This window comes from Panthera uncia, chromosome X, assembly GCF_023721935.1.
Source record: "Panthera uncia isolate 11264 chromosome X, Puncia_PCG_1.0, whole genome shotgun sequence".
Classification (NCBI taxonomy): Eukaryota; Metazoa; Chordata; class Mammalia; order Carnivora; family Felidae; genus Panthera; species Panthera uncia.
The window spans coordinates 78,033,901-78,105,129 of NC_064817.1; the positions used below are offsets into that span (position 1 = coordinate 78,033,901).

The 71,229-nt window shown below is 42.7% G+C and overlaps 2 protein-coding genes across 4 annotated transcripts; one reads left to right on the forward strand and one right to left on the reverse strand.

Moving 5' to 3' along the window:
• The first annotated feature begins 16,492 nt into the window (after nucleotides 1-16,492).
• Nucleotides 16,493-43,756, forward strand: DRP2 (dystrophin related protein 2). Its single transcript, XM_049644061.1, has 22 exons — nucleotides 16,493-16,668; nucleotides 20,798-20,961; nucleotides 22,810-22,966; nucleotides 24,392-24,512; nucleotides 26,084-26,352; nucleotides 26,740-26,886; nucleotides 27,320-27,398; nucleotides 29,068-29,128; nucleotides 29,430-29,491; nucleotides 30,513-30,587; nucleotides 31,523-31,724; nucleotides 31,955-32,040; nucleotides 33,703-33,860; nucleotides 34,184-34,350; nucleotides 36,004-36,115; nucleotides 37,412-37,548; nucleotides 37,857-37,922; nucleotides 38,174-38,239; nucleotides 39,063-39,206; nucleotides 40,854-41,091; nucleotides 42,506-42,626; nucleotides 42,912-43,756. Exons 1-22 carry the CDS (start codon nucleotides 16,552-16,554, stop codon nucleotides 43,034-43,036), a joined length of 2,874 nt encoding a protein of 957 aa, XP_049500018.1. The 5' UTR covers nucleotides 16,493-16,551; the 3' UTR covers nucleotides 43,037-43,756.
• A 7,893-nt stretch (nucleotides 43,757-51,649) lies between these two features.
• Nucleotides 51,650-70,328, reverse strand: TAF7L (TATA-box binding protein associated factor 7 like). 3 transcript variants are annotated; one of them, XM_049644062.1, is made up of 13 exons: nucleotides 69,999-70,328; nucleotides 66,524-66,591; nucleotides 65,633-65,711; nucleotides 63,996-64,129; nucleotides 63,187-63,313; nucleotides 62,897-62,952; nucleotides 59,768-59,809; nucleotides 58,824-58,971; nucleotides 58,366-58,479; nucleotides 57,720-57,941; nucleotides 57,411-57,523; nucleotides 56,207-56,266; nucleotides 51,650-52,500 (listed from the first exon to the last, which is right to left on the reverse strand). In XM_049644062.1, exons 1-13 carry the CDS (start codon nucleotides 70,252-70,254, stop codon nucleotides 52,456-52,458), a joined length of 1,464 nt encoding a protein of 487 aa, XP_049500019.1. In that variant the 5' UTR covers nucleotides 70,255-70,328; the 3' UTR covers nucleotides 51,650-52,455. The 3 variants fall into 3 exon arrangements, with proteins under 3 accessions (XP_049500019.1, XP_049500021.1, XP_049500020.1); XM_049644064.1 differs by lacking the exon at nucleotides 69,999-70,328 and adding an exon at nucleotides 69,247-69,328; XM_049644063.1 differs by lacking the exon at nucleotides 51,650-52,500 and adding an exon at nucleotides 55,840-56,114.
• Between the last annotated feature and the right edge of the window lie 901 nt (nucleotides 70,329-71,229).

Here is a 71,229-nt window from a genome sequence, read left to right on the forward strand (position 1 = left end):
CTCCCCTCCTCCTACTGTCTGACTCATTCTCACATCCCAACTTCTCCTGAGGCATTTCACCTTTGTCTATCCCTGTACTTAACCCTTTTGGTTCTGTTGCATGAAACCCCAATTCATTGGAAGCAACCTCTGCTAGACAAATAAAGTGGCAAAAACCACTCTGTAAATAACTGACAGAGGGTTATTCTTGTCCTCTCATTTTCTTAGTGCTGCTTTTTACTTCCTAGCCTGACCTAAAACCTGGGAATTCCTTGCTCTGATACTTTTACTTTCCTCTAAACTTTCTCCAACTTGTCTGTAAAAACAGTCTTGACGTGGTTGTGTGTGTGTGTGTGGTGGGTTGTGGCAGGGGGGTGGGTGTGAGGGGGGCTTTCTCTAGTAGGGAAACATTCTTCCCACTTCTCAGCTCACAGAAGTCAGCAAAATTCCTGTTCCTCACATGTTTTTAGACAGCAGAGAAAGTGTTAGAGGCAAGAAAAAGGTTGAAGATGGAAGCAAGAGAAAGAAAATTTATGGAAAAAGTTCTAGAGGAGATAGGAAGAGAATTTTGTGAGATGATGAGCAAAGGTATTGACCTTAAGAAGGGGGAGAAAAAGGGGTTTTCTTTCTCTGGGGATAATAGATGGGAAAGAAAACTGGAAGAAATTCTGAGGTAGAAAATAATTTTGCAGGGATAGCTCCCACCTTCTCAGTAAAGCAAGAATGGAGATTATTTGCTGAAGTAGGTGGGCTTGGGTTGGGCATTTGAGAAGAGTAGAAACAATTTGAAGTAGTTTTGGTAAACATGGTCAGGGAACCAATGGCAATGGGAATGACCCTATACTACCTCTCCCACCCCCGAGGGACAAAAAAGCTATTCACTGTTTATTTCTCCTTTAGCAACTTAGCAAGTAGTAAGGCTGGGAAGAAATGATAAAAGGAAAGGATAATATGAGGAGGAATCACTGGGGGAGGGTGCTGTTCACCCTCACTACCAACTCCTCTGCTTCAGACCCCCAGCTGATAAGTACCTACAACTGCCTCCTACCCGGCATCCAAGCTTCTGGCCTTTCTCCCCTCCAAGTCATCCTACATTGCACTTATCATTCTGTTGCATTCGTGTTTAATTGTCTAACCCACTGGGCTATGAGCAACTTCAAGGCAGTTTCTGAGTCTCTGAGTCTTCTCTGTGCCCCTGGGATCTACCACAGGCCTAGCATGTAGTAGGAGCTCAGTAATTGTTCTTTAGATGAAAGGCGTTAGAATAATATTTCTAAAACATAAATCTGACCATGCTGCCTGCCTTTAAAAAACTCTTAAATGATCCTTAGCACACCTTCTTGTGTGCTTCCATAGCCACCTCCTGCCACCTCCCATTTCCTACCCGTATCCCTATCTTAACTAGTACTTGCAGTCCCTCAGCAAGCTGAATTCTCTAAGCTTTGTGCCTTTGCACATGCTTTCTCTCTACCTACCTAGAAATGCTTTACTTATCCGTGTCCACCTAGCAAAGTCCTGTTCGATGATACAGGATGGGTCTCAAGCATCCTTCTACTGGTTATCAGGATAGAGCTGCAGTCAAAGCTTGTAGCCCAAACTACTTAGATTTTTCTTTGCCCTCCTCAGAGAAATAGTTAAAGCTAGCTTATGTGCTTGCTCTGGTTTGTCCACATGTTCCCTGGGTGAGAAAGAGTCTCATTGGGGCTTAAATGTCAGAGTGGGCTTATCTATCTAGTTAGTAAGGAAAGATGTTACCTCTCCTGCAATACAACTAGAGACTCTGTCTATCCCAATACCCTCCAGGAAAGAAAACAAACAACTCTTCTCCAAATACCTCAGAAGACCAACAACAGTAAAGAATGTGCCTTCAATGGCCTGTGAGATGGCACATGGTGAAAAGCCCACAGGAGCTAAGCCAGTAGAACAAATACAGTAAAGTAGAGAAGGACAGCAGGCTATGTGGGGACCATGGCAAACTGGAGAACTCTACCTCATCTCAAGATCATTTGTCTTTTCCTTTTGATACTCCATTCATGGCCTTAACCTTTTTTTTTTTTTTTTTTTGGTGGGATCTGCTCACTTGGGACTCTTCAGAGAGAGAAGTCTGACCTCTAAGGTCCCTGTGTCTCTAACCTCTAAAGGAAAGAAGGCAATTTGAGTAGAGGAAATAGCTTGAGAAAAAGTACAAAGGATGGAAAATTATCTGAGGAAATTCTTCTGCCCTAGTCACATTTGTCTCAGTGACCTACATAGGCCTGACATCTCTTCAGGCCACTGCTAGATGAATGGAGGCAGAATAGCAGTGGTTCACCATGTGGACATTGCCCACAGAAGTCTAGGATAAGCCTTAGCTCCATAGCACATTAGCTGTGTGACCTTGGACAAGTCATTTAACCTCCCTGTTACACTGCTTTATCTGTAAAATGGGGGCAATAAGAGAGGCTATTTTTTTTTAATTTTTTGATGGCTATTTATGTTTGAGAGAGAGAGACAGAGAGACATAGTGCAAGCAGGGGGAGGGGCAGAGACAGAAGGAGACACAGAATCCGAAGCAGGCTCCAGGTTCTGAGCTGTCAGCACAGAGCCCAACATGGGGCTTGAACTCATGGACTGCGAGATCTTGATCTGAGCCGAAGTCAGATGCTCAACCAACTGAGCCACCCAGGTGCTCCAAGAGAAGCTATTTTAAGTGTGTTGTGAGGATAAAATGAAATAACGTGTGCAAAGCACTTCAAATATATGCTCAATAATGTTAACCATTATAATTGTTATTAGTATAATCTAATAATTAAACTTAGGTATTGCTAGCTGATAATGACCTAATGTTTTGTGGGGTTTTTTTGTCTGGTAGGTAACATTCTCATTTTCACAGGAGCCCTTGCTGCCTTAAACAGAGAAATAAGGAGGGGTGGTCTTTTCCATCATGATGGGGTCAGTGGGGAAGAGATTTGGGGACACCTTTTGTTACATCCCTCAAAACAAACTCTGTGGGTTTATTTTCATGGAGGCTGGTACTGTACTTTTGTATCTGCAGCCTGAATGCTTTCTCTAGAGGTAGAAAAAGGATTATTCCAAGTATTCCTTGTGATCTGGATAAGTCCAACTATAGTCAAAGTGGGTGCCCCATCCAGCTCACTCTCCTTCCTCCTTCCAGACCTAAGACTCTGGTTTTGTTTGGCCTACTGGTGAGCTGGTGCCAGGGTGCATAGTGAGGTTGCCATGTGTTTGGTGTATGTCTCTTGCCATCGTTCTGCATCCGTGCTAGCCCAAACAGTTTCTCAGAGTGGTCCCTCTGGTCTTTCTTCTAGCCAACTCTCCCCTCCAAGTCCTTCCAAGTCAGTTGTAAAGGACTCCTGGGGCAGCATGGTATTGAGAAACCCTGCAAGCTGCCAGGGCTAAGACTGGGGCTGAGACTCAGGGTCTGGCCTGGGCTAGGCTGGGTTGCTAAGAAATGAAATGCTCTGTTGAGGGTATGTCGATGGAGATGCTGGATGTTCTCCCAAAAGCACCTTCAGAAATCAAAGGCCTTTTCTGGACCTGCACAGAGGCTTGGCTGCTGCTGCTTTGGCCAAGCAGGAGGAGTCACTCAACATAGCTCTAAAAGCCTAGCTTGGGGGAGGGGGCAGTTTGTTCCCATTTTGTTTGTTTGTTTTATTTATTTATTTTTTAATGTTTATTTATTTTTGAGAGAGAGAGTGCGTGCTAGTGGGGGAGGGACAGAGAGAGAGGGAGTCAGAGGATCCGAAGCGGGCTCTGTGCTGACAGCAGACAGCCCAATGCGAGGCTGAGATCATGACGTGAGCCAAAGTCAGATGCTTAACCAACTGAGCCACTCAGGTGCCCCTGTTCACTTGTTTTAAAGAGATTACGCCTTGTCGCTAAACTTTTACTGAAACCAGCAGCCTAAGTTTTTAAAAATTTCATCTCAAAAGAAAAAACACATACACATTATTTCTTAGCTGAGGGTTTTCAATAATAATAATGATAATAATTATTATGCTCAGTCCCTATAGACAGTTTGTAAGCACTAGACCCAGGTCCTTTGGGCCAGGAAATATGTTCTGTTCTAAATTCCAGTGCCATCAGAGCTTATAAAATTTTTAGATGCAAATTCTTTTTAAAAAAATTTTTAAGCATAAGAGACTCTTAAAAAACTGAGAACAAACTGAGGGTTGATGGGGGGTGGGTGATGGGTATTGAAGAGGGCATCTTTTGGGATGAGCACTGGGTGTTGTATGGAAACCAATTTGACAATAATTTTCATATATTAAAAAAAATTTTTAATGTTCATTCATTTTTGAGAGACCAGAAAGATAGCGTAAGCTGGGGAGGGGCGCAGAGAGAGGGAGACACAGAATCTGAAGCAAGCTCCAGGCTCTGAGCTGTCAGCACAAAGCCTGACACGGGGCTTGAACTCGTCAACTGCAAGATCATGACCTGAGCTGAAGTCAGATGCTTAACCAACTGAGCCACCCAGGTGCCCCAGATGCAAATTCTTGAAGTTACGCAACAACCCCCCTTCCCCAAACCACTGTTTCTCTCATACACACCCTGTTCTCAGAAGTGGAAGGAGGAAAGAAGAATGCTTCTCTTATCCTTTGCCCTCTCCTGGAGCTGCTAGAGCTTTAAGTATGAGTATATTTGTGTAGGAGGATGGACATGGTGACTTTCTGGCTGCTATTCAATCCATCCATCCATCCATCCATCCATTCAATTTACTCAATCAACAAATATTTATTAAGTAAACTACTGTGTGCTGGGCACTCTATAAAGGGATACAATCCCCTCTATCCATTTAGTGGCTTTTCTGAGTTCTCTCAGGGTGTTTGGAACTTATACTGTCTTCTTAACAGAGGTAATAAAGGAGTAAGGGCTGGTATGGACAGAAGGAGGGAGAGCAACTGGGGTATTTGCTGAGGAGAGGCATGGAGGAAATATATTTTCTCAAATCATTCAAGGTCCCTTTTGTTTCCCTTATTGTGGAGGTTTTCTTCTACATGTAGATCTATCAGGGGTAAGCATAGAACTTATGGGTGACTGGAAGACTGAGCCTTGAGTACCAGTGACGATTCTAGAGCAGAGTGTTTCAACCTCCAACACAGAAGTTGAATCCTGGACTGGCTACTGGGGGACCCTGCCAGCTGCTGGCTCTGAAGTTGGCTTTGGATCTGGGCTAGATCTGTGGAAGTTGGGGCCCAGGCTTCTAACTCAGCAGCTTGTATTGATCTCCAGGCCTCTTTTGTCTCCTCCTCCCCAGTGGAAGCCTCTCCCCCTCTCCCCCTCTGCCTCAGCCTCTTCCGCTTTCCTCCTCTGCTTCTAATGAATTGAAATCTCCGAGAGCCGCTAAGGCTCTGGTAGTTTTACAGAACTGTCCTTGCTCTTTCTGCATTCTGTCCAGTCAAGGGTATCTTTGCTGGAGGTCGGAATGATGCTGTTAGTCCTGATGTGATTGCATAGCAACACAGAGCGGCTCTGAGAGGGGAGGAGGAGGAGAAAGAGAAGAGGGCAGGAAGGTGGGAGAGACAGAGGGAGAGTGTGCATACAGCAGCTGTCGGCATTCCTGTCTCAGGGACTTCTTTGCTGATTCACAGAGGCAGCCCAGCGCCAGCCTCCCAGCTCCCAGTTGCAGCCTGCTCCTCAGACCCGAAGGAATCAGAAGGTAGGCCACAGAGAAATGATTCCCAAGCCTCGCCCTTTTCAGGCTGGCTGAGAGGAAATGATTGAGGGAAGGGAAGCTCCAGAGGACTCTGTGTGCATGTGTGTAAGCGTGTGTGTGAGTGTGTGTGTGTTTGTGTGTATGTGTGTGTGTGCGTGCCTGCCTGCTTCCTGCATGTGCTTTTGGGGGAAAACTTGCTTTTAAAAATGCCCACAATGAAGTAGCTACTGCTTGGATTCAGAGGGGGAGAGAAAAGGTGCCCTGGCACAGAAACACAAGCCAATGTGTGCAACTAATGAATAAGAGGAAGGTCTACGGTTTGCTTCTTAGAGAGGGAGAAGGGTATTATTCATTTGTTTGTTTGTTTGTTTGTTTGTTCATTTATGTTTGTTCTCAATGACATGCCTTTTGTCCAAGGGTGGATTTCCTGGTGGGAGGGAAGGGAAGGGGTGTGGAGAGCATTGATTGAAAAGGGAGGAGAGAGGAAATGTGGGACCTCAGAGCGGGTTCCCTGAGTAAATGAATGTCTGGTCAGCAGACAGGACACAGGAGTGCTTCCCTGGAGTAAACTGGGCTCTGATTTAGGAGCCTGGTGCTGAAGGCACATCCTGATATCTGCCCTTACTTCCTGATTAAATTTATCTTCCCTGTTGGATTTTGTCCTTTGCTTCTTCCCTTGGTTGTCTTTCTAACTCCTGCAGTCAGGAGGGTACCTCTCCACTTCTGAGAGCATAGCTTGGTGTGCTTTGAAATGGGGCTTACATCTCTTGGAGTCAAACACCTTGTTCCTTCTGGTCTCCTCACCTTTCCTGGCATGAGGCCCAGTGTCCAAGCCTGGTAAGTGGGCTTGAGACTGTGTGGGTAGTTAAGGTTTGTCCTGCCTTTGGTAGGCAGGTGGAGCTAGGCCTCATGGGTGTTGGGTCCAAGCAGGTAGCTGGGCTGGGCTTGGGTGGAGTGGAATAGAGAAGGAGGGGCGGCAGTGGTAGCTGCCTGTTTCCACTGAGAGCATGGTGCATGCTGAATGGAAAAGAACATACTTTCCTCTTATGTTTTCTTTGTGATTGTTCAAAAGAACTAAAGCCTTAAAAAAAAAACACCTCTATTTCTAGTTCACCTTAGTTCCTGACTTTTCCAAAGGCATCCTTGTTTCTAGATTAAAGGCCCTCAGGTAAAACACCTTTTAAAAGACCCTGTGGGAACCACAAATCTCAGAAGATTTGCTCTCTGGGATTTGGGTGGGGAGATGGTTCCAGAGAACTTTGGAGCCTCAAGGAAACCCTCCAGGAAATGGAAATACTGCAGGTGAAAGTGATAAGTATCCTGTCCCTGAGAGAAGACCAAGCCCCTCTTTTGCTGGGTGAGTTAGCCTCTGCCCTGCAGTCCTGCTTCCTGCAAACTCTTGCTGGGGGAAGAAGACATATGGAAAAGGTCCCTCTTCCTATGAGAGTTGTTCCCCCAGGCATTCTGCTCTTGCCAAGTATCTCTCAGCTCCGGCCCAGAGCATCCTTCAGTTCCAAAATCACCCAAAGGAGGAGAACATGGCCGGAAGCAGAAAACTTAACAAAGGCCCAAGACCCAGATGTAGAGTGTGTCAGGGATGCAGCACTTCTCAATATAGATACCCAGAAGTTTCTGATGTTAAATCTGCCAGAGTGCCAGATAGGATTAAGCTCTAACTAATGAAGCCCAAGAAGATATCCTTCTAAACTTGCCAGGGACACTCACCCAAAAGAAACCCACTGTATGGAAAGCTATACCATCAAACCACATTCCTCCCTTATAAAGGATTCTGAACACACACTGGCAACAGAGATAGCAAGTGAGACAAATCCTTCTAGGACAGCATTTACCAAACTGATGTCTCATAGAACACTGTTCTGAGAGAATGTTAATAGATTGTGTTTTAAAGTAAGGAGCGGTGGTGGTAGTAGTGGGGGGGGGGTGCATTCTGTGGTCCAATAATTTGTTGAAAATGCTTCATAACAGAGTTCTCTGCTTAGAGAGTCACAATGTATGGACACATAATCAAAGCTCTGAGATATAGTGCCATAAATAAATCTCTTTAATTTTGTTTAACCTGGTATATCCCAAACTGATTTGACCAGGGAACAGTTTTCTACATGGAAAACACTTTAGCATCCTACAGACACAGTTTTGGGAACTGCTCTCAAAACAAACAAACAAACAAACAAAAAGCTGGAAGAAATTGTCACATGGAAAAATGTGTAAGATAATCTAGTCTAACACAGCATTTTTAAATGTGAAAAAAACTGAGAGGTTAATCAAATTGTTCCCCTTTCCATAGCTGATAAGTATCTGAGAGAGTGGGACCCTTATCTCCTGATTATCAGTCCACTGCTCCTTTTCTAGCAGGTTCCCTCCTGTGACACTAGTCCCAGGAAAATCAAACAGCTTTAAGGAATAATCCTGTCATTTGGAGTACAGCATTTGTATCTTATACATTTTTTTAGTATTTTGTTATATCTGAAAAGTGAATGTTTTTCAGCATGAGATTTGTTGCGTTGTTTCAAACAATGTATTGTGAAAATCTTTATACACTCAAAAAGATATAAAGAATAATATAATGAAAATCAGAATACCCATCACCCAGCTTAAGAAAAAGCATCACCATTAGAGTTGAAACCATTTGTCTATCCTTCTATGATTAAAGCTCCCTCCAGAGTAACCACTCTCCTAGATTTGGTGTTTATGATTCTTATGCATTTATTTATACTTTTGCTACATATGTATGTGTCTTTAAACAGCACACACCATTTCTTTTCATGTTTTAAAATTTTATATCAATGGTACATATTCTTGTCCAATTTTTAAAAATTCAGTGTTATAGTTACAAATCATCCATGTTGTGACATGTGACTCTAGGTCACTTATTTTTTTCACTATTGTATAACATGTCATTTAATAAATATGCCTTGATTTATTTATCCATTCTGCTGTTTATGGACATTTAGGCTATTTCCAAGTTTTGGCTCACAGGACTATTATGATCATTCATTTGTAGATATTCTTATGTGACTATTGCTATTGTGTATATATCTAGAAGAGAATCATTCCATCACAGGGTGTGAGAATCTTCACCTTTGGGAGATATCGTCAAATTGCTCTGCAAAATGGTTTACTAACTTATACTCCCACCAGCAGTGTATCAAGGTTTCAGATGTATTGTGTTAATTGGCCTTAGAATAAAATGCTCCCCTTGGGGATGCATCTCTGATTCTTTTCACTGGAAAATAAACTCCATTTCTCGAAATTGCTTGACAGCTAACTTCTCAGGAACACATGTCCTTGTTTCTGTGTGTAAATGAGGGGGTTGGTCTAGATAATCTCTAAGATTCCTTCCAGTTTGACAATCTGAGGCTCCATGATTTATTCATTAAGTGAGAGCATCTGAAGCAAAACCTCAGTTTTTGGCTACATTGCAATAATTATTTTAGGAACAGATAACAAGGTTCAGTACCAATGAAATGTGTGTCTTCTCTCTTAGTGCCATGCTGTCAGGTAGAAAGTCAGTGCTGTGAGAGAGGGGGGCCCATCATTTCATGTTAGTTTGGATTGGACAGAGGAATCTATAGCCCATGGGAAGGGAGTCTTCTTCCCCCTGCTCTGTTTTTTTTTCCAAGCCTCTCATGATTTAGAAGTCTTCCCTATTTATTTTTCTTCCAAGAATAATACATGCTTGTTATAAAATACATACATGTATATGTACATGTATGTGTATATATATATATATATATACATACATAGTTGTGTGTGTACATATATATACATACACAAAGTATATAAATCAAAGGGAGACTCTCCCTCACACAACTCTCCAGAGTAATGTTACTGAACAGTTTTGTGTATCCTTGCAGGCTTTCTTTCTATGCATATACACGTGTAGATTTTTTACAAAAGCTTTTTGCATAATTGTTGTTCTATTAGACATATTATTCCTAACTTATTTTCTTTTATCTAAAATATGTATCTTCAATGTCTGTTCAAATCAGTGTATATAGATCCACCTATTTATTTTTAACAGCTGTATAATATTTCATTTTGTGAGTGGCTCCAATAATAGGTAAGATTTGAGTACTTACTAGGTGTCAGAAACTATGAATTAACTCCTTGTAACAAGGCTACGAGGTAGGCCTCTTTGTTATCCCTATTCTACAGGTGCAGGAATTGAAGCACAATAAGGTCAGGGAGCTTATCCAAACCTGTGCTGATAAGTAGTGGAGCCAGGATGCAAACCTGAGTGTCCTGGCTCAGAGCCCACACCGTTACCTGTCATGCTGTGCCACCTCTCTGACACAGTCCACTTAACCAGTCCCCTGTTAATAGATATTTGAGTCGATTACAGAGTTTTGCTATTGCAAACAATGCTGCAGCAGCTACCCTCATCCATTTCTGCAAGTATTTCTCTAGGATAGGTTCCTCGACTTCTCTAGTTTTATAGGCAGAAAGAGCTTATTGATTCATTAAAAAAAAATTACTGAGTTCTAAAGCCCTGGAGAAGCTCAGAAGCTAGGACAGTTGACCAGAATTTTACTTCTCAAATGTCCTAGGAAAGTCATGTAAATATTCCGTAGGGTTTGCCAGCTGGGTGGTACCCCAGACCCCAGACTCACTGCCTTCTCTAAGCTGCTTGTATCTTTGCCTGAGTAAGGCATGACTGAGTCAGTTCTTGGACTCTCATCTGGTGGCCCATAGCCAAAAAATCTCTGCTTGCTAAGGTTAGTGACTACAATGCCTCAGGGCCTGTGTTCTAGAATACAGAGGCAGAATAGTGTAACAGTGACGAATTTGTATTCTTGGACACACCTGCCTGGATACAAATCCCAGCTTCTCACCGCATATTCACAATATCACTCTGAAGCACTTACTGCCTCTGTTCCTCTGTGTTCTTAGCTGTACAATGGAAACAATAGAAACCACTTAATAGGGCTATTGTGAAGATTAAAGAAGTTGGTGTATGTAGACTGATTAGTTAATTATGTGAAACATGGAATACAATAAGTTTTAACTGTTATTATTTATTTGGGCTATGGAAAAACTGTGACACTAATGATTACATAAAACAGTTGAAGAAGTCCATGACATTTTGGTGAGGAGTGGGGAAGGGAGGGAGGAAGTAGCTGTTAAATAGCTAATATATTGACATGGTACAAAAGGATATTCAGTAAAAACTACATCTCTTGTTGGTGGGCTTTTGTGAGTGTGGGTAATTATTCTATTTTTCAACCCAAGCAGTGACTATATGGGAATTTACTTTATAATAATTCTATATATTTTATACATATGCTTTATGTATTTTCTGCAGGTATGTTTTTAAAACTGAGAGAAAATCCCACAGGAACGGAAGGAATTCTCCCACCCCTGTCTAGTAGCCATCTGTCTCCCTTCTCCAAAAGCAATCAATATTAACAGATTCTTTTGTATACTTTTATTGCATATAACTTTTTGCATACATAAGCACATATATTTCTTTTGGTTTTACACAAATGTAAACTAATTACCTTATTTTTTTCTACTTTTCTTTTTACTTAAAATTATGTCCCAAGAGATTATTCCATTTTGGCACATAAAGAGTTCTTAATTATGTTTTTAACAGCTGTATAGAATTCCATTATATGGATATGCCATTATTTATTTAACTAGTCCCCTAGTAATGGACATTTAGGTCGTTTGCATTTTTTTTTTTTTTTTGGCTATTTCAAGGCTTGCTTCAAATGCTAGCATTCTGTATACATCATTTTACACAAAATACAAATAAATATGTGTATCCAAAGCATTTTTCTTCATGCCTCCTGGGATTTGTACCTACAAAGTTGAGAACCTGTACGCTTACCTAATTGGAGTTTAATTCCATAAATCAAGTCAGGAAACATTCACTGAGTGAATGCTCTGTACCCGGCACTGTCTTAAAAAATATGTGGGATATAAATAAATATCAGGCATGGATCTTATCTTCCATGAGCCAATAATTTTACTTTCATGTTGGAATCCTGGTATTTCACATATGTTTTTAAAGCTTTTATCTCTGCCCAAGAGAAATAATTTCTCCCATCTTAATCTTCCTGAAAGGGTGTATGTGTGGTTTTGAAAACCAAGAAGGGCATTCCTAGTAGCAAAAAGCCACAATTTGGTATCTAGCAGGATCCTAGGGGAGAACACAGAAGAGTCAGTTCCACCCCCAAAGCATCCTTCACACTACTCCATGTGTACAAATCACCTTAGCTCAAAACCATCTCTTCCATAAATACGTCCTAAATCCCTCCAACTTAAGGTGAACACTTCCTCCTCTGTGACCTCTCAAGACATGATTTCTGTGTCCCACATAAGGTATGAATCATTTTTTCCCTTAAGTTATACTTTTAAAAAAGGTGTCTTATTTCCTACACTTGACCATCTGGGGACTAAGATTCCTCTCCAATTCCTCACAGCCTCTGCAAATTAAAAAGAAAAATAGGAAGAGAATCAGTATGTACAGGTGGTAATGTGGGACATCATGAAGATAAATAGGCAGAAATAAGAATCTTTGTGCAGAACAAAGAGCATTGGTCAGGAGTCAGGTGCCCTGGTTCACTTGTGTCTCAGCATCTTCATCTCTCAAATAGGATCATAATCCTTCCTGGGCCATCCTTACCAGGTTGCATTAAGGATCAAGAAAGACAATAGCAGGCTACAAAAGCATGTTATACAAGTACAAGGGGTGCTAGCATTTTCTTTCTTTTTTTTTTTAAGGGAATGCTAGCATTTTGATGTGTGACAACTTTTTTTATTTTTAAAAATGTATTTATTTTGAGAGAGAGAGAGAGAGAGAGAGAGAGAGAGAGAGACGGAGAGCACAAGCAGGGGAGAGGGCAGAGAGAATCCCAAGCAGGCTCCATACCACCAGTGCAAAGCCTGATGATGCAGTGCTCGAACCCAAAAACCATGAGATTATGACCTGAGCTGAAACCAAGAGTCAGATGCTCAACGGACTGAGCCACCCAGGCACCCCAATGTTTGACAACTCTTAAACATTAATGTTTTACAGGTTAGCAAACCAAGATCTAGAGAGATGAAATGACTTGAGGTCACAAGTGGCAAAGTTTGGAAACAGCAGAGGATAGTCAAGGTAGGACTAGAAGGAGTTTATTCCTTCTCTGCCTATACTGGGATTAGACTATCTGAATTCTCTGACTCCTGTGTTTGTTTTATTTTTGTTTTGTGAAGCATCAACCTGATATCAGGTCAGAAGAGGAATAAGAAGGAAGGAAGTTAATCTGCAGAGAGGTGAACCTCAAAAGAGACAAAGATAGTTCATGAAAGAAGAAATACAACTGGCCACAAAAAGTATAGGAAAAAAGTTAAGCATCTTTACTAATTAATGAAATATGGAGTACTCCTTAAGATGCCATCTTATCTTAAAAAATTGGCAAAGATGTTTTAAAAATAAGAATACTCACTCTTGGCAAGTATGCTGGGAAACTGGCACTCTCATCCATTGCTGGTATTAGTATAAAGTGATCTATTTTTTTCTAGGGCAATTTAGAAGCATCACAAACCTGAAATTGGTTCATACCCTTTGGTCCAGGAAGTTTTCCTTCTAGGAAAATATCCTAAGGAAAGAATCACAAATAAGCACAAGGCTGTTCATTGCAGTGTGACTTAAGTCTAATTATTAAAATTATGGTATATCCATTCAATTGAATAGGATACAATGACTACAGCTAACATTTATTGAGCAGTATACATACTATTGCCAGGCACTGTACTAAGTTATTTAAATACATTATTAATTTTAATAATTAGAATAACTATGAAGGCAGTATCATTGTCATCTCCATCTTGCAGATGGGAATACCGAAGCTCAGAGAGAAGTTAACTCATCCCAGGCCACACTGCTATTAAGTTGAATAGTGTGGATCTGAATTTAGGTCTGTATGATGCCAAAGCCCATGGCCTCAACCATAGTGCTCTATCACCTTTGCAGTCATTAGAAATCATGTTTTAGAGGAATAGATAGTGACATTCTAAAATGATCATGATATAGGGGCACCTGGGTGGCTCAGTCTGTTAAGCATCCGACTTCGGCTCAGGTCATGATCTCACCATTCGTGGGTTCAAGACCCGCATCGGGCTCTGTGCTGAGAGCTTGGAGCCTGAACCCTGCTTCAGATTCTGTGTCTCCCTCTCTATCTGCCCCTCCCCCACTTGCACTCTGTCTGTCTGTCTCTCTCTCTCTCTCTCTCAAGAATAAATAAACATTGGGGCGCCTGGGTGGCTCAGTCAGTTGAGCTTCCGACTTCGGCTCAGGTCATGATCTCACGGTCTGTGAGTTCGAGCCCCCTGTCGGGCTATGTGCTGACAGCTCAGAGCCTGGAGCCTGCTACAGATTCTGTGTCTCCCTCTCTTTCTGACCCTCCCCTGTTCATGTTCTCTCTCTGTCTCAAAAATAAATAAACATTAAAAAAGAATAAATAAACATAAAAAAATTTTAAATGATCATGATATAAATGATAAATGAAAAAAGCACAATTCAAAATGATATATATATATCATATGATGGCAATTGGATATGTATGGATATATTTTTTTCATAGAAAAACTACAAGGCTTCATACCTATTAGTTATTTCTGGGTGGTAGTGTTATAGGTTATTTTAATTTCCATCCTTATGATGTTTTTTGTATTTTCCAGTTTTTCTGTAAAGAATATGCATTATTTGTGTAATCAGCAAAAATAAAAATGTTGATATAACAAGAGGTCTGAAAGCAAGCATTTTGTAGCCTTCATGCTTGTGACACATCTATAGTAATTATTTTTTATCTGTTGTTTTATCTGTTTTCTGTTGGTGTCAGATGAGAGGGGAGCCATATTTTCAACCATTCTTTGGAGAATCTCTTTGGGGATGAGGAGCTACATAGCTGTGTAATCTCTAGAGACTTTGACTACAATTAAGTGTCCTTTTGACCTTAAATTCTTGCATCTTTGTGATCTGTAACAGTCCCCAATCTTGGACCATGGGCCCCTGAGGAGGAGGGAAGGGCACTCAATGCAAGAGTCCACAGATCTTTAAATGTATAAGTGCTTTTTCTTACTCTGTAAGTGCTAAAAGTATAGCTACTATTGTAGGTATGAGTGGGTGAAGTGAGATTCTTTTTTTAATCTTTCTTAAGAAGGGGCCCTTAAACCTAAAATGTTGGGAACCACTGAAATAGAGACTACAAATGGTGGTTATTTAATCATCAACTTCAGGAATCAAAGATGATTATGTCCTGCCCTTTTGATCAGGGTTTTCATGTCTTTGCCCAACACTAAAAGATAGGACTTTTAGCATTTCCAAGCATTGTCTTTGTTACCCATTCTCATCACACTTGTGTACATTCCTTGTGTACATCTAACTTTTTCACTCATATCTTCCTGTTCTCAGCTTAGCTCCTGACATCTAAAGCTGAATATGTCTGAAGCATAGCTTATTATGGAACACTGCCCAAGCATAGCTTATTATGGAACACTGCCTTCATCCCCTACCCTACCAAATTTGCTCCTCCTCCAATCTTCCCTCTCTTGCTGTTGGTAACGTTATCCACATAGCTCCCAAATTAGAAACTTTTCACTCCTTCACTTCCTTCACCCTTCACATCCAATTGATCACCGAACCCAATGTATTTTACCTCTTCAGTGTATCTCTTAATCCATGCTCTCTGCTCCATCTTCCCTGCAACTGCTTGCCTATTATAACAGCTCTTTAGTGGATTCTTCCCCTAGGAGAATCACTCCAAAAGGCAGCCAGAGGGCTCTTTCTAAAATGCAAATCTGGTCCAGTCACTCCCCTGCTTAAAATCTTCTGTTCCTCCCTATTATCTACAAGATAAAGCCTAGAATTCTCTGCTTGTCATTCAAGGCATGACCCAATCTGGCCACAGCCTCATTTTTCAGACTCGTCTACTGCTCCCCACAAGGCACCCACCTTGTACTCTGGTCACACCATACATTTCATTTTGTGCTTTTTGGAATTATTTATTAATTTTTTTTTATCTCTCCTGCCTAATGACGATCTGATTTCTCTCTCATGGCTCAACTCAAGTGTATTTCCTCTAGGGAGACTTTTCCTGACCTGACCAGGTAGAACTCACCTCACCTATCCCTTCACTCCATCCCATAAATACTTCTACTATTAATGCAAATAACACTTTATGACTTGATTTTTTTCTAGGTCTGTTCTTTCTGTGTGTGAACTCCTCAGGGATAGGCACCATGTCTTTTTCATCTCTGAGCCTCCTAAACTCTAGCCAAATGGAACTTACTGTTCTCTGAACATGCTATGCTTTTTTGTGATATCCACCTTTACAGAGGTGCATTCCTCCACTGGGGAGACCCTTCTTTCTTACTCCCCTTCTCTGCATAGACAAACATCTACTTGTCCTTTGAGACTCATCTCAAATGCAATTTCTCTGAAATCTTTGCACATTCTCAGAGTTAGTTGTCCCCAAGTCTGTGCTCACCAAGCCTTCTGGTCAAATCTCGATTATAACACTTGCCACATAAGCATTTTATGAGCTTATATGACTGCCTCCTCCCACCCTGCAACCTCCCTGACCCTCTTCCTCAGGCTCTGAGATCTCAGATAGCAAATCATCTTAGTGTCTCTAGCATAAAGCACAATAGATGAACAATAAATACTTCTTTGGTCAATAATTAAATAAAGCCTCTTATGGTACATGGTGGCCTGGGAAAAACTATTGGGTAGACCAGTAAGCTTTAATACTTATTTACATAACTGGTCAAGGTACCCTTGGGTAAGTGTTGGGTTCATAAGCCTTTTCTAGGTCTTGACTCTAAATCTGTCCTTGTTACTTTTCCAGGTGCTTATGGTCAACAGTTGGTGCACTGCCCATTCTCTCCCCCCATGAGCCTTGGTTCTGATGCAACCTATGGTCATGCAGGGATGCCCTTACACCCTCCCTCGATGTCATGAATGGCGGGCAGCTGACCAGTTCCATAACAGCAGCAGCCTCCGTAGCACCTGCCTGCAGCCTCAGGTAAGAGGCTGATGGCAAAAGAAAGTCCTGTGGAGAAAGGGTAGACACAGGATCTGTGTGTGTTCTTGTGGGTGTCCATGCTTCCTAAGGCTATGGGACACTCTCTATATACATGAATCTGTTTGGAGGGCATGGGACCTCCTTCTGACTCATCCCTTATCACTCATGAAGGTTTTTAAAAATAAAGTTTATTTATTTTGAGAAAGAGAGAGAGAGACAACGTGGGGGCAGGGGAGGGGCAGAGAGAGAGGGAATGAGAGAGGATCCCAAGCAGACTCCTCAGTGTCAGTGCCAAGCTCAATGTGAGGCTTGAACCCACAAAGTGTAAGATCATGACCTGAGCCAAAATCAAGAGTCAGATGCTCAATCAAGTGAGTCACTCAGGGGCTCCCTTGAAGCCTTTTATAGGGGGCATGGGGCAAAGAGATGTGTTGGTCTGGATAAGTAAAAGGGCCAAGAATGGCTGAGGGAGACTAGTTTCATGTTAACCTCCCAAGGAAAGTCCCAGAAGAGTGTAACCCTTCAGGGTATCACCTAGGGCAAGGCATGATCTTCCTTTGCTTTAACTTCTTTATGGAATACTTCATGTTCTGCACCTGAAGAATATTCTCTCTCCTTCCATGGGCTCTTCCTCTCAAGCCTTTAGTCTTACAGCTCCTGGCAGAATCCCTGTAGCTTCATAGCTGTCTCTCCTTTCTCTCTCCTCCCCTAGGAGTGGAATGGTGGTACTGTGTGTTCCTGCCTATATATGTTGGTAGATGGGCAGAGGATGTATGAGAGGTAGTAATCCCAAGAGGATAGCCCCCTTCACTGACAATGAGGGAGGTCCATGGGAAAGTTGACTGGACAAGGGGGAAGCATAAACATATTTTGGCTTGTCCTACAATGCTTTGAGGTCCAGAGGCCATAAGGGTGTGAAAAAGTACTATGTCTCCTAGTATCTCACAGATGGGCTGTGGTGCTGAGTCACTGCTGGGGGTGCAGACAGCAGCTAAATATACAGGGAGGAGGGAAGGAGGGAGAACGGCAGCGGGGATGGAAAATGTGGGTGCTGGGGAGTCCATTTTGAAGAGAATAATGAGGAAAAGTCCAGAGAGGCATGACATCCAGGTCTTCCTGAGCTGTCTTCCCACATCTAACCAGAGAGAAATTGCTGCCTCTAACATATTCTCAGGCAAGTGCCAACTTGGAGTTCCCCAGTGTACCTACCCCTTTCCCAGACTGGGACTGCCATAGGGTCAAGGGATTGAGAAGTCTGGGCCCTTCCAAAAGGCTTGCCCTGCACATTTGTCCACCCCCTCCAAATTTCACCACCTAGACAGAGGGACCTAGGGCTTCATTTTGTGATTGAGAATGGTGAGAACCACCCCTCTCCTCTGCCACTGTCCACTTTCTTCTCTCCCTTCCCTATGGCCCTGACTTTGTCTTGAAGTTTCAAGAGATAAGGAGAGAGCCCTCTGGGGAGTGGAGTGAGAAACAAACATCTTGGCTATAAAATCCAGAAGTAGAAGGCCATTGGTAGCAAAAAATGTCGTTATTCATTATTTGCCTATTGTGTGCCTGGCTGTGCTAGGGGTACTTGTGAGTATAAGGGAGGACTAGGAGGGGAGAACAGGGTGAGGGAGTATAGTAAGGGGGCCAAGTGGGGATTTAGGAAACTAAGAAGAAGTCTGAAGAGAATGAAACCTAATATGGGTGGAGCCAAGTTCGTCATGGGCGCTTCCCTCAGAACCAGGACAACTTGGTTGTAGCTGAGTTACAAGGAGCCATTTCTAACTCTCAGTCTAGGGGATTCTGTGAGACTGGCTTGAGCCCAATTATCCCAGCATAAGCAAAACTGTGACCCAGAACTAGAGCCTGCTCTTGGCCTGTCATCCCCTGCCATCCCCCATCCACCCAGAATGGCTCCACCCCAGACCCCCAGAAAGGGTCAGGCAGCTGCTCCAACTATTCCTGTAGGTGGGCCTCAGCATGGAAACAATGTGGAACTGTGGAAAGCCCAGAAAACTCTGTGGGAGATTAATGAGGATAGGAACAGAACACTTTTTTGGTAAAAATGAATTGTTTTCCCTCAGTGTCGAAGAGTGGGGGCCTAGCTTGGGAATGTTAACATTTCCCCCAGGCAAGTCTGCTTGAAAGAGAGAAGAGTGACCACTTCCAGAAGGGGCCCTACCCCACAGGCCAGTGGCCCAGGATAACACAAGCAGGGCACAGGAGCCTCCCTGGCACTGGATCCCTGTACAGAGCTACTGAGTTCCATTTTGCCTTCTCCCTCCCCTGCAGAGGTTCAAGGGGATTCCCATAGAAAAATCTATTTCCCCCTAACCTTAGAGTGCAGTGAGAGGTCTGAGGAGGTGGATAATGACTCTCCCTTCACTCCTCTCTGCCTCTCAAAGGTAAGGTAGAGCACCCCCTTGTTTTCATAGTAGGCTCAGATGAATCTTCTGCTGTTCAACTTCCTGATCCTACCATCCTGTGGCTCTGTCCCCAGGTGTGCCACACACATTCCTCACTGCTTCTGAGGACACTTAGTTAAAGACAAGGCTTATTTCCAAGCCCATCCTTCTGCCAGGCCTTGGGGAAAATAGCTTACCAGAGGTTTGTCACCAAAGTGGTCTGATCCTTTACTCCACCTCAGGGGAGGGGTAGGCCTGGACGCAGTGAGTCCTTTGTGTCTTCCATAGAAAATGAAAATAAATCAAGAGAAACTACCTTCTGCATGCCCTTCCTCAACACCATGGAATGCCCAGTTCCACTCCCGCAATCCTTGCCAGCCTGGGAGGGCCTTCCTGGCCCCGGTGTGGTGGGCTCAGATGGGAGTGAGCTGGAATTCCCCAGGGACAAAGCTCTGATTCACCAGCTGAGCCCTGACATAGCCGCCCCCTCTAGATTCCTGGGGGGTCAGTAAACAAACAGGGTGACAGCTCCCACCTCCTGACCTGGCTCAGCTCTGCCAGCCTTCCCTGAGGGAGCCTGCTTAGAGCCTGTCAGGATTCTGCCTGTGGCTCTCCAGACACTGATTCTGGAAGCAAGCTGAAGGATAATCATGGAGCTGCCTAATCCTGCAGTGGAGTTCCCAGGCAGCACAGGTAGGGTCACCTCATGGGAATATAGGGTGACTGAGTTCAGAACTTTGCCCTTGAGCCTGGTTGCTCCCTCACTTCCTTTCAGTGTGTGGCTGTGAGCTGTGGTTTTAATGGGATGATTGTTTTCTCAAATTGTTGGAAGAGTCTTGTGTGGGAAAGAAGTATGGTTTGGGGGGAAAGGGAGACTAGAAGAGTCTCAGCCACCAACAGAACTATGTTCTTTCTACAAAAGGCAAGCAGGTATACAGGTGGGCAGACAGGTGGGTTTCCCAAGTCTGGGACTGAGCAGCACAGGCTGAGATTTCCTCATCCAAACTCCCCTTCCCTCAATTCCCTTCTGCCTTTGGCTGGGCAGTCCTGGCAGTGTGCTAGAGGTGGCTAACTTATTTAGCACAACCCTCATTCCCCCAAACCTTGTAATTCCCTGCAGGGTGAAGAAGTGATGGGCTCTGAGATTTAGGGCTCAAGGGAAGCCTTTGGCAGGATCTATGGTCCTCTTGGCTGCTGACTCTGGTCAGCATCCTTTGGAGATCAGGGTCAAAAATATGGCTTTAGTTCTCTCTCAACCCATGGAAGATGAACAGTACTCTTTAGGACTATTTCCAGGCTTTCTGACTGGTGGAAAATGCAGGTGGGGAAGAGGGAGAGGGGGCATCAAGGCCTGGATTTATTTGAGAAGTAGGACATCTATTACTGATATCTTTCCCTGGCTGGTCTACTCTCTCTCCCTGAATCTTTTGATGCAGCCCCTCAGCTTTCTTTTCTTTTTCAGTGTGGGACACTGAGGTTGAGCCTACAGCTTACCTTGAATGCTGTGTTTGCCAGTGTTTGGGCAATTCTGAGCTGCTCTTATCTAAGGAAAATACTTCCAGAATCCCATCTGGGCAATAGTCTTGGCAGAATTTACAGTAATAATCCACCCCCAAACATACCCTGGGACATGCGCTTCTCTCTCCTTGTTCACATTTGTCCCATCCTTGGCTTGGTGCAGACCAGGGTGTGGCATACTCTGGGGATTGCAGGATGTCTATGTTTCTGTCCAGGTTAGAGTTGCTGCTACTGCCCCTGCGCCTCCTCAGGATGGTGCTGGGGTTTCCTGCCTAAGCCCAAAGCTATTCAACGGGTCTGTTGGTGCTGCTGGACCCCTCGAACCACGAGCCATGAATCTGTGTTGGAATGAAATAAAAAAAAAGTCTCACAACCTCCGGTAAGGCCTGGCCCTTAGAAACAGGAGCCTTAGGCAAATGGCTGGGGTGGTGTTGGGCTCCTTTTGCTTCTTCAACTTGTCATTCTCCTCTCAGCCTGTGTCAGCCTCATCATCCACTTCTCATCCTCTCATCAGCTTCATCATCTACTTCTCCACTTCCTTCTCTGGACCGTGGAAAGGACCCTGGGTCAGAAGTCAAGAGGCTTGGATTTGAGCCTAAGGTTTTTTTTTTTTTTAATATTTATTTATTTATTTTGAGAGAGAGAGAGAGAGAGGGGGGGGGGGAGAGAGAGAGAGAGAGAGAGAGAGAGAGAGAGAGAGAATCTCAAGCAGGCTACACGCTGTCAACACAGAGCTTCACAAGAGGCTCGATCTCACGAAGCTTGAGATTATGACCTGAGCCCATATCAAGAGTCCCATGCTTAACCGACTTAGCCACCCAAGGCCCCCCTGAGCTTCATTTTAAAGTAGTTGTGTCACCTTGGATATGTGGTTTAAGTTATCTGAATTTTACTCTCTTTTTTTTTAAAACAAAAACAAAAATGAGTGAAGGAACTTTCCTAACTACTTCACAGTGTTGTAAGGATTCTTATAAGATATGAAAATGCTTTCTGAACTTAAAAGCACTCATGTATAAATGAAAGATATGTGTGCTCCTTCCTCCTCTTCTTCTCATAACTGTCCTTCTTCCATCTCAGTAGATATTATCTGCTCTCTTTCCCATCCTTTTATGCCTTCTACTCCCATCCATTGGTTATCAGCCCACTTATTCCTCCCCAAACTGAAGGCAAATCTGTATGAGCATGAAGGCAATTCCTATATCAGTTGTCCCTCTTCTCCCTACCCTTCTGTATAACCTACCCCCACACTTTTCCTCTCCACTCCCTATTATCAAAGCCCAAACCCCTGGCTTTTGGTAGGCTTTGGCTGGAATGAGACAGTGTAGAGAAGTTGAAAGAATGCAGGCTCTGGGATCAAATAAACCTGAGTTCAAATCATAGCTATACCAGTGATTTAACTGTGTGACCTTGGGCAAATTACTTAACCTTCTTAGGCAATAGTAGTACCTACCTCATAAGGTCACTGCTCTGAGAATTAGTGGAAGTACTGACTTAGGTAAGGGTTTGGTCCAGGTAGTAGGGAAGTAATGAATAGTTATTGTCAGCTAAGGGGAATGGTCTTGATAGCTGTACCTAGGCTGGCCTCTAGCTTCCTACCACTTGGTCCTCAGCTCATGGTTCATTTGTGGGGGATGGCTTACAGAGATGATTATAGTGTATGCATTTTTCTCCTTCCATATGTCAAATCTCTAGCCTCTGGTGCTGTCGTCCTTTGGGACCCTCGGGCTATGTATATTTGTATGTGTCCTCACACAAGTGAGCACCCATGTTCAGTCACCTCATTTGCCCTTTCACTTACTGTATCCTCTTCCTACTCAGAGGTCAGGCTCTGAGAAGCCTCTGTTGATGAGTAGTTTGGCATGGTTTGAGTTCCTCAAGGGCAAGAGGGTAACCAGACAGCTGTCACCCCTAATGCCCTTGTTCAGTTTCCTCCCCTTCCCAGCTTGATGCTGGGCAAGCAACTGAATTAGCTGACATCCACACTGTCACACCTCCCCACTCATGGACCTACCCATTGGTTTTAGTACTGTACTCCATGCAAAGGTACATTGGGAACCTCTGTGGATGGGTAAGATGGAGGGCTCTGGGCGTCCTCCTACTTCAACCAGAGAAGCTCCTCTTTACTCTGTTTTATATATATTAAAGTTCTACACAAGTGTTTGGGGAAAAAGTGTTTTGCCACTTAAAAAGAAGGTTGAAAATCACTGGTCTTTTGCATTGTGTGCAGTGCTCGCCTAGAGGCCTTCTCAGACCACAGTGGGAAGCTTCAGCTCCCTCTCCAAGAGATTATTGACTGGCTCAGCCAGAAAGATGAGGAATTGTCAGCTCAGCTGCCCCTGCAAGGGGATGTGGCTCTGGTGCAACAGGAGAAGGAGACACATGCGGTAGGTTTGAACTACGGAGGCTGTGGCGTGTCACCTCTCAGCTGGGAAGGGAGCTTTTCTGCAGTGTTCTGACAGATGAGCACTTAACCTCTGCTTAGACATCTGAAGTAACAGGAAGCTGGATACAGTTTTACTGGGTTTTGGATAGCACACCACCAGAGTAAGTCAAAACTCTTCTCCCTGGCCCTTTCATCAAATACTGACCTCTCTTAAAACCCTGCCCTGATTTTCAGTGGGGACATGGAAAAATGAACATAATATAATGTTAAGTGAAAAAAAACATAGGATACAAAAACTATATACAGGTGGATCTCAGTTGTACAAAAACAAATATAGACGTGTGTACATGTATACACACATACAAAAACATAAGAATGAACTATATCACAAAGCCCACAATGGTTAACTCTTGGTGACAAAATTAGAGTTCTTTTTAATTTTTCTTCTTCATGCTTTTCTGAAGTTTCTAAGATTTCTGTGACATATATTACCTCTTATAATCAGAAATTAACAACAGATATTTCTTAAAAATGAATACAGAATGCAGTAGGAGAAATAATTATGTGACATGGTAGAGGTGTTAGCTAAGGCTACAGTGGCAATCACATTGCAATATAAATGTACCAAATCAATATGTTGTATATCTTAAACTTACACAATCTTCTATGTCAATTATATATCAATTTAAAAAGTGGAAACAGAATGGAATACAGTACAGCAAAAAAAATTAACTATAACTGAATGCCACAGCATGGATTACTCTTAAAAACAGTATGTTTAGTGAAAAAAAGCCAGGTACAAAAAGAGTACATACTGCATAATACCATTTATGCAAAGTGTTCAAAAATGGGCAAGACTAATCAGTGGTATTACAAGTCAGGATACTGGTTACCTAAGGGGAAGGGGTGATATAGTGACCAGAAGGGGCCCTTGAGTATACCTGCTGGGATGCTGGTGGAGTTCTGTTTCTTGATCTCAGTGCTGGTTACAGACATGGAATTACTTTATGGAAATTCACCGAGCTGTACACTTTTGATTTGTGTACGCTTCTCTATATTTCGACAAATTTTAATTAAAATTATGATATAAATCCTTCCTGTCTGGTTTTGATTTCTCTAAAGCCCCTTACTGGGGAATTTCTGGGTCTTCCAGAGAACCAAGATTTTCAACACCAAATCCTTACATTTCTCTCTACCTTGTGGCATATACAGACCCATTTCATACTAAATAGATCTCCCTATGTCAGAGTCACTCTTCTGCTTATAGAGAGGAACTGCAGCTTTTTATGTCTGGGTAGCCCAAAGATGCATGATAATGCTACAGGATCAAGTTGCACTAAGGAAGAAAGGTTGTCAATTGCAGAATAGAATTTGAAGCAGTTTAAAGACTTTACTTCCCTATTGACCATGTTGCTAAACTTCATAGGCCTTTATGGAAGATGTCAAGTCTCGGGGCCCTTATATCTACTCTGTTCTGGAGTCAGCTCAGGCCTTCCTGTCCCAGCACCCATTTGAGGAATTAGAGGAGCCTCGTTCTGAGAGCAAAGGTGGGTAGTCTTCCTCTCTTTTACCTTCTTCTTGAACTGCTAAACACCTTCCATCCTTCCCCAAACTCAGTTTCTCAGCTATTATCTAGGAGAATAATTTTCTCTTAGGAGTCCAAAGTTGGGAAGGAGCAAGGTTCACACTGCAAGAAAAAGCAAAGAGAACAAAAGAAAAAAAGAAAGAAAAAGAAAAATGAAAAAGCAAAGAGAACAGAACCTGGAGCAGGGAAGACCAATGGGTGGCTCAAAGCTGTATGTGACTATGTGGAGCATCATGTGTGGCGTTCTAATGAGACATAAAAAAGAAAAAACAAAAGACTCAAATGCATTGAGCTGACTCTGAATAAAAGTAGTAGTATGTCCTTTAAAAACGTACTCCTTTAAAGAAAAATAAAATAAAATAAAATAAAATAAAAAGTGTACTCCTTTATTCCGACATAGAGAGACATGCAGTGATGTTCTAATCAATGAGAAAATAAAAAATCTTTTTAAAATCTAAAAAGTTAGGTGATGACATTTCAGGAGAAAATTTATTGTGGGTCTTTATTGTGGTGACTTCTGGTCCCTTTCCTCAGTAGAGTAGGCCACTCTAGGTCTAGGTTCAAATAAGGGAGCAGGGTGGGATTCTTGGGGTAGCCCAGCAAGCCCTCTTCTCCAGAAGGAGTTCTCAACCTTTCAAGACTGGCTATGAATAGCCTGGAAGGATCCTTTGTTAACTGACCTCTTTGTTAAAGCTGTTGACTCTCTCAGTTTACTTCCAGCCCCTCAGTAGGAGGCTATTAGTCAATTTACTATCCAATGGGCCTCAGATAGGACAAGTTCAAAAGAGAGCAGGACAGTTCCAATTAACCTGGAGTTTTGGGTGTCTGAATCTACTTCTGAAGGGAGTTCCAGGGGAGGATGAAGAAACCTACAATTTAAGAGCCTAGATAGAAAAGCTGGGAAAGTTATGCTAACCTCTCCTAGGCATAAAATACTTCCCTTCTTTGGATGGAAGTGGGCAGCAGACACTAATGCAAAATGGCATTCCAGGGTCATGTGCATAGGACTCTGGATGATTTGCCTCACTGTGCCTCTTAAAATATTTTACTCACTGGGGTGCCTGGATGGCTCAGTCGGTTGAGCGTCTGACTTCAGCTCAGGTCATGATCTCACACTCCGTGAGTTTGAGCCCTGCGTCGGGCTCTGTGCTGACAGCTCAGAGCCTGGAGCCCGCTTCAGATTCTGTGTCTCCCTCTCTCTCTTCCCCTCCCGGCTCATGCTCTGTGTCTCTCTGTTTCAAAAATAAATAAAAACATTTTTAAAAAATTAAAAAAATAAAATATTTTACTCACTGTTTACCTTGCCCATTTTTTTAAGAATATGAAGAAATCCTCTTAGCAAGTGGAAAGTAACAACATGGTCTCTTGACTGTGGTGTTGGATCCATGAACCTACATGTGTGGTAAATCGCATAGAACTAAATATACACATAGGGGCACATGAACATTTTACAGAGGTATATCTTTGCCTCTGTCTTTCCCATGGCTGCCCCTGCCAGGTTGGCCTGACCTGGCTTCCTGCTTGCTCTTACAGATACTTCTCCCAGACAGCGGATCCAGAACCTTAGCCGCTTTGTGTGGAAGCAGGCAACGGTGGCCAGTGAACTATGGGAGAAGCTGACAGCCCGCTGTGTCGACCAGCACCGCCACATTGAGCACACTCTGGAGCAGCTATTGGAGATCCAAGGGGCAATGGAGGAATTAAGCAATACTCTGACCCAGGCTGAGGGAGTCCGAGCCACTTGGGAGCCCATTGGGGATCTCTTCATTGATTCACTCCCTGAGCACATCCAGGCTCTTAAGGTATACAGGCCCCCTAACCTGGCTAAAGTCCACCCTGAAACCTGACACTCCTCCCAGACCATGTCCCTGCTACTGAAGCTTCATTGTTGTCCCAGGTTGTAACTGAGCCTTTTCCAGTTTATGTGCTGGATTTTGGGGCCCGTTTAGCTGGAGTCTCCTCTGTCCTTTTAACGGTCTTCTCTTTCCCTTGTGTTTTCTGAGAGTAAAAAATGAAGCGGATAAGGACAGTGGCCCCTCTCACCTTCATCCAAATGGCCTAATAGCAAGCACCTGGATCGTGCTATTGAAACAAAAGTCTGAGTGAAGAAGGAGTAGTTGAGATGAATGACTAATGGTTGCTCTTACCTACTTTCTCTTTGCTGTGGGACTTGGGTCCTGGTTCTATAGCTATTCAAAGAAGAATTCTCCCCTATGAAAGATGGAGTGAAATTGGTGAATGATCTGGCCCATCAACTTGCCATTTCTGATGTACACTTGTCAATGGAGAATTCCCGCGCCCTGGAGCAGATCAATGTTCGGTGGAAACAGCTACAGGTAGAAGAGAAGCCTGGAGTGAGCCAATGGAAAGAGCTTTGATATAACTAGGCTTGGGAGAATCTTCTTCTGGCCAAAAGAAAGTGAAGGGGCATTAAAGTGGGATGGGACCTCCATGGGGAAAGAATAGTAGAGCATTTGGGGCCAGGGAACAGTCTTCTCAACCTCTAAGCTGCAGGAAGTAATTGAAATGAAGATTTGAGAGGGGCCTGTCTAAATGTGGGCATTTAGGGTCAGATAAGAAGTGACTGCGGCCTGTAATTAAGAATGCTCTTCTCTGACCCTTGGGAGTGATGTGGAAGCACTAGGAGCCATGGAAGGATCTAGAGCCAGAGACGAGTTAGCTTGTGAAGGACTTCACAAAGATTTCTGGAGGTGCCTGGAAATCTCACACTAAATATCTGGAATGAATTCACTCTGCCTCTTTCCATAGGTGTCAGTTGGCGAGAGGCTTAAGCAGCTCCAGGATGCCCACCGGGACTTTGGGCCTGGGTCTCAGCATTTCCTCTCCTGTACGTGAGACAAACTAGACTTCACTTACCAGAACCGCAGATACCTTACAAGAGAGTCTACTCATGTCCCTTGGGGGTCTGGTAGGAGCCCAATATATCTTGGCATCCAAGAAGCAGTAAGGATAAAGCAGTGCAGTATAGTGGAAGAAAGGACAGGGTCTCAAATCAGAGAGACCTGGATCTGAGCCTCTGCTCCTTGACTTAATAGCTGTGCAAGCCTGAAGAAAATAGCTTAACCTTTCTGAACATCAATTTTCCCATATGAAAAAAGAAGAGAAAATATTACCTAACTCATAGGGTTATGGGAATATTAAATAACTTGAATTTTTCAACAATATTTATTGAAGACCTAATGTGGGCCAGGTAGTGTTCCAGGCACTGGAGCTACATCAGTGAGAACAAAACAGACAAGTCTTTAGACTTATAGAACTTCTACACTAGTAAGGGAAGCCAGAACATAAACAAATAAGTAAAATCTATATAAGGTAAATTGGTGACAAGTGCTGTGGGAAAAAAAATAAAGCAGGGAAGGCATGAAAAGGCAGTGTTGGACTTAATGAGGGAGGCATTGCAATTTTGAATAGGGTAGTCAGGAAAGGCTTCACTGAGAGCTCTCGGAACAGAAACCTCAAGGAGACAAGGGAATGAGCCACGTGGATAATTGAGGGAAGAGCACACCAGGCACAGGGAACAGCAACTTCAAGGACCTCAAGGAAGGGGTATGCCTGAGGAACAGGAAAGAGGCAGGTGTAGAAGTAATATGGAGAGGAGAAAGCGGGAGATCAAAAAGGGTAGCAGGAGGCCAGAGCACTGAAGGCCTTGTAGGCTATGGTAGGAACTTGGGATTTTACTCTGAATGGAATTGAGAACCTTTGGAGGGGTTTGAGCAGAAGGGCAACATGGTGATAATCCAGGTGAGGGATTATGGTGATCCAGGTAAGGGTGGTAGCAGTGGAGATGGTGAGGATATACAGATGTGAAAATTAGATATGTACACAAAGCATTTGGCAAAGTATCTGGCTCATAGTAGGAACTCAATAAATGTTAATGGCAGTTAGAACTATTGCTATTAAATAATCACTGGCATGCAGCTATACCTATAGAGGGCTCTTGTATCCAGGGAAACTGCAGTGAGGAGGTTTGCCAGGTGACTTAGCCTCTCCTCAAACATCTGGAAGATAAAGACATGGAGCAGAGAAGGGCATCCTTTTCCAGAATTCCTCACCAGAAAGAAATGGGCAATACCATTCCCCATTGTCCCATAGGACTGAGAAGCTTGGCCTTCTGAGGGAAAGTTTTTGAGCCCCATCAGGAAAGTAGTCCACTTCATATCTCTAGCAGCACTGCAGCTGAATGGGTAGAAATGGCAGGCTGCCCAGGGAAGAGATCATCAAGGTGGCTGAGGCCAGATAGTCCTCTTCATGCCCTTGCCACATCATTGACACATGAGGGTATCAGTGACAATTTCTTCTTCCCTTGCCCTAACATCAGCAAGAGAAGTACGTTTATTAGTCTTGCCCCACCTTCAGGGGCTATTAAGAGCTGGTAATGCAAGTCAGACATCCCTGTTTTGGACTTAACCACCTATTTGGGAGGATAGAGCAGGGGAGTCAACAGGAACCTAAAAAGTATTAGTGGCCAACTTCTTTCTCTTTCTCTTCTTTACCAGCCTCTGTGCAGGTTCCCTGGGAAAGAGCAATTTCACCCAATAAAGTTCCCTACTACATCAAGTGAGTGACCATCTGAATTAGAAGTGGGTCATTCACCTGCCCACCCTCCTCCCTTGCCTATCCTTTTTTTCTCCCTGTTACTCCTTATCTGTTGGGATTCCTCCATCCAGTCCAGTTTTTCCTCCTACTCATCTCAAGAGCTCAAGATTCTGCCTGGGGAAAGGTGCTTTGGGATATTAATGGTCCACCCTCGGATCCTGCAGTTCCTTGCATCCAAACTATCACTGAGTGAAGCGCATATGTGTGTGGGGAGGGTGGGGGGTGGTGTGGACCCTGGTATTATTGATGCTTTTGTTTGTAGCCACCAGGCTCAGACCACTTGCTGGGACCATCCCAAGATGACTGAGTTATACCAAACCCTGGGTAAGAATTCAGAGTTCCTGTATAGGGTGGAGATCTATATAGCTGCCTTTTTCCTGTAAGAACAGAAGGGAATTCCATTCAACAAACAGGTGGGGGTAGAAGGGGGCACCTTGTCATTTACCCAGTGGCCTTCCTTCCTTTCTCCTCTGCACCTCCCTCAACTGGAGGCTCTACATTCCTCCTAGACCATTTTACCATCACATTAGGGAATTATTCTTACAGACCTGCTTTGAAAGACACTGTCCAGGCTATGATGAATATGACTTCCGTGTGCCTTAGTTTTGGCTACTAAGAGATTCACCATTAAGGTTGCAAATTTTATCCATGATGATGCATGTGAATATAGCTCATTCACTTTCTTTGCTGTAGAGTGTTCCATTTTATATACAACAGCTTCTTCATCCAGTCTACTGTTGATGGACTTTTGGGTTGTCTATAGTTTGGAACTAGTAAGGACAGTGCTGCTAACCTCTTGTACATGTCTTCTGGTGCACATGTGCACGTTTTTCAGTCTAAAGGTCTAACATCATTTCAGTGTGTTGTGAACAGACTAGGAAATTTGAAAGTGCAACAGATCCTTTGCAAGAATCATATTCAATATTAATTTTGTTATGTTTTTACTTTATCAAAAATCTAGTAAGGTATTATCTCCTGAAATATTGTGATTCATTTATTTATACATGCACACATAGGGTGTACATATTGGACGGTGATATCAAATGAATGTCTTACTGTGCATCTTGGTCAATAAATGCTTGAAAATCACTGCTCTAGGATATGTAGCCAGATGTGTTGTGGGATATGTGAATGTTCAATTTTACTAGGTACTGCCAAGTTGTTTTCTGAGATGGTTGTATCAGTTTATACTTCCACCAGCAGGTCCTCATTTATCCACATCTTTTCTAACACTTTCTGTTTCTTTTTTTTTTTTTTTTTGCCAATCCAGTGGGTGTAATATGGTATCTTGTGGTTTTAATTTGCATTTCCCTGATCTGAGTGTGTCTCTTTCCATTATTTGTAGCTGATCTGAACAACATTAAGTTCTCAGCTTACCGCACTGCCATGAAGCTACGCAGAGTCCAGAAGGCGCTGCGTTGTAAGTTTCCCATCTCACTTCCCCGCAGCCTTCACCCTACTCCCACTCTTCCTCATCTCCTAGCTGTTTTCCACTTTGATTCCACCTTGTCCAGGGTTGTTGATTGGCTTGTCTCCAAAAGCTGGAGTATGCTGGTTGTGGGCACCTGCTCTTTCCAGGGGCCTTCCATTATTTCCAAGCCCCAGACTTGTTTCTAAATTAACCCATAACTATCCTCCTCCTTGTCCCTTCCCTGCCCAGCATGGATAATCAAGCAACTGTTTTGTGGCAGGAAGTAGTCCAGCCCAAGGTTTGGAGCCATCAGGGGCTTGTGTTCTTTTGCCATCTTGGAGTTGGTTATTGAATGTAGCAGAACTATTGAAGCAAGTGCCAGTGGTTAGGGGACAATGTGGCTATAGATAAAATGTGCTTTCTGGCCTTTCTTAGGAAGGCTATCCATTCAGTCTTCCTGGCCCAGGCATGTCTGACTAGGCTGGTTCCATCATTCCAGATAAATAGAAAGTCCTCTTGAGGCATGTCACATTTACCCAGACATACCTGAGCCTTCATAACTGGTATCTAGGTTCTCAGAACAAGGTTCATGAACAAACCTGTTTGCTGTTGAAATGTGTGTAAAGACAGAGAAACGTAAAATGGGATTTGACTCCTTGGGAGTTAATACAACAAAGGAGGTGAATTTACTCACATCCTACCATCTTCTTGAAACTGATGCCAAAGAACATATGGGTATATACATGTTTGGGGTTAATTTCCGTGGCCTTTCACTGCCATCTCCCTCTTCAGGATGAGGATCTTGGTGAAGGGCAATCTTGTATCATACTTATAAATGGATGGTCTGGAGATTCAGTCAAATTTGGTGATGCTAGTGGTGTTATCTTCTCATGTAGTCCTAGGAGTTCTACTTTTGGCCACTCTCCCTCTCTTTTCCTTCCCAGTGGACCTGGTAACTTTAACCACAGCCCTGGAGATCTTCAATGAGCATGATCTGCAGGCCAGTGAGCAAGTGATGGATGTGGTAGAGGTCATTCACTGCCTGACGGCCTTATATGAACGGCTGGAGGAGGAAAGAGGCATCCTGGTCAATGTGCCACTCTGTGTGGACATGAGCCTCAACTGGCTCCTCAATGTTTTTGATAGGTAAGGGCCTGTACCCCTCCCCCCCCAGAAGCCTCCAGGATGAAATCCAATGGGATATCTGAAGTGGGCATTGTGAGAAGGGGTCACTCCCACAGTGGACTTGGACTTAGCTCAACTTGGGGCATGGTTGGCACAGAGCCCTGCTGGGATAAAGTCTGCCAGGGAAATTAATGCTAAGATGTTAACCCTTTACATATATTCATGTTCTCAGTCTCTTCTCTTAAACCTAGTGGTCGCAGTGGAAAGATGCGGGCGTTGTCCTTTAAGACCGGCATTGCATGCCTGTGTGGCACTGAAGTAAAGGAAAAATTGCAATGTGAGTACAACTCCAAAGTCTGAAGTGGAGTTGGGTGGAGGGAGAGGCGTGATAGGAGGAGGAAGGGTGAAAATAAGCAGAAGGTAGGTCTTATGACTCAGCAGAGCACTACTCAGGCTACATTCTAATGGAGGTCCAGGCTAATGCAAAAACTTACAACAGTCAAAGGCTAAGATGGGTCTAAGACCTGTTATTATTTCCAGTGTTACTCCAAGGATTTTGACTTCTTCTGACCTAATATAATTAGTTGACTAAGCTCTGAGTTGGCTTCCTGGGGTATCCAAGGGCCTGACTTCCTAGTGCTATTTTCCTGTGACCTATCAGGCTCAGCCCTCCCCTAGTCTGAATCTCAAGCCATGTCACACATTCTACTAGAGACGTCCCATGTGATTACATGGGCAGGGCACAATAATCCCCAATATCTGGGAGGTGAATAGTATGCATTTCTGTAGTTTTTAACCTCTCTGGTTTATACTACCTTTGCTTTCCCCTCCATCCTCCATCTTCTGTATGGCTTTTTGTACTTTTCTGCAGCAGCAGTGTTAGTTGTCAAGTGCTTAATGTGTGTTGACTGTTGTGCTAAATGTGGTGAGTACAAGGTCCAGTCAGACACGGTCCCTGCCTTAGGTTGTTGATAGTCCAGAGGAGGAGATAGAAGTACACAGAAGGCATTTTTGAAAGTGTTAATTAGAATAATCTGAATGGCAAAGGATATGTGCTATATTAGATCACAGAAGAGGGATAACAGTGGCCTGGGAAAACTTTAAAGGGAAGGAGACATAGCAAAGCATGTTCATAGCAATGATATTATTTATTTCTCCCAATATTCCTTTGAGAAGGAATGGATAGTAATTATTTCTTCTCAATTTTCAAGTGAGGAAACTGCAGCATAGAGAGGTTCATGACTTATCCAAGGTCTTACAAGCTAGCCAGTAATGGACCCAGAGCTAAAATCCAAGCCATATGCCTTCCACTTCTGAGTATTTTCTAAGCCATAGGTGATGTATGAGACAGACAAGAACCTCTGAAGGAGCTTTGCTAAGATTGCGGTAGCATGGGGGTAGTTCTCACAGGGCAGATATAGCCCATGTTCGAATACCATAGCCCATGTTCGAGTACCATAGTCTATTGCACATATTAGACTATGTTCTATTAGACCATAGTCAATTAGGTGATCATCTCCTATTTGTGGATGATCCATGTCAGTGTTTGTTTCCATTTGTGTGGAGAGTTGAGAGTTTACTGTAGTGTCAGATGACATGAGCTATGTGAACAGGAGGGGACTCATGATCAGGCACACCTAAACTCCACACTCCTTCATCTTGCTTCTTGAGAATCTGTTTTCCCAGCAGTGCCATATCTGTGTCTGGCACTGGTCTGACATGCAGCCCGCTCTCTGTCTTCATCTCTCTCTCTCTCTCTCTGATGCTCTCTCTCTCTTTGTGTCTGTCTTGCTTTTTGTCTCTGAACACGGAGATTGCTCTTTTTATAACTCATGGGCTTCTAGAAGATCAGGGATAGACCTTTAGGTATTCCAGTTTCAAAAGTCATTAACTAAGTCTGTGTACTCTTTCCCTGTCTTCCTTTTCTGCTCCTTCTCCTCACACCATTCTCTGGCATTCCTGCATCGGGGTTGGCCATGACTTATGGTGGGGCCAGCAGACCTCTTCAGCCAAGTAGCCAATTCAGGCAGCCAGTGTGACCAGCGCCACCTCGGTGTCCTGCTTCATGAGGCTATTCAGGTGCCCCGTCAGCTGGGGGAAGTGGCAGCCTTTGGGGGCAGCAACGTGGAGCCCAGTGTCCGTAGTTGCTTCCGTTTTGTGAGTATGGGACTGGGTAGGGATGATAAGAGGGAAGGTGGGAGGAAGGGAGGGAGAACTACGAGTGAGGCTTTCAATCTGAACTACTCAGATGTAAAGGAGTTTCTTCAGAACAACAAAATAGAGGGTTCTCTGGGCTTTTAAGTCCAGAGTCCTACTGGGGAGGGTGCCAGCTCAACTAGGACAGGACAGTAGGTGTACACCTCTCTAGAATAGGCCATAGGCCAACCCAGGCCTTGCTGGTTCTCCTGTCCCTGTGAGGGGTGCCATTCTAGGAACACTTTGGGCCCCACTCATTGCCATTGGGCTTCTTGTTTCCCTAGAGCACTGGGAAGCCAGTCATTGAAGCTTCACAGTTCCTTGAGTGGGTCAACTTGGAGCCCCAATCCATGGTGTGGTTGGCTGTCCTGCATCGGGTCACCATTGCTGAGCAAGTGAAGCATCAGACCAAGTGCTCTATCTGTAGGCAGTGCCCCATCAAGGGCTTCAGGTAGGGAAAGCAATACCTGCAAGAATGATAATGTTAAATAGGCCATGTTACATATAAAATCATATATTATGAAACAATGTACATATTCCATAATTATATAATTACAGCTAATCTATGGTACGCTGTTATATGTTGTTGCAATCCTTTCTACTACTGAATGTTTAACTTTTTAGAAAATCAGAAATGATGAAATATTTTCTTTTCTTTTAGTTTATATTATGAAGTATTCCAGACTGACAAAAAATGTATAGAAAAGTAGGGGGTGGGATGGCGAAATAGCACAGAAAGGGAAGTTGTTTGTTCATTGTCTCCCAGGGAATATTAAGTAGACATATAAGATCACCTGTGTACTAAATGGTATGCTGGCAAATGGTTCACAACTGACTCCCCAGAAAGCAAAGCAAACAAACAAAAAACAAAACCTAATGTGTAGTATTTGCTAATTTCCATGATGTAAATACTCCCACTGTGGCTGATGTCCAGGTACCCACAAGAGGTTGAGAAGAGATGCATGGTTGTACACTATTTATAGCATAGATGATAGATTTAAACAACCTCAAGTGCATAGATAATAGGAAAATAATTAGGAGGTGTTGGGTTCTGGGCATGTGTTACCTTTGTTTTTAATATTATTTACTTAATTGTGAGTTTAGTAATTTTTTATAATGGTTGTATTTAACAACTGGCTTGGAAAATCCCTGAAATTTTTAACATCCACCACCAAGCTTAAGAAAGAAGGCCTTATTGCAAGACATTTGAAGTTTCCCTGGTTACATTCTCCAGGCTTTCATCATAAAATGCTCAATTTTAAAACTTTTTAAAGCCTTAAGGCACTCTCTTTACAACTGCCCTGCTTTCTATAAGTAAATGAGGCACAGACGTGGAATGTGACTTGCCCAGGTTCACCGTTGGTTAGTATAGATCCAGGAATAGACATTTGATCCTCTTGACTTCTCTAAGTCCAGGCATTTCACCATTGTGTACTACTAGGTCTGGGCTGGGGAGTTCAGCCAGGTTTTGGACCTGGATCTTATGGGCTAGTCAATTCAATATTTAGTAATAATAGAGTTATTTTTATAAACAAGTTTTGGAAATAACTTAGCCGACTTGCCCAAGGCTGGTAGAATAAATGGCCTTTGTATTGGAAGTGTAAGTTCTCCAACGTAGGCAGTGGTACCTGTTAGACTGAACCCTTTGGGGCTATTTTTGTTTAGAAAGCTGTTCGAGGGTTGATAGGGGGTGGGAGAGAGGGGAAATGGGCATAGAGGAGGGCACTTGTTGGGATGAGCACTGAGTGTTGTATGGAAACCAATTTGACAATAAATTATATTAAAAAAAAAAAGAAAGCTATTTGACATCGTGAGCTCTTTATCCCTTCCCACTTCAACCCTTTTAAAAAAGATGGTGAGGCAATGCTATTCCCCACACTTCCTAGGAGTCTGAGCATGTAATTTCATGGAGGTTTGTGGTCTTTAGACTAAGTCTAGTTATCTAGTGAGGATGAAGCCACTGTTATGTATAGGAGGTTGAGTGCATTGTGACTCCATGTCCCGCCCTCTACTAATGTGTGTGTGTATATTTGGATGTTAGGAAAATGGGGAGGTCACTATGGTACATTGGATCCTCTGTCCTATCACCTCTCATCTCCCCAAGGTACCGGAGTCTGAAAGAATTTAACGTGGACATCTGCCAGACCTGCTTCTTGACAGGCAGGGCCAGCAAAGGCAACAAGCTGCACTACCCCATCATGGAGTATTACACCCCGGTATGGAGCCTCCGGGCCGGGCAGGAGGGGGAGGCAGTTCTCAGGTTCTAGGCCCTTGATCCATTTTGCCAAGCATGGACTAACTATATTCTGCCCCTCACCCAGTTGCACTCTCTCTGTTTCTCTGTCTCTGTCTCTGTCTCTCTCTCTTTCTAAAAAAAAAAAAAAAAAAAAAAAAAGCATTCACTCTTTTCCTTCAGGGAAAAGTTTCAGGAAAAAATAGAGAGAAAGGAAGTTCCTGGCCCGTTGCTTACTTTAATTTTTCCTACGTAATTTCCTGAATTGCTCTGTCACCTGGTCTTTACCTGCTACTTTGTCATTTCTTCCATACCTTCTAGTCAATACCAAGGTTTGTGCTCAAATTACTCAGTCTCTTGGAGGTTAGAAAGGGTATGTTCTTTACCTGGGTCCCCAGATGCCACTTGGTTTTCATTGGAAACTGTGCCCTTCATTGCCACCTGAGTCCAGGTGGGTCAGCATTCCTGAACTCCACTCATAGAATTTCTCCTGTGCTGTATTCAGGACACACAGCTCCATGCTTAGCTCCCTGAGCTAACTCTACTCCCCAAACTCCTTTATCCCTTTCTGCCCCATGGATACTCCCGAAGTCCCAAGTATATTGCCATCTCCCCCCACTGCTTTCTCCCACCCTACCACCCCAGTTTTCAACCTGTTTCCCCAGAATCCATCCCTGTAAATCACCATCTCTTCTCCATATTCTGTTGGCACAGAAACATGTGTGACTCAGTGGGAGCAGAGAGCTTGCCCTTTATTTTTATTTTATTACCACTTGAAAATAAACATTATAGGTTTGCACCCTAAGTCAGGCTCTGTGCTAACAGCTCAGAGCCTGGAGCCTGCTTTGGATTCTGTGTCTCCGTCTCTCTCTGCCCCTTCTCCGCTTATGCTCTTTCAAAAATAAATAAACATTAAAAAAATAAAAATACCCTCAAAAAAAAAGAAAATAAATATTATAAAAATCATGCATGGATAACTGGCTGGAGATGAGAGACTGAGAATGCTGTACCTCCTGCATTAACAAATATATACTTACTGTAAAAGAGTCCAATAATACAGAGGTGTATAAAATATAAAAGTCCCCCTCTCTCCTCAGCCTTGCTCCCACTTCTCCAGTCCAATTTCCCAGAGGCAACCAGTGTTCACAGTTTCGAATTGTACCCTTCTCGAAATTTTTCTGGGAGTGGGGCTAAGATTAGATTACCAGTCATGTTCCCTGCTCTAGGGGAGCACCTTCGAAGCCATTAGGGTGAGTCCCTCTGCCCTGTCTCCCCCTAGACCACATCCAGTGAGAACATGAGGGACTTTGCCACAACTTTAAAGAACAAATTCCGCTCAAAGCATTATTTCAGCAAACACCCTCAGCGAGGTTATCTGCCTGTGCAATCAGTGCTGGAGTCTGACTACAGTGAGACGTGAGTACCAGTGGGTGGGCACAGGCTGCAGGCCTTGCTGAGCTGGGGATGTGCTGTGTAGGAGCTGAGTCCCGCATGGGCTAGAGGAATGTTCCAAGGCAAACCTGACTAGTAACAAGGAAGTTCAGCTTGGGCCTGACAGGAATCTGGCCTGAGAAATAGATTAGAGTCCAGTCTCTGTATCCTGTTCCCATCAACTCTTTCCCATCTCCCTAATTTGGTGGTAGGGGGTGGGGAGGGTTGTTGTAAGGTAACAGACTGCTCAGCTACCCATTCTTTGGCTGCCTGAGTCTGCTGCTTTCTTCTAGGCTGGCTTCTTCCCCGATGTTGCCACACGCTGACACACACTCCCGCATTGAGCATTTTGCCAGCAGGTACCACTGGGTTTGGAGGAGGGAGATTTTCAAGAGTCTAAGGGGGACGGGGTTTTCAGTCAGGGCAAAGAGAATGGAGTCAAGACCAGAGGGATGTGCATAGTGGGGTATGTGGCAGCCAGTGACGCCCAACACTTAAAGGCAGTTGGGGCAGCCATCAAAGCTAATGATCCCACTGTGGGATGAGAGTCTTGAGATGAAAACAGGACCCACATCCTGCTTTCCCTTCTGTTCCTGCTCTTTCTTCCCAGGCTTGCTGAGATGGAAAGTCAAAATTGTTCCTTCTTTAATGATAGCCTGTCCCCGGATGACAGCATGTAAGTTTTCCCAGCTGCTTATTTTCCAGGAATAATTCTCTTTGGGATCCCCCTGCCACCATTTGGGAAGGATATATCCTCAAGATGGTGGGGGGAGTATGGTGGCTAGGGTCCTAGAAGCCCCGAGGAAGGAAAGCTGCTTTCTGTGCACAGTATTTGGTAATAGAAGCTCTCTATTGATGGATCTGCCATCTGCCCAGGTCCCTTCCTCTTGTAAGCTCCCATCTTTCTATGCCTAGTTTTGAAGGAAGAAGAATATGCCCTCATTTAAAGTTGCAGAAATGAATCATTATCCTATGCTCAAGATGCCAAAGCCCCATCTAGTGCCACATCCTGGGAGACACCAGGGACTTAACTGAAGTGTGACTTGAGAGATTCCCTGGTGCTATAGGTCAGAGAAGGGGCCCTTTATTCCTAGGGAGATTCCTGGCATGCTCAGGAGGCTTAGAAGCTGCTGGCCCTGATTGGGACTTAGGCAGTGAGCCCCTGGGTGGGTGAGGAAGCAAAGGAGGATACGGTCAGGGAACAGCACAGACTGGGAAATGATTTGCCCATTGTTTCCCAAGGAGCTTTAGGTAGAACCCAGAAGCCCCAGCATCCTGAAAACCCTCTCTCTTATACCTTCAACCATGACCTCTGCCATCTTATTTTTTCATCCCTCTTAAACCTGAATATATAGCCTTTCCCTTTCTATGTGACTTAGAAGTGAATCTTCCAGCATATGTCTCCTGAGGCCTGAGCTGGAAGCTGAGAACTCATGCCCTGTGATGTTTCTTGGTTCAATGCCTGGCCACCTCCTTTTCCTCTCCCCACACCCATGCAGAGATGAGGACCAGTACCTGCTGCGGCACTCCAGCCCCATTACAGACCGGGAGACAGCCTTTGGACAGCAGGCTCCATGCAGCATGGCCACAGAAAGCAAGGGGGAGCTACAGAAGATCCTGGCACACTTAGAGGATGAGAACCGGTGGGTATGGTGATGGCACAGATCTGTGTGGGTTTGAGAGTCAAACAGTTTGAATTTGAGTCTTGATGCTTCCACATCCTAGCTATGTGGCCTTGAATGAGTTACTTATATTCTGTGGTCCTCCATTTCCTCATCTATAAAATAGGGATGATGATAATAGTATCTACCTCCTAGGGTCACTTGTAGAATTTCAAAGGAAATCAGGCATATAAATGTGTTAGCCAGTACCTGGATTATCATAAGCGTTCAGTAAACACTAGCTATTATAATAATTAATTGAATCCTTTGAACTCAACCCAAATATTTTCAAGTACCCAGTAGATGCAAGCAGAGAGAATGCAAACACAGAGAATTACAGAAGACAGTATTCATGTCTCTGCCCTCAAGGAATCTTCAGTGTTAGAAATGGAAAGAGGTACTTATCACTTACTGAAAGTAATAAAACAAGAGGAGAGTGGCACTGCATGTAGTGTTTGAAGACTGGCAGAGGGAAGGTGAAGATTACAAGGATGACACTGATGTCCATAAAGTATGGGTGGCAGTAGGGGTCTAAGGAGGGTCCAAGCCACTTTGGGGGAATTCAGTCAAACCCAAAGAATTCCTCAGAACAGTGTTTCTCAAACATTAGTGTGCATACAAGTCACTTGGGGAACTGGGTAAAATGCAGATTTTAATTCACAGGTCTGGGGTGGGGCCAGAGTTCTATATTTTTAACCAGTTCCCAGGGAGGGGCAAATGCCCATGCTGCTGGCTCACAGACTACTTGGAGTGGAAAGTCCTCAGAACAGGACTGGTCTGCCAAATTTTCATTATTGGTTCAAGACAAGATAAGTAGAGAATAAGATTTTAGGAACTTTTATAGCAATTTGAAACTGCCATGTCATCCAAGCACATAATTAGTGGACTTTTCATTGAATAAGGTATAGACCCATTTGAGTGTTGCTGAACTTGTGTGGCATGTCATGTGTGGCATGGGCTATGTACTAGCCATACGCATTTGGACCACTTACTGGTTCACAGTAATTTGAAAACCACCCCCCACCCCCGCCCCAGGATTTTGTTACAGATAGTTTGAGAAGCACTGTATTAGATCAGCAGTGGCCTGGCCCTGGAAAACATTGGTGAGGGAATGGTTCTGTTGCAAAAGTAATGTCCCCTAAAGTAGACCATCTCTTTGGAACCTGTTTCTTGATGACTCAACATGGGTGTTCAAAGTGGGCCAAAAAGGCAGGTAGTGGAGAGAAGAGGCAAGATGGGTGGTCTTTTGTTTACATCTTCCACTGGAATCTAAAAATCTACAAATGGAGTAGGTGAGTCAGTGGCCCTAATGCCTCATTTATTTGCAGACTGTGTTTCTGTCTGATTTTAAGGTCAGAATTAATCCCTGAAACAGCACATCAAAGCCCTAAGACATTTGTTATATGAAATGTCAGCTCCCTCTGCTCCAAGGCCCAAGGATGGCAGAGTAAATGACATATGTGCTGGAGAAGAAATGGATATGGCTGTTCAACCAAGAACACAGCTAGGGTGGGGGTGGGGGTGAGAGAGCAAAGAGGTTGCTCACACTGAGGTATGAGCAGACATCTGGGACCTGGACAGTCAATACTTTGTTAGGGCTATAGGTCTTAACTCCTCTGTCATTGGCAGGATTCTCCAGGGAGAGCTGAGGCGCCTGAAGTGGCAGCATGAGGAGGCTGCCGAGACCCCCACCCTGGCTGAAGGCTCTGCCGAGGTAGCACAGGACCACCACAATGAGGAGCTTCTGGCTGAGGCCCGGATCCTTCGGCAGCACAAGAGCCGCCTGGAGACACGCATGCAGATTCTTGAAGACCACAACAAGCAACTAGAGTCTCAGCTGCAGCGCCTAAGGGAGCTGCTCCTGCAGGTGAGGCTGAAGCGTGGGAGAGGACCAGAGCAGCCCCCGAGGGGAGGAGAGCTGGAGAGCACAGCAAAGGGGTAGAAAGAAAGAGCTCCTTGGCAGTGGCTGTTGGATGACTTTCTAAAGAGAACTGGGCTGACAATTAGGAAAGGTGGAGGAAGGAAGGGGCTGGTATGTCTCATTGCTCGGCCAATTCTGGGTGCTCACTTCTCCAATGACACATTTGAATCTGGTATTGAAAGAACAAAGTTCAAAGGATCATCTGAAACCTTGATTTTGCTACTATGATGTTTTCTAGAAAGAAGCAGGTTTGAATGGCCGAGAAAAAGAGTTTTTCTGGGAAGGGAGCTCTTTGTTAATGTTTGTCCCTTTCCTCTTTGAGAAGTAGTATATGTGATATAGTGAAGCTATGGAGTCAGACAGCCTGGGGTTTGAATGTGACTCTGCCAATCATCGCCTGTCAGGTGTTAAGAGTGACTTACCCTCACTTATCCCCAGTTCCCTCATCTGTAAAACAGGGATAATAATATATCAACTTCCTGGAATTGTGAGCATGTAATGAGACAATGAATTTAAAGAATTTAGCACGATGCCAGGAATAGTAAATACTTTGTAAATGTTACTTATCACAGCTGACCTTTAAACAACACAGGTTTGAGCTATGTGGGTCCACTTATATGTGGATTTTTTTTTACAGTACAGTAAGTGTATGTTCCCTTCCTTATGACTTTCTTTTTTTTCTTATGACTTTCTTAATAACATTTTTATTTTCTTTAGCTGACTTTATTGTGAGGATATAATATATAATACATATAATATATATAACAGTTCACTATGTTATCAGTAAGTCTTCTGGTTAGCAGTAGGCTATTAGGAGTTAGGTTTTGGAGAGAGTCCAAAGTTATATATGGATTTTTAACCGAACACAGGGGGGGTTTGGTGTCCATAACCCCTACATTGTTCAAGGGTAAACTGTATTGTCACTCTATGTACCAATACCACCCCATGCCTCTTCCCCAGATCCTCCAAGGATAGCCTCTAGATGAATTCCTGGAGGTCTTAACATATGATATTATATCACGAACAGAGGATCGGGTGTACAACTCTATATTTTCAGAGAGAACTGGGTTTTAAATAGCTTAATTATAGCCAAGATGACAGCAAGAGACCTTTAGGTGCAGTGCCATCCTTATACAAACTGGTAACCTTTGACACATGTTGTCGAAGGAAGAAGGTAACTGGTAACTAAATATTCTAAGAAGTTTCTTAAAAGGAAGAGCCACTGTTTGGGGCACTACCAAAAATTCTTAAAGTCCAAGGGCAAAGAGATGGGCATGAGGTCTCCCTTCTAAGCTCAGGAGTCTGTTAAAGTAAGGTCAGGAAAACAAAGCCATTTAAGTCATGCCTTACCTCTTGCTAGCCACCCACCGAACCAGATGGCAATGGCTCTGCAGGCTCATCCCTAGCTTCCTCTCCACAGCAGTCAGAAGGCAGTCACCCCCAGGAGAAGGGACAGACTACTCCAGATACTGAGGCAGCAGGTAAGTTCCTCCGGCTCCTCCCAGCCCCTTCTATGGCTGCTAGGGCTGGGACTGGTTTCTCCTCATGGCTTTGAGCTTAGCTTCGGGGATGATGGGCTTATTGATGGATTCATTTGTTTGCTTATTCTACACATGTATATTGAGCACCTTCTATATACTAGGCATTGTGCTGGAACAACACAAATGCTGTAGGTTTGTCCTTCAGCTGGCCACATCCCACTTCAGCCCCTTGTCCTCATCAAGGAATCTCTAGTTCTCTTCCCAAATCTCTCTTTTCCAACATAGATGATGTGGGGTCAAAGAGCCAAGATGTCAGCCTGTGCTTAGAAGACATCATGGAGAAGCTCCGCCATGCCTTCCCCAGTGTGCGAAGCTCTGATGTGACTGCCAACACCCTGCTGGCCTCTTGATGGAGCCAGTTCCCCATCCTATAATCCACAGTCTTCTGGTTCTTTCTGGTCAAAGTCTTCCTTCAGCCTTCACCCAACATTTCCAGTCCCTACCAGGCCCACATTCCTCAGCCAGAGTTATTTGGGCTCTGGGCAGCAGCAGGGATCCACTAGTATGTGAACTGGATGTGTGAGGACTGGGGGAGGAAGACGCATGATTCCTCCAATTATAGAAATGTGCCCTTTAATCCACAAGTTTGAGATCAGTCCCTTAAGTATGTCTCTGTTGCGGTCCAGGCAGATGGCACTTGGAAGCCATTCAGATGGGGACAGAGAAGCTGCCTTACAGAGCTAAGCAGTGCCCATCAGCCCCTTTCCCTTCTCCATGGAATTATGGAGATAAGGAAACCCAATGACTCCAGGGTTCCAGCATTATGAACCCGCAGGAGTTAGTCCTACTCTCTGGCCCAGCTCAGGGAGGCAAATGAGTATCTCTGAGACTCCCTCCTACCCCCAAAAAAGTGCCCCTGAAAATGTCTGGGCAGCATGTGGCATACTATAGTTTGACAGCATATCTCTAGTCATCCTGATGCTACCTAGATGTTGTTTCCCCCTAGAATATCTGCAGTTCCTTCTGCCTCAGGCCCTGGCAGACTATCCTCAATGAGGGGGAACAATTTGTTCTGATTCCTACTTACACTTTACATTTGGAAGCATTAAAGAAATACTTAGGGCTTTGGGTTTTTCCCCAATCATCCTCTTTCTTGAAGGCTTCAGCATCCTGAGACACCAGCTGAGTTGCTCTAGGAACCAGCTGAAGCCACCCTTGGCTCTTCTGGGTCTGCCCTCAGAGCCCTGGGGTAGAGGCAGCAGCTTGCTCAGCAAGCGAGTCTTGCTCTACTTGGGTGAGGAAGGGGAAGCCACTCACCAGCCTGGAGGAGTGTGACTGCCCAACACTCTTGCAGGCTGTGACCCTTCTTTCTTTTAGGCTGAATCAGATGAAGTGACTCACTGTCCCTAGCTAATCATAAGGCAGATGCGAGTGGCAACCTTAAATAGTGGCCTCTTCCTAGGAGCCACTGGCCACACATCAGGAAGCTGGCCACGTTCCACCCAGACAACAGCAAGGCCTTCCTTTGCATAAAACTGTTCTTTCTAACTCTGGAAGGTGAATCCAATCCTCAAAGAAAACTAACTCTTCCTAGGCTACATATACCATAATCCTTTTATCCAGAAACTGTTCAAAGTAGATAGCGGGGTTGGGGGGGGGGTAATGGGCTTGGGAAATTTGAACAGTCAAAGCCCACTTGGGGAGTTTTCTATCAAAAGAAGCTTTATAACCTAGAGCCCCGCAATTGACTTAATTTGCCTAAGTTTATATACATATATATCTATCCTGCATACCTACTATACATCAGTACTCCCCTGGCCTTGCTCACACATTAAATTCTAATACCTCTCAAAGTATTAATGTTCTGCCTTGCTCTTTGTTAGCCCCAGCCTCTGGTTGGACTGATAGACGCATCCTGGCTGCTCCCCCTAGGATGTCTCTCCATTCATGTCTGGGGTAAGCTATCCTTAAGACCAAAGCCAACAGAAGCCTGTGGCCACAGTGGAATCTAACGGGAAGAGTCACTCTGTTCTCTTCACTCATTCCAAATTTCGTTCCCTTGACACCTGGGCCTTGGATGAATTTTCCTGGGCTCCCCTAAACAATGGTTCAGGTGCCAAAATAGAGCAAATGTGAGTTCTACTCATCGCATGCAAACAAGAAGGAACAGATGGGCCTTTATTGACCTTTGCCAGGCTTTGACGCAGAGAATACCCTCCAGCCCCTTCCAGGTCATAAGTCTGGCTCAGGGACTCAAAGAAAGCAGCAGTTGCCACCAAGGTCAGGAAGGTATGAGATAGTTGGGGTGCTCTGTTATAATAAAGCAGTAGGCCAGTGGGTAGAGCTTCTGGGAGGTTAGATTTATCTGCTGCAGGGGAAGGAGGGCAGCAGCTTTGATCCAGAAGCCTAGGATTACCTCCTTCTAGAATTTCCAGGGAGCACTAAGCCACAGGTCCAGGGCTAACCGCATCTGCCTTAGTGCCCATGAAGTCTCTGGATGGGAGGCCTGGGTATCTGGATGTATGGTGAACAGGTTGTGGGTGGGCAACAAACACAGGGCATGGGCATCTGTCCATGGGAAGGAGGCTGTATTTGTAGGGGCATAGTTTGTAGGCAGGAATGGGGGAGAAGACATTTGCTATAGGTCAGGGAGCACAGGGTCTTTGAGGCATATCCTGCCTAAGGCTTAAGAGGGCAGATGTTATGAAACAATCTTTGACCGGGAAAGTCTTAGAAAATCCTTCCCATAACCCCCACCTCACCCAAGAGATCTTGGGCTGCCAAGGGCCTATGGCAACTGCGGTGGGCTAGGCATAGTAGAGAAGATGTAGATCTTGCTATGTAGGATTTGTGCTGTAGGTGGACCGAAGCAGCAGGTTGAATTCTCACTAATGGGGTCACTGACACTGTGTGTGTGGTCCTGTGTGTACCTTAATGCCTGAGGTGAGTGTATCACTCAAGGGTCCAGTGACAGTCACTGCAGCATGTGTGGGCAGTTTGCCCTCAGTGAGGTAAATGGATCCTTGGACACGGTGAATCCAAATTAGGGTGAGATTTACTGAGATGTGTTGTATGTTGTTAAGCATCTGTCATGTATCATGTCTCCTAGAGGTATCTTTTTTGTGTGATGCTGCATAATTTATGGCCCTGTACTGGAGGAATGGTAAAGGGGGAGTTTTCTGGGTAGGCAGCCTAAGGAAAGCCTCTGACTTGTGAGAAGGAACATGAGTGTTTGCTGGGGTTGTTGTCAAGTAGTATCAGGGAACAGTTAGGACTGATAGGCGATTTATTCTCGACAGGATTTGGCAGAGGCCAAAAAGCTGTTATGAAGGTGCCTCTGCTCAAATTGAGAGCAGAGCAGGGTCATGTTGACTGGGAACTTGTTAAAAAAGGCTGACTGGCTGCAGAACATCAAGCTGTTTGTTGGATGGTTCCCTAAAGAGGGCCCTACCCAGGAGGACACATGCCCTTCCCTCCAGAATGGCAAGGCTGAAATCAAGGCTCTCAAGTGCCCATTTCTATCAAGGCCCAAACTTTAAAAATATTTCTCTGTAGAGAAACCTGTTTGAGTTTCTCATGCTCCAGGAACTGGGCTGGCAAGGCCACAGTAATGAGAAACCCTGACGTCAGGCAGAGGCCAATGCTGGGAGATAGACGTTTTCCCTTCAGGTTAATTTTGAGGAATACCCATGCTGCCTGAGGTGTGTGTTTGGAATCTGGGCTCCATGTCCAGCTTCATGCTAGAACATTCCTGTAACACACATTCTCAATGGCCAACTTGAGGTCTCTGAGACCGTTTCAGGCCAAGAATCTCATTAAAGTTCCACTGGCATAGGTGACAGCCAATAAAGTAAGCTACCTTAAGGCAAACAGTCCTGGGAGAGAAACTGGGGGGCCCTAACCCCGGGCTGTGGAGACTGAGCTGCTCAGCTGGGCAGCTCTATCTCTGGGCCTCCCTGCCAAAATCAGGCCCTGGGAACAAAGGAATACTTCAGCTCTTTCTTACTCTTTTAACACTAATGGCTGTGGGAGAGGAAAAAGCTCAAGGCCAGGAATCAGCTCCCAGCCTCCATCTCATCCCACAGCTGCTGCATTTGCGGGCATGGTGGGGGGGGGGTGGCTGCTGAATGTTCTTGCTGTCTCCAGGGCAGTATTGGGGCCCAAAGTGGAGCTTGCTATGCTGTTTGCTGGCTGCAACAACTGGTCTCAGGAATGGAAGTTGGGGAAGGGATCCAGGGCAGGGGGGAGGTGGCCAGGGTGGCACACAGGTCTAGAAATGGGACAAAGTGGGTGGGGCTGGGAACAAATTGGTTAACTTTGATTGCCACTCACTGTGGTGCTTTTCCCCTTTCCCTTGAATTCTGCTTTGAAAAGAATAAATTTGTATTTGTTTACTTTGGTTCTTCTGGTTATACTCTGACTCTGACGTTCCACATCCTTCCTTTATTTGGGTGTAGGAAGAGAGGGTGGGCCAAGAAGCCACAGGGATACTGCAAAACATGGGCTACCAAATGAGTTCAACACCTGCTGGACAAAACAAAAACCAACCCACCTGTAGTAGCCCCATCCACTACTGTTACCTGGATTGGTTACCTCTCAAGATCCTATACAAATTAGCCAGTTATCCCCTCATGGGACGAACTTTCTATACCAATGATTCTTAAATAACCATCCTCATCAATCTGAGGGAGTTTTCACCAGCCTGAAGCAATGTGAGAAAAATCAGGACAATGCAGTGACTTTCCATAAAGATACATTTACTCAATTTAAAGGCCTATATTTTATTATCGGCATATAATTTTTTGGAGTGTTAAAATGTCCCTGTAACTGGGGCAAAGAAACTATGGCAGTTTTTTTTTTAATGCCATTTTTCTAGCAAAATAAGACCCTGGGAGTCCCTCTTCCCCAACACCCATTTTTCTTTTCTCACCAATCTATAACACCACTGTCCAATAGAAATATAATGAGAGCCACATACACAATTTTCTAGCAGCCATATTTAAAAAATAAACAGGTGAATGGGGCGCTTGGATGGCTCAGTCGGTTGGGCATCTCACTTCGGCTCAGGTCATGATCTCGCCGCTCATGGGTTCAAGCCCCACAATGGGCTCTGTGCTGACAGCTCAGAGCCTGGAGCCTGCTTCGGATTCTGTGTCTCCCTCTCTCTCTGCCCCTCCCCCACTTGCATTCTCTCTCTCTGTCTCTCAAAAATAAACATTAAATTTTTTTAAAATACATAAAAATAAACAAATAAATAAACAGGTGAGGAGCACATGGGTGGCCCAGTCAGTTAAGCATCTGACTTCTGCTCAGGTCATGATCTTGTGGTTCGTGAGTTCGAGCCCCACTTCGGGCTCTCTGCTGTCAGCATGGAACCTGCTTCGGATCCCGTCCTCCCCCTCTCTGCCCCACTCTCTCTCAAAACATAAATAAACTTAAAAATATATCAAATAAAAATAAACAGGTGATATTAACTTTAACATTTAACCCAGTATATCCAAAACATCATTTCAACATGAAATCAGTATACAATGAGATATTTTATATTCCTTTTTTTTTAACTAAGTCTTAGAAATTGTCAAACAGGCTGATAAATTCAGCTGGAAAGAAACAAGAGACCCACACAGATCCAGACAATTTACTACTCATAGAAGACAGCCAAAGCCCAACTCATCTTTGACAAAGCAGGAAAGAACATCCAATGGAAAAAAGACAGTCTCTTTAACAAATGGTGCTGGGAGAACTGGACAGCAACATGCAGAAGGTTGAAACTAGACCACTTTCTCACACCATTCACAAAAATAAACTCAAAATGGATAAAGGACCTGAATGTGAGACAGGAAACCATCAAAACCTTAGAGGAGAAAGCAGGAAAAGACCTCTCTGACCTCAGCCGTAGCAATCTCTTACTCGGCACATCCCCAAAGGCAAGGGAATTAAAAGCAAAAGTGAATTACTGGGACCTTATGAAGATAAAAAGCTTCTGCACAGCAAAGGAAACAACCAACAAAACTAAAAGGCAACCAACGGAATGGGAAAAGATATTTGCAAATGACACATCGGACAAAGGGCTAGTATCCAAAATCTATAAAGAGCTCATCAAACTCCACACCCGAAAAACAAATAACCCAGTGAAGAAATGGGCAGAAAACATGAATAGACACTTCTCTAAAGAAGACATCCGGATGGCCAACAGGCACATGAAAAGATGTTCAACGTCGCTCCTTATCAGGGAAATACAAATCAAAACCACACTCAGATACCACCTCACGCCAGTCAGAGTGGCCAAAATGAACAAATCAGGGGACTATAGATGCTGGAGAGGATGTGGAGAAACGGGAACCCTCTTGCACTGTTGGTGGGAATGCAAATTGGTGCAGCCGCTCTGGAAAGTGGTGTGGAGGTTCCTCAGAAAATTAAAAATAGACCTACCCTATGACCCAGCAATAGCACTGCTAGGAATTTATCCAAGGGATACAGGAGTACTGATGCATAGGGGCACTTGTACCCCAATGTTTATAGCAGCACTCTCAACAATAGCCAAATTATGGAAAAAGCCTAAATGTCCATCAACTGATGAATGGATAAAGAAATTGTGGTTTATATACACAATGGAATACTACGTGGCAATGAGAAAAAATGAAATATGGCCTTTTGTAGCAACATGGATGGAACTGGAGAGTGTTATGCTAAGTGAAATAAGCCATACAGAGAAAGACAGATACCATATGGTTTCACTCTTATGTGGATCCTGAGAAACGTAACAGAAACCCATGGGGGAGGGGAAGGAAAAAAAAAAAAAAGAGGTTAGAGTGGGAGAGAGCCAAAGCATAAGAGACTGTTAAAAACTGAGAACAAACTGAGGGTTGATGGGGGGTGGGAGGGAGGGCAGGGTGGGTGATGGGTATTGAGGAGGGCACCTTTTGGGATGAGCACTGGGTGTTGTATGGAAACCAATTTGACAGTAAATTTCATATATTAAAAAATAAAAAAAATTAAAAAAAAAAAAAAAAAAGAAGACAGCCAAAGCAAGATCAGCAATGGTATCACCTCCCTGCATCCCTTGTTCCACAGGTTGCCACTGAAACAAAAGGGGCCCAAGGACATGCAACATGGATGGTGGGACATACTATTTTTATGGCCTCCAGCTGTACACTTTGGGGGTGGCACGGCAGGCAGAAAGTCCTATGCTTAACCTAAATGAGGAAGGCAGATGAGGAACTGCCTCCCAGAAGCATCCCTCGAGACAGGGAGGTGAGAAATGGTCTTGTAGTGACTTCTCATGAGACTGCCTATCTTCCCATGTTTCTGGAGGATCACAGGGCATTCTGCCAAGGCCTGGGTCAGCCTGCAGTTGAGCCTTGCCTACATGGCCTATGCTAATAGTGCAAGGTCAGCAGGGCACCAGTTACCCTACAGAAACCCAGTGTGTATTTTACACTTACTGCACATCTCAGCTCGAGCTAGCCAAATGTCAAGTGCTCAAAACCCACATGTGGCTAGTTGATACCATATTGGACAACACAGGTCTGTAATATGTAAAATTTAAAATCACTGGGCTGTAGAAAAAGAAAACTTCATGAGGTATCACTGTGTGTGTGTGTGTTTGTTGGGGTGAAGTGGGGAGTCAGGGTGGCAGTAAGCCTTGGGTGACTGGAGGGCAGTGGGGAAGCAGTTACCCTGGGTTACAATGAGATGTGGCAGCAGAGGGAATGCAAGGCCACTGCAGACGCATGGATTCACCCTTGCCCCTTCCTGTTGTCTTCCCTTCCATCCTGCCTCTCAGCAGAGTTCTGGCTGCTCTTGGGCTGTAGTATTGGATAGAGGCGGAACTAGGGCTCTTCTACCTCTATCACCTCTAGATGCCACCTGTGGCATATATGCCACCCTCACTAGCCTTAGTCTCTCCAGCCATGTCCCCAGGATGCTTTGTTATCTGTTTCTGCTCCAGCCCCCTGTCTTCCTTTTTTTAAGTTTATTTTATTTTGAGAGAGAGAGAAAGCACGAGCAGGGGAGGGGCAAAGAGAGAGTGAGAGAGAATCCCAAGCAGGCTCTGTGCCATCAGCAAAGAGCCTGATGTAAGACTTGAACTCACGAACCGTGAGATCACAACCTGAGCCAAAACCAAGAGTTGGGTGCTTAACTGAGCCACCCAGGTGGCCCCCTCTGCCTTCCTTCATCTGTAAAGGGCTATCTTCTTTTCAAACCTTGCCTCTTCCCCCACACCTTCTGCCTCTAACAGTCCTTTTCTCCCACTTCCCTTTCTTCTCATCTTTTAAAGCCTGAATTTCTGAAAAAAATATTTTTTTTATATATCATCTTGGTTTTCAAGCTGTCTTCTAGCTTTTTTCCTAATCTTAACTTCATTTTGTTTGCCCTTAACATATCTTCCTTAGTCCTGCTTCTTCCCTGCATTTGCCCCCAGCATCCATTCCATCTTCCATCCTCCTCCACAGGGCCTGCCCATACATACTGACCTGAACTTCACTGCCCCTGGCTTATTAACTTGAACTTGGAATGGGAGCACTATAAGAGGCACAGAAAACTTGGGGAGTTCATTTCCTAGAGCAACACTGACTCCATCAATTGGGACCAGACCTGGGTCTAGCTGGACTACTTCCAGAAAACCCTCAGATGCCTCTTGGTCATAAGCATTATCATCCTTGATTTCTAGATGAAAAAATAACAGAGGCTCCAAGAGGTGTAGGGACTTGCTCAAGGTGAATGGAAAAGCCAGGATTCCAACCTTGTGTTCTTTCCACTACAACATAAATCAATGCAAATACTGCCATTTTGATCACTTCTCTAGATGCTTTCTCAAATTCCCAGTGCTATATGGTTAATGTGAGATGGTTTGCTTAGTTCATTAGGAGTTATCCCAAGAGCTCTTTAGAAGGATGCCCCAGTATTGACAGCATCTTATGTCATTTCCTAATGGTAGAGTTTATTGCTTGTCTCTCCAGTTTCCTTTTGGATGAGTGTATTCATCATGGGAGCGGTTTAATAAAGTGACAGCAATCCAATTAAAATGAAGAATTTATTTATTGCTTAAAGAACACAGGCCAGAAAACTTTAACAATACAGCTGAAAAAATAAACCCACTCAGGGTTTTTAAGGGAGTCTTCACAGGCATCACAGGCATCTGATTTTTCCTAACCTTTTCTGATGGGGGTTAGGATAAAGAGGCTCAGAATAAGGATAACAACTCAGAATTTCATCTCTGTCCTAACTATTCTCTTAGCTGTCAAATAATAACCAGACACAATCCCTAAAAACACAACAGAACAAAGATAGCAGCAGCAAGAAATCATCCCTGAGCAGGAAAGCAGCCCCTATTACCTTAACAAAGGACACAAGCTGGTGTTAACTGCTGGGAGATAGGCACTTAATTCACTGTGAGAGGTCCTAGCCTTTGGTAGAAATGATTTGTTCCATGTTTTAGGAAATATTTAAAATTAATAGAAGAAGGGAACTGAAAACATACACAAACCAGCTAGCTCTATGGCCTTCAGGCTAGACTGTCTTTGGGAAGCATGGCTGAATCATTTGATAGCACCAACAGAGCAGAGGCAATGTAAGCAATTATCAAGTTGATAAAGAGAAGGGAAGTTCTATATTGAGTTGGGATTTTAGGTCTACTACTTTTTTATGTTCTGTCCCTTTCAACACAGCTATAAACTTCAAATGTGACTAGCATAAAAAGTTTCAGATCAACAAATAACAAATGACTTCGCATACGGCAATGAAAGGGACAGAAACACGTACAATTTCATCCAGTCTTCAGTCTGGATAGTGAATCCAAGGTTCATGTGCCAGGCTGAAGGCTCTCTTACTTCTCCAAAATAGATTTCAATTGTTCCCGGAGGAAAATGAGCTGTAGGGAGAGGCATAAAAATATGAAAAATTGCTCTGAAATCTTAGGTTCCGTTACTTGATCTAGGATTTACTTGTATGAACCAAAAAGAACTACTGTAATTTGTATTTTATATGGTTATCTGAGGCTTGCAATGTTCCAAAGAACAGTGCCACAGTCAAGAATGCATGTACAACACTGCATGACATTGTCTTTTACTGTGCCAAACTTCTAAAAAGAAGCTTTCAAATTGAATATGCTTCAAAATTAAATATGCTTCTGATAAGACTTTGCATTTCTGTGAAGAGTGTACAGAGGGATCACTGTAGCCACATTTGAAGAGTGAGAAAATAAAGCAATTGGGATAGGCTTTTGTCCCACTGAACACATTGGATCTTAAACCAAGTCTTAGTTGCTGCTTCTTACCATGTTATGATACACTTGGAAACTGAACCAAAGACCTGACCAATATTTATTTATTTACCTATTTATCTATTTATCTATCTCTCTCTTTATTTATTTTACTTGGAATGGCAAAGTGACCAAAAACATTGAGAGGTATACTGTCTTTGGGACAGAGATTGGTTTTGAGTATTATTCAGTTTAGGTCACTCCATACCAGTGTAGATTTTCATTCTGTGAAAGAAAGGAATGGAGCATTAGAAAGTGATCCTATGCTGCACATCACCTACCAAATTACGAGAATTGCTTCTACAGTAATTTAGAGGCTACACTCTGGTGCTGACAGGATTACAACCACTGATTGCTCCAGTTCTTTCCCTTTTGTGGGCTCTCTTTCTCACCACCCCCTAAAGGAAGGTTTTTCCCCAGGTTTGGACTTCTTGCTAAACAGTCAACCTGGCTAACTCATCTATCCCCACAGCTTCAATGATCATTTCTCTGCATGAGCCACTCTCTAATCTCCCATTTTCTAAAGTGCTTCTAACTCAACGTGCTTCCAATTTAGCTCATCATCTTCTCCATCCCCTGCCCCCAACAATTCCCTCCCTGTTGTCTTCTGTTAGTGGCACACCATTTTCCAGTTACTCAGGCTTTGGACTCTTCTTTGTTCTCCTTTTGGGCCCATGAATCCAATCAATTGTTAAGCTCTGATTCCTTCCATCACTTGCATCTTCCTCTAGTATCTCTCCACTCAACAATTTCTCCTACATACTGCTGGCAGAGACATCTTCCTGAGTCACTCCCCCGGTGAAAAAGTTTTGGTGGCTCATTATGCCCTAAACAAAAAATCTCAACTCTAGCCTGTCATCACCATCTCTGAGCCACTATGCATGCTACTTTCTATACAGAATGCCCTCTTTTCCCTATCTCCTTATTAAAACCCCACTCTATCTTTTGAGGCTCCAGCCAAACAACATTTCTCTATGAACCAGCCAAACATCATTTCTCTATGAAGTCATCCCTAGTCTCTATGGACAAAAGTGAGACTTCATTCCTTTAAATTCCTGTCCTTCTCATGGATCTCTTCCCACCTGGAGGCAGAGACTGGGTTGTAAGCATTTTGTAGCTCCCTACTACAGAACCTAGCTTCAAGTAGGCTATAAATGAACTAATAAGGTAAAGGAATGTGAGTGAATAAAGTTCACAGCTACATTTCCATGTTGAAAATAGCACTCCCCAATACTATTTACATGGATGAAAACAAAGATGTTTGGTGTGTGCTAAAGCAATTTGGCGTTAATTGTTCACATGGTTGTTTATGAGCAGTACTTGGTTAAGTGATTTGCTGACTGGAAGGGAATATATAGAATTCCCCTGGCTTTGCTTGTATGTGTAACGGGGATGGGAGTTGGTGTCTCTATCTTAAGAGCCCCATGCTAAGCCCATCATCATATGGCCCCCAGTTCCTTTACGATTATTACCCTCAATTTTATAGGGCTGAAGCCAGCATACATCTTCTGTACAGCTACCTGACCCTCACTTATCCTACAGTACCTTCTTTTCAGTCTTCTCACTCTCTTGTGGCTTGAAATAATACAGCTGTTCAAGTCAGAAATCTGGCATGCATCCTTAACACTTCCTTCAACACCCAGTAACTGGCCCAACTCCCATCCATTCTACCTTTAAAATATATTCTCTCATATGTGAGTGTTTGTAGCAGCATTATTCATGATGGCTAAAAGGTGGGAACAATCCAAATGTCCATCAATGGATGAATGGATAAACAAAACGTGGTGTGTGTGTATGCTTACACACATGGAATATTAGAATATTATTCACCCACAAAATGGAATAAACTACTGATACATGCCACAACATGGATTAACTCTGAAAACATTATACTAAGTGAAAGAAGCCAGATACAAAAGACCACACATTATATATGTCCTTTTAGATAAAATAAGCAGAATAGGCAAAGTAGATGAGAAGGTACATTAGTGGTTGCCTTGGTCCGACAAGTAGTAGAAATTCAGAAGAAACGGGGAATGACTGGTATTGAATAGAGGTTTCTTTTTGGGTGATGAAAATGTTCTAAAACTGATTGTGGTGATGGTGGTGCAATTCTGTGAAAATACCAAAACCATACAATTTAAATGTATGGTACGTGAATTATATCTCAACAAAGTGGTTATAAAAACATTTTTATTGCAGTTAATATATATATATATTCTTTTCATAGCCACTGTCACCACCTTAGTTCAGGTTGTCATTTTCTCTTATTAGACTACCACACAGCCTCCTAACTGGCCTCCCTGATTCTAGTCTTGCCCCCCCCATAATCCATTCTCCAGATAAGAATCAGAGTGGTCTTTAAAAAGTTTAAATTAGGGGCGCCTGGGTGGCTCAGTCGGTTAAGCATCCGACTTCAGCTCAGGTCACGATCTCACGGTCCGTGAGTTCGAGCCCCGCGTCAGGCTCTGGGCTGATGGCTCGGAGCCTGGAGCCTGCTTCCGATTCTGTGTCTCCCTCTCTCTCTGCCCCTCCCCCGTTCATGCTCTGTCTCTCTCTGTCCCAAAAATAAAATAAAACGTTAAAAAAAAAGTTTAAAAAAAAAGTTTAAATTAAATGTGACTCTCTCCAGCTTAAAACTCTTCAAGGGTTTCCCACTGCACTTAAGACTAAAACCCATCCTCCTTATCATGGCCTGCAAGGGACCATACACTATGGCCTCTGCCTACTTCTACAACCTTATGTTAAGTCATGCTCCTCCTTGCTTTAAATAGCCCAGAAGTCCTCAAAAAGGCCAGGTTCTTTCCCCCATGGGGGACCTGTCATATGCTCCACCCAAGAGGCTCTCCATTCCCTCTTCGCTCAGATTGACTCTTTAGGTCTAAGCTTAAGTATCACCTCCTCAGAAAGGCCCATCGTTTTAATTTAATTCCATTTAATTCAGGACTCCTTTTATTCAAATAGCACCACTGATGTTTTTTCCTCCTTCAAAGCACGTTTTTTTTTGCCATTTGCACTTCTCCATTTGTATGTTAATTTGTTCACTGTCAATCTTCCATGCTAGACATCTCCATGAGGACAAGTACTCTGTCTTATTCAACACGGTATGTACATCTTGTACTTTTCACTTAATAGGCATTCAGTATCTGCTGAATGAGTGAATTTTCACAAAAACCTTGTTCCAACCTGCTATCCTCATTTAGAAGATTTGGTCACTACTGATCCTGTGAAAGGAATAGCCAGAAATGACTTTGGGGGTGGGGTTGGGGAGTCTTTGTATCAAATGTTTTCTGGTTGATTTGAAAACACTTCTCACCTGCTCATTTTTTTCTTTTTCCTGTAACTTAAGCTGCTCCAGCACAGACTGTAAATGACTCTGGAAAACAAATTGTATAAATGATGAATGCTGAGTCTCAAAGGAAAAGAGAATGAAGTGAGACAAAGAGTTTGGCAAATAATTTGATAAGCAAACTGTCAGTCATAACAAAAGAGCACTCTTTTTAAAGGATTCAGAGTATAAAAACTGCATCCCCTAAGTACAGAGCCATCTGATTTGATTTTATAAACCTACACACGATATTTTTTTCTTGCCTTAAAATAAATGGTTGGAATGCCTTCATGTTACCTTTTTCTAGTTTAGCACAAATCCTTTGACTGTGGTGAACTATTAAAAAAGCTGACTTGGAATTTGGTGCTGACTCATTCATTTCCCTGCACTAGGGCAGAATATTATTATTCCTAACTAGTCCTCCATGCAACATCAATACAACTGTATCTTTCAAAGTGTGTCCACATCTATTATCTCACTTGGTTAATGTAAAGGACAATATTCTAAATAGGTACAGTTCTGTGTTGAGTTACTACATTTTGATGACTACGGCTCTCCAGAAAATGAAATCTGGCAAGGAATTTTCCAGATGCTTCAGAATTTCCCTCACTATAAAAAAGGATGTAAACATGGCCTAAACATCCACTGTCCTTTTGTTGAAATATATGTTAATAAAAATCAAGCAAGATATTTATTCTTGTTCAGGCATGCATCATAACATTTAAAAATGAACTTTGTTAATTTTCTTTCACTTCAATGAATACATTTTGGTACAAACAACATGATTCAATCTATGTCTTACCACTAGTTACTTAACCTCTTTGAATTTCAATTCCTTACCTATAAAATAAGATTAGCAACAGTACCTGTATTTCAGGAATGTGAGGATGAAATGAGATGATACATGTAAAATACTTAGCTCTTTTTGTGCCTTTCACATAACAGATGCTCAGTATTGGTAATCATTATCTCAAGTCTCCTTGTCTCTTCTCAAAAATTCTTGTATGAGATAATCAAAATTACTCAGATAAAAGGAAATAGGGCTATATCTTATTAGGGGTTTCTAAGAGGTTGTTTTAGGTCAAAAAATGAGTAAGAATGCTGCACAAGGATGATACAAGTTAGAAACACAAAGATGGGATTTTGAAAGTAGGATATCAAGGTAACTTTATCCCAGCCAACAAGAATTTACCTTGAGTGTCAGGTTTTCCACTTTCTTTAAGAGATCCCTCTGTCTTTGTGCTTTGCATTGAATCTCTTGGAGCTTTTTCTCCATGTAATGAATCTGCTTCTGAATATCCATGACTAACAGAGACAGACAGAAATTTTAACTAAACATAGCCCAAACCAGTGGACCAAAATCAAAGTCAACCAAAACTCCACTCCACATCTCAACTGTAACTTCTCAAACTTAGCCTTGCATCTAACACATGTTTAAAGTCAATCTTCAGCGCTGCCACCCACTCTGTCCCACCTCTTTGGTTTTTCCTCCATAACTTACCTGCTGAACTGGCTCCTTCCTTGGCCTCATACTGGCCAGATGCAAAGAACTTGGCCTGTAGCTCCCTTTCCAGATCCTCTTCATAATAATCTTTCTCAACTTCATCCTCATCATCGTAGTCATCTTCTTCATCTTCTTCATCCTCTTCATCATCCTCATCCTCTTCCTCATCATCATTGTTGCTACTAGAATCACTGAACATCTCCCGAAACATACCATATTCTATTGGTTTCAAGCAAGAGGAAGGTGAATCTATCTGAATCTTTTCAAATGACTCTTACTCAAGCTGCAGTTATCTTCCTTCCCTCAAATTCACTGGGGAACCAATGAATTTTATAAATAATTTTCTCACAGGAAGATCCTTCCCTTCCTAAGGCAATGGCAGGAAATGCAAAACACTAACATTCATTCGTGTATTCAGTGATCAAGACATTTAGAGTATGTAAGGGCCCATAGGAATTTAGGATACCAGGGACTGATGGGAGATTACAACACCAGTCTAAAACCCCTGAAGCACTGAAGGAAGAGGAAAGAAAGGCCAAGGCATCCTTTTTCTGTGATTGGCCTGTGAGTCTCTGGAGAATGGTCTTCCGCACAGTCAACACCTGCCTTCTCTGAAGCTCTTGTTTTGTCTTTATTAACATACCTGATGAGAAATGACCCTGCTTATAGCCACTTATTCCTGGGGACATTGCAAAGCCTGGGATAGAGCCTTGACTTTCTATTTCTTTGGTTTCATCTTCAGCAATGACTTCCCATCCTGAAAGGAGGGGTGGTGGTCAAGGAACAAGCAGAAAGAAAGGAGAAGACACAGTTGAAAGGGAAGAGGTTCTCTGAGTGAAAGTGCTATTTAATTTGGTCCAACTTCAGGCCATCTGTATCTGGATTCCTAGTATGAAGAAGTACCTCCTATTGGATTACACAAGTAAATACATTTCTATTGTGTTAATTTACTATTCCTAGCTAGGAAGTAACATTTCTGTAACAAAAATCTGAAGTTCTACACACCAAAATTAGTACACAAATACCAGAAGTGAGGGCTTGTCAGCAAGTACATATGGGGCGGAACAGGCTACAAGGAAAATATTTAGTATAAAAGGATACGAGCACTGAGAGCTTCAGCATCTGAACACAGTAGTCTTTTCACTTCCTTTTCCACATCAGGAGATTCAGTGTATTGAACCAAAGCAGGGGAAGTGGGGATATCAGTAATGTCATTTAACACCCTGTGTTTTGCAGGAATGCCCTGCTCCTACATACAAATGAATTCAAATAATTAGGTCTCTTTAATATCCATCCAAATCAATTTCTACTTTAAGTAATGCTATTTATGAAGAAATCTTTGACCAGGCTCTAGGCTTCTGTATGGTAAGCTTATTTTTTTTCCCATTCAAACAAATTAACTTGAGACATTTAATCTTTTCGATCTGCAACTCTGTGTTAAAGACTTCTCTCAGAAGCACAACCCTTAGGCCTCAGTTATTAATTATTGGCCCTGACCCATACTGGCAAACAACTACAATTCCTTACTTGTTATTTAAAAGTAATTTGGCTTAAAGATCCAAATTCCCAAAGTTCACTTTTCCACATCTTTATTATTAAAGACTTTCCTATAAAAACTGGGTCTTAGCTACATGTTCTCCCTTAAATCCAATTTTAGACAATTATCTCCACAGCAACCAATTCGTCATGCTACAAATAGAAATTAGAACTTTGAGGGGAAATAAGCAATTGCAAACAACTGCTGGTAAAAGTGAATACTGGCTTCCAAAAAATGGCTCTTAAAATAAGTATCAGAGAAAAAAGCAGATTAGAATTCAAGGTCACTGGCCAAATTGTATCTTTTCCTCTAGGAGTTATCAGGCATTAAACAATGAATCCATTTTTAAGTGAACTAATTTAGTGTACCTGTATGGCAGTGGCAGTTAGAGAGGAGAATGAAGGCCAAAAAGTAACCTTTTTGATTTCTTTGATTTGCCTTAAACTAATGAGCTATGAAATAAAACACACTAAGGGTAAACAATAAAGTTATATAATGATAGCTCTACCTCAGGAAAGCTGATTTCTTCAATTTGTTTGAAATCAGTGAGCTATGAAATAAAACACAATAAACAATGAAGTTATTATTACAACCGTTCTACTTCACTAAAGCTTAAAGGATTCTAAAATTATTCTTAATTTAGTTTTACATTTAGTAGGCACTCAATAAGTACTGTTGACTGACAGTATAAAAGCCAAGGCAACTGTGTTCATGGAGTGAAAGATTCAACATAGTAAAGCTGTCAATTATCCCCAAATTGATATATAGGTTCAATGCAATTCCTACCAAAATTCCAACAAGGTTTTTATAGACATAGAAAATTTGTTCTAAACTTCAAACTTACAAAAAAAATTTATATGGAAAGGTACAGGCTCTAGAATGACTAAAACAATCTTGACAAAAATAAAATGAGAACAGTCTTTCTCATTTCAACATTTATTATATAGCTACACTGTGATATCAGTAGAAGGATCAACACACAGATTAATGGAACAGAATAGGGAACCCTGAAACAGACACACACAAAAATGCCCAGCTGATTTTGACAAGGTGCAAAAAACAATACAATGGAGGAAGGAGTCTTTTTAATAAATGGTGCTGGGGCAACTGGATATGCAAAGGCAAAAAAAAAAAAAACAACCTTGAACTAAACACATTTTTTACAAAAATTAGCTCAAAAATGGACTTCAGGCGTATATGTAAAATGTAAAACTTTTAGAAAAAAATAAGAGAAAATCTTCAGGATCTGGGCTAGGCAAAGAGTTCTTAAACTTGACACAAAGGAAAGATCCTTAAAAGGAAAGATCTATAGGGGCACCTAGGTGGCCAAATATGTAAGGAGCCCAAGTGTTAATTGATGGATGAATGGATAGAGAAGATATGGTAGGGGTAGCTGGGTGGGTCAGTCAGTTAAGTGACTGGCTCTTGATTTCAGCTGAGGTCATGATCTCATGGTTCGTGGGTTTGAGTCCCACATTGGGCTCTGCGCTGACAGTGCAGAGCTTGGGATTCTCTGTCATCCTCGCTCTCTGCCCCTCCCCCACTAACTCTCTGTCTCTCTCTCCTAAAATAAATAAACATTAAAAAAAGGAAAAATCTGTAAGTTGGACTTAAACAAAAAACCTTTGCTCTTTGAAAGATCCTGTGGAGAAGAGGAAAAGACAAGCTACAGACTAGGAGAAAATATTTGCAAATTTCTACATATCTGACAAAAGACTAATATTTGGAATATTAAAAGAACTCTTAAAACTCAACAATAAATAAATCCACTTAGGAAACAGGCAAAGGGCATGAACAGACACTTCACTGAAGTGGATATATGGATGGCAAAATAAAAAAAAAACACATGAGATGTTCAACATCATTAGCTATCCGGGAAATACAAATTAATACCACAACAAGGTTACTACACATCTATCAGATGGCTAAAATAAAAAAGAGTGACAAACACCTAATTCTGGTGAGGACTTAGAGTAAGTGGATCACAGGTACAGTCTAGTGGGAAGATATCATGTTATAGCCACTTTGGAAACAGTATGGTAGTTTCTCATAAAATTGAACATTCAAGTACCATATGACCCAGCAATAGCACCGCTGCACATTTAACCCAAAGAAATGAATACTTATGTTGACACAAAAACCTGCATGTAGCTTTATTTATAATGGTAAAAAACTGAAAACAACCCAGACGTCCTTCAGTGGGTGAACAGTTAAACAAGCTGGGGTATGTGCATACCCTGGAATACTACTCAGCAATAACAGGAATGAAGTACTGATACATGCAACAACTTGCATGGATCTTAAGGGAATTATGGTTAGTGGGAGAAAAAAAGCCAGCATTAAATGTTACACATTGTATGAGTCCATTTATATGACATTCTCAAAGTGACAACACTACAGAGATGGAGAACATACTAGTGTTGGCCAGGGGTTAGAGACCGAGGGGTGGGGTAGGAGGGAGGTAAATGTGACTATAAAAGGGCAAGATGAGGGATCCTTGTGGTAACAAAACTGCACAGTATTTTGACTGTGTAGATGGATACATGAACATACATATGGGAAAAAACTGCATAGAACTACATGCACACATACACACACACAAGTATAAGTAAAACTGGAGAAATTTGAGTAAGATTGGTGAATTGTGATAATGTCAATTTACTGTTTGTGATATTGTACTATAGTTTTGCAAAAAATTACAATGGGGAAAACTGGATAAAGGATACATAGCATCTCTCTTTTATTTCTTACAACTGCATGTGAACCTACAATTATTTCAAAATAAAAAGTTAATTATAGGGGCGCCTGGGTGGCTCAGTTGGTTAAGCATCTGATTCTTGGTATCAGCTCAGGTCATGATCTCATGGGGTTTGTGAAATTGGGTCCCGAGTAGGGCTCTGTGCTGACAGTGTGGAGCCTGCTTGGGATTCATTCTCATTCTCATTCTCATTCTCTCTCTCTCTCTCTCTCCGCCCCCCCCCCCCGCCCAACCCCTCCCCCGCATACACACATGTGCTCCCTCTCTCTCTCAAAATACGTAAATAAACATTTTTTTAAAAAGTTAATTAAAAAAAGCAGACAAGCTACAATATTCCTGTAGCTTGCCCAAGATTCTACAAATTGGAGGTAAGGCTAGGAATAGAACCACAATTTCCAAGTCTCAGGTTCTAGATGGGTTCACTTTAAAACTAGATTTTGCAGGGCACCTGGGTGGAAGCCTCCAGCTCTTGGTTTCGGCTCAGGTCATGATCTCATGGTTTCGTGGATTCGAGCCCCACATTGGTCTCTGTGCTGGCAATGTGGAGCCTGGTTGGGATTCTCTCTCTCTCCCTTTCTCTCTGCCCCTACCCGATTCATACTGTCTCTGTCTCTCTCAAAATAAATAAATAAACTTTAAAACTAGATTTTGCAATTGAAAGCAAAGCATTAGCAGAAGTTTCAAATTCATGACATATCCAGATCCCTAAATGATCAGGTCTGTTTCTGTTCACTATATACTCCGAACTGCTACCACACAGTGCCTGGCATTTAGCTCATAATCAATGTTTACTGAACATATAAATGAGTGAACAAATTAATCCCCAACTAACTCCTCTCCCAATCCACCCAGTAGACACAGAAATAGCATGCAACTAACCTTTTTTGTTGTTTTGCGGAACCTTTTCTTTCTGACATTCTTAAGTGGTGGAGTAACTAAAATAAATTCAACATGGTGAAATGTATATATGACTGTTGGTAGTCACATATCTATCTGAATTTGACAAAGAGAAAGCCACTGGCTCACGACATGACCCGTTCCTTTAAGAGTGTCTGGATGTCTAATGAACCAAACACCTAAGTGTGGTAACAGGTCCCTGGCTCACAAGTAATTAGGATTCAGTAGATTAAATGTAGTCAGCCAAAGTAAGCAAGGGACTGGTGACTTACTGCCATGCTTCCAGACATATTTTTGCTCTCTCTCTTTTTCATTTTTCATGACTGCGTTAAGGTCAGTAGAGGTAACTGATTCTTCCAGAGAAGAGTGGAGATCATCATCAGCAGTGCACACAAGCATCTACATTTAACACAGATGAAGAAGTTGACTATGGTCACGAATCCTGGATTAGAAATGAATCATGATCATTTTTACTACCAGAAATCCTGGAGCATAGTAAGCAGTAAGGAGGATAGTACTTGGCATTTCCAGAAAGCCAAGTATTACATATACATGCATATTAATTCTCTCTCTCTTTCTCTGTCAGTCTCTGCAACACTGTATATGGATTCTAGATTTTGTTTTTATTTGTTTGTTTTTAGCTCAAGTACTTACCACTTCAGAGGGAATATGTTAAGAACAAATATATCTTAGTATTTTGATTTAGAAGGCAAACAAGAAATCAACAGTTGAGATGATGAAAAAAACAAATATAAATCTCCAGAATTAACAGCATCTTGCTTTAGCAGAAAGTTCAGAAGAAGATCCCAGATCCTCATTTTTTTTTTCAGATGACAATCATCATAAATGGCAAACCTGAACCTTTTTTTATATAAAAGCTATCTGGATAAAAGTCAAAAGTTATGGATCAAATACCAAACCAGAACATGACACTGTATTCCTGTGCAATTGAGCTGTGAATTAGAAATGATAAGCAGCCATTCACCAAGTGGAAAGGACTACTGAAAGAAAGAGAAAAGTAGGGAGAAAGGGATTCCTCGAAGGATGTAAGAACTAGTAGATTAAGAAAACTCATCCATACCTGAGAAATATCTGCTGTCTTATAAAAAGTTTTTTTATCAAGAGTTTTCAGGCTTCCAATAATGCAAGGCAAATCAACCAGCTTAGCAGTTAGTGAGACATCTTCTACATCAACAACTGCATGACGTCCATCAGCTGAAGAGAGGCAGGAAAAATTAAAGCCAACATCTTCCCAATGTACTCTTAAGCATCCTGGGGTTTAAGTAACGAAGACTTAAGTGGGACAGGCCAGTCTTTCAGCAAAACCTACTATTTCTCATAATGCTAGAATTGTGTATGTAATTGGTAACTTCCCAGAGAAAAGAAGGCAGGGTATATGGAGCTCTTTTTTCTCAGTTTACTCTACTGGATCAAAAGTAGCTAAGTCTCTTTGTAATCATTGTGAACTAAATGTGGATGAAGTGGCGAATGTTTCATTCTCATCCTGAAAGGCAAACTCCATTTTTTCAACCCCATTCATTTTGACCCCATTAGAAGCACTCAATTATGTCATTGTACATGGGTATTTTCAAAGGGTCAAGTGAAGGAAGGGGTGATCCCAGAAAGGTGCTAGTATATCTGAAGTTATAATCTCTAGTTAGCTTCACCAAGATAAGATTCTACACAATATCCATACACTGTAGGAATATATATATTCATATACTGACAACTCTGAATCCTGCCCAGATGTCTCTAACTTTTGCTCGTCCCTTAACACAAGAGGATTCAAGTAAAATCTTCTAATATTAAGTGAAAAAATAAAAATGCAGAAAGATGCTGGACATGGTGCTTTAATTCTTTCAATTAACTTGAAAGATGTAGGGGATTTAAATGTTGGTATCATGAATAAAAATTTTGTCTGTAAGGAAACAAGGAGAAACAATTATTATTAGTTATCTTTGGCATTAATGTTGGGGTACTGCAAGGAGAGTTTCACTCCTCTTTTTGAACTTTTATACTTAAATTTTCTTTTTCCTTTTTGATCAAACTGGCTAGTGGTTTATCAATTTTGTTGATTCTTTCAAAGAACCAGCTTCTGGTTTCATTTATCTGTTCTGGGGTTTTTTGTTTGTTTGTTTGTTTGTTTTGGTTTCGATAGCATTAATTTCTGCTCTAATCTTTATTATTTCCTGTCTTCTTCTGGTTATATTTAAATTTTCTAACCATGAACTTGTATTACCTTTTTTAGAATGTCAATAAGGGCTACCTGAGTGATGGGATTATAAGCCATTTAAAATTTTCTTCTTTATATACTTCTCTGTATTTAAAAATCCTAATAAATATTATTCAAAAGAGAGAAAGATATGTCACTGTTATAAAAAAAAAAAGTACAGGACATTCATTTATCATTACCCTCGACAGTCAGAAATCACAAAGTTTGTATGTAAGAGACAAACAGAAGTATACAAATCTCACCGTTGACCTCCCGCCAATTCTTCCTTATACACAGTATAATAATTACCTCAAATTACATAATTTCTACTTCCTTTCCTCAAAAAGAAGATATGAGAGTGACTTAAGCCTCTATTAGGGTCTTCAAGGCAGAGACCATATTCTGCTCTTTGTCTCATCCTTAGTATCTAGTATAGTGTCTGGTACATAGCAATCCCTTAATAAATTAACTGTTCAATGTATGGTAGACGGGTATTTGCTACTTACAAGATAAGTCAATTTTTAGTTTATCCTTCATGGCAACACTTCCAGAATGTACCATCTTCCTGACAGTAAATGCATGTTCCTAAAAAGGAGGTAGATTGAAAAATCAGAAGGATGAATTGTCTACTTGGCAGCTAATAGATGTATTACAGACAGTCATCCCTTAAATAAAACCTTAAATCTCCCAAATGTTAGGAACAGTGTCATGTACCATGACATATGGTGTGCTAAGTCAAGTTAGGATGAGGCTGACTCTAATCTCATTGTTGGTTTTTAGTAGCTACAGTTAATGCCTTCTTCAAGCCCTACATTCCTGCCTCTCACTGCTGCCCTTCAGTTGTAGTTGCTAAGTAAAGGCTTAGCTGCAGTTTACTGGGTATATTAATTAGCCCTAATTGGGGAAATATCTTTCTGAAGGTCGTCCTTAATACAACATTCTTAGACTAAATACTACTTGAATGCAGGTATCAATGGGGGAAGAGACCCTAACACAATGTTCAGATGAGCTTCAACAGCCTTGCATGGTGATGAATTTGAGGAAATAGTGATGGTCCCTTTCACTGCCCCTTTTGAGGTGACAGAAAGGATTTTAAAGGAGTCTTATCATGGCTGTTCAGTGAACAGGCTGTTAGCACCTCCGGTAAGTCACTGGATCCCTCACTGTCACAGCCCTTTGCTAGGAAATCAACCCACATGATAGGTGGCATGTACAGGATGAAAAAATTCTGCTAAAAGAGTACACACTAGAATAGGACTGTATAATAAAATGTGATTCCTGGGAAACAAATGTTCTTAATTTTTATAGCCTACCTTAAATAGAAATGCTACAGAATCCAAGCAGAGCTAATACATATGCACTGAAGATATGTGGTCTGAGATACAAGGGTTTCTTACCAGTGGGAGACGCAATATAAACTGGTTCTCAAGTTCCTGAGGAGGTTCATCCTGGCTTTTACTCATCTCTTGTTTTTGAGTTCATGAAAGCAAACACAAAATAGCAAGTGACCAAAAACTCATCTTGCCCCCTCTGCTGACCACTTCTGGTAGTACTGGTTACATTACACAAGATCTTGCCCACAACCCTCACTGAAACATTGTGTGTACAGCTCTGAAGTACCTTACGTGACATAACTTGATTATTTCTAAAAGTCACTTGATCTCCCTTCCAATATATGTAGACTTTCCAAGGATAGCCCAAATTACATGATAACAAATGAAGTAAAGTTGTTATGGAACATGATTTAGTCTTCTTTTTTTTTTTAATTTTTTAACATTTATTTATGTTTGAGAGACAGAGAGAGACAGAGCATGAGCAGGTGAGGGGCAGAGAGAGAGGGAGACAAAGAATCCGAAGCAGGCTCCAGGTTCCAAGCTATCAGCACAGAGCCCGATGTAGGGCTCAAACTCACAGGCCATGAGATCATGACCTGAGCTGAAGTTGGACGTTTAACCAACTGAGCCACCCAGGCACCCCTAGTCTTCTTAATGATATTGCTAGACTCTAAGGTAAAGGACTACAGTTCATCAGCGCTATGATGGCTACCGAAGCAAACTACATGCCTCTGCAGGGAAGAGTGCCAAAGTCCAGAATCAACCAAAACCACTGGCACAAGTGTTCTATGATGATTTGAAGGAAAAAAAAGAGCTTAATTTTTAATATTTCATTCACCTTAATGGATTGGTATGAATTAAGCCCAAGGGAGAGCAGGCAGGTTCTATGACTCTAAAGTCAGCATCAACAATTCTGAAACTACTTTGTTTAAAAGTTAGGAGTCCAGTTCTTACGACGAGGCTATCTATATGAGTACACTTAGGTTCATGGAATGGGTACTTTCTTGAAGGGGTGATATGATAGATCATAAAATCCAATTTAATTTATTCATTATTAACATTCACTGTGTACATTCTATATGGCAGGCACTTCATTGAGTGCATTAGGTCTATTATTTTATTTAATCCGCACAACTACCACTTACTTGAAATACCCCTAAGAAGTTATTTAAAGGAATTCTAAGATGGATCCTTTTATTTAAAAAATAAATAAATATTTATTTATACTGGGTGGCTCAGTCGGTTAAGCGGCCAACTTTGGCTCAGGTCATGATCTCGCAGTCCGTGAGTTCCAGCCCCGCGTCCCTGGAGCCTGTTTCGGATTCTGTGTCTCCCTCTCTCTGACCCTCCCCTGTTCATGCTCTGTCTCTCCCTGTCTCAAAAATAAATAAACCGTTAAAAATTTTTTTTAATTTAAAAAAAAAAAAAACTTCTGTAAAGTGAATAATCCCATTCAAGTTGATTTTTATTTTTAATCTTATTTTCCAGCTATTTGGGAAAAATCTGTAGTGGCTTGCACGTTGCATTTTAGGGCTCACACTTCTGAGGAAATTTTTTCTCAAAAGGTAGAAAGAAAGCAATATACATATATGAAAATAGACAAGATCTTCCTATGTTCTAAGGACATTATGCTACATACCAAGTTATAAAATCTTGTATTTTAAATTAGATTAAAATCCCCAGTTAACCACAGCTCCCTAATACTCTGTAAACCATTTGAATCTCACTTAAAAGAATTGCAACCCTTTTTAAAAACACTTAAAGTGAGTCTGAGACCCTATTATGGTGAAATCATTCACCAGTCCTTTAGTGTGACTTCAGAAACCACCAGAAAGGCATAGAAAGCAAGAGAGGTCAGCAGCAGAAAAGGAGACACCCAGGATGAGAGGAGAGAGATGGATTATTTGTGATAGTCATTTATTTTCTTCCTGCTTCATACAGATACACACACACATACACACACAGATACAAAATCTGTGAACATAGCAAAAATTTAATTAAAATAAAGTAAATTAAATAAAAACCTTGGGGCTGGGCACATTGCCTAACAGAACGGACAGTTGCAAACACAAGGTTGGGAGCAGAAATACAGATTATTTGAAGAACCAGCTGCTAAGCAAGATTTTATCAGATCAGAAATAACTTTTAGATTTTTCAGAACTAAGACTAAGGTATTTTGTTCATTTCAATGCCTTACTGGCAACTCCTCTCAATATAAAGGAAAGAATGTAAGAATTGAAACTATTTCAGAGAAGGTGGACAACCTCAGTTGAAATGAGTCTTAGTTATTTTTAAAATTTGTTACTTTCATCTACCCAATGAACCGGTTGTATTGTATTTATTTTTAAAAAAGGCATCCATTTTTTTTTTTCAGACAAGCACTCTTTAATAAGTAATTAAACTAAACAGGACCACTCTCCACCCCCAGCTCCATCTCGTTTCAGCGGAATCAGGATTGGAATTAGAATTATAGCTAGCTGGAGGGTGCCTAACAGCATGCTCCAGGCAGCACAAGTCAGCACAAGCCTAAATTGGTATTTTCTCAAGTTCATAGCCACTGGCTGCAATATGAGGCAATGACCACTTCATCCTTATCCCAGGAGCGCTAAGCTTCCAAGGAAGAGTCCAGCTCCTAGGCTTTGATCCAATTTCCCTGGAAAACCTCCCGTGGGACCAAGGGGCCCCGAGCCTTCGCGCCTAGCCGTCCAGGCGGGCTGGATAAGGAAGTCCGGTGCGCGGGAGCTGGGCGCTGACCCGCCCGGGAGCCCTCTGACCTCCTGACTCACCCGCTCCTCGTTGATTTACGCCAGGACCGGAAAGGCTGCGCAGACACTCTTCCCCAGAGTGGGGGTGGGGGACGGGTTCCGGAGGGGGCGTGAGTGGGCTCCCGGGCGGCGGGCGTGGGTGGGCTCCCCGGCTGCGGGCGTGGAGGCGGGCTGCGGGCCGACGGCGTTGGCGACAGGTAGGAGCCGCGCGCGCCGCCCCTCCCCGCCTAGCCACGCCTCCGCGACCTGGCCCCCGACCCGACCGGCGGGTGGCCTCGAAGCAGCGGCCAGTTCACCGCATGCCGAGCTGGAAGGTTTGAAAGGCGCTGAGCGCAGCGCAGTGTGGGGGTGGAGGAACCTTGCCGAGCATAGTTTCAAAACCAATTCCTTTTACAGCGGGGCGACCTTCAGGGAGGCCGCGGGAGTGTTACCGGTGCGCAGTAGTATTTGTAAAAGGGGTGGCACATTCAGTTGCTCTTCGAATCCGTTAAGTTGGCCAGATTTGTCCCTTAGCAAGACGACCTCGCCTGGTGACAAACAGGCCGCCACGCAAAACCATTAAATAACTACAATCCGCGCCCAAACTACTCTTACATAATTAGCCTTTCCCTGTTCCTCAAGAGCGTCACTAGAGTACATCTTTTGGACAGGGACACACGTGACACCGATTATTTCTCCTGAAGGGAGTCTCAGTCCAAAGAGACTTCTAGTAGTTCACTTCCCCCAAAGAATTCTCTTAACTTGTGAGGGAAAAAAAATTTAACACCACTTACCTGTCCCTTCCAGTAAGTTTTCCTCAGGAGTTTTGGCAGCAATGTCGGTGCCGCCATCGACATCGGCTTGGGTGCCATCGGCAGAAGTTTGGGTGCCTTCATTGGTGGCAGTTTCGGCCCCCAGGTCGCCAAAGTATTCAGCTACGCTGTCTTCAGGAATTTGGGGATCTTGTGAGCCCGTTACTTCTGATGTTGAAGCTGTTGGTGTTGAATCACTTTCGAAAGAATTGGGAGGCTCCTCCTCACTGTACTCCATGGTCGACCCGTGGAGATTGTAAAATGGCTTCCCGTTCAGTCATGTGACCTTGGAGGTTCCAGAACTTTCATAAAATGATGTCAAAGGTATCCTCCTTAAAGACATAGGTATAATATTAGAGACATTAGGGGTCCCGGTTAGAGATGGTAGCTGTGAAATCTCTACTTCCTAATATGCATCTAAACTGAATTGTAAGGGACAAATATGTTTGCAAGACTATTGTACAATAATTTCTTCTGGATACAAGATTTTTTTAAAAAATCATATCCGTGAAGCTAAATTATCAGAGTTTCAGACCTAGACAAAACTGTTTTGATCCCTTTTGGAATCCATCTGCTGATCTTTACATCAAGGGTTGAAATACAAAATTGACCAATGAAACTCATTTTTTCATGTAGTGTAGTATGTTCTTAAAGGCATTTATATAAAAAAAATTCTTTAATAACTCAAAGGAAAACTTCCATTTTCAGTAACTGAAATAGCTGAGTAATTATTTTTTGAATCATACAGACCATGTGAATTATTTAATTAACTTTCCTTGTGATGGCTGCTAGGAAGCTCAGAACCTATTTTGCAACCCAAATCTACCAACTGTGAACTTTATTGGCATATGCTGTTCTTTCTGTTATATTAAATAACGATATTCTCTCCCAATTCCCTATTTTTATCTTGTAACACTGAAACCTGCTTCAAAACATTCTTTATTTTTTATTTATTTCTTTTTAAAGCTAATCTCTACACCTAACATGGGGCTTGAACTCACAACCTGGGGATCAAGAGTCACACGTCCTACAGACTCAGCCAGCCAAGGCACCCCTCTTTTTCTTAAAAAGAGAATCAGAAGGGCACCTGACTGGCTCAGTCGGTAGATCATGCACCTCTTGATCTTGGGGGTTGTGAGTTTGAGCCCCACATTTGAGTGTAGAAATTACTTTAAAAATATTAAAAGAGTGAGATATAAATAATAAATAAAAA

Bases quoted from the DNA above. Each gene is read 5' to 3' on its own strand.
- DRP2 (XM_049644061.1), top strand. From the start codon at position 16,552: ATGCAACCTATGGTCATGCAGGGATGCCCTTACACCCTCCCTCGATGT. The intron at 31,725-31,954 runs GTAAGGGCCTGT...TCTTAAACCTAG, and splicing joins CTCCTCAATGTTTTTGATAG to TGGTCGCAGTGGAAAGATGC. The intron at 37,923-38,173 runs GTACCACTGGGT...CTTTCTTCCCAG, and splicing joins ATTGAGCATTTTGCCAGCAG to GCTTGCTGAGATGGAAAGTC.
- TAF7L (XM_049644062.1), bottom strand. From the start codon at position 70,254: ATGGAGTACAGTGAGGAGGAGCCTCCCAATTCTTTCGAAAGTGATTCA. The intron at 66,592-69,998 runs GTAAGTGGTGTT...CTCAAAAACAAG, and splicing joins AAACTTACTGGAAGGGACAG to AGATGAGTAAAAGCCAGGAT. The intron at 52,501-56,206 runs GTGAGAAGTGTT...CTCTCCCTACAG, and splicing joins AAAAAGAAAAAAATGAGCAG to CTCATTTTCCTCCGGGAACA.